Source organism: Rutilus rutilus (genome assembly GCF_951802725.1).
Source record: "Rutilus rutilus genome assembly, chromosome: 20".
Classification (NCBI taxonomy): domain Eukaryota; kingdom Metazoa; phylum Chordata; class Actinopteri; order Cypriniformes; family Leuciscidae; genus Rutilus; species Rutilus rutilus.
The window spans coordinates 20719617-20781891 of NC_140225.1; the positions used below are offsets into that span (position 1 = coordinate 20719617).

Here is a 62275-nt window from a genome sequence, read left to right on the forward strand (position 1 = left end):
TTGCAGTTAAAAGTGATGAGATAAAAAAAAGTGTGTGTTGTAAACACTTTTTACTATCTGCTTTCTATTATTTCTGGTGCTGCTAGAAATTACACTCTTAAGCTTTAAAGGTGCTTTAGTCAAATATCAGCCGTTCCTCTAACCTTCCACTAGACTACTTTTAAGCATGTTACTTCTAATCGAATATACAGTAAATATGCTATATAGTACACACACACACACGCTGTTCAAAAGTTTGGGGTCAACAAGATTTTTTTCTTTAAGAAATTAATACTAAGGACAGGATTTTCTAATGCTAATAGATACATAACACACTGCAGTGAGCAAGTAAGACATGCTGCTGCTGTACAATATAGCGTACATGAATGACCCATAGCAGATCTATACAGGTGGAGCTGGGGAAGGTGGAGGGTTTCTGAAAGTGCGCTACAACTGCTGCAGCAAATGCTGACCAAGTATTTGAAGGTTGAGCAGCGAGCTCATTGGCTACTGATACAGCAGGAACCAATCAGCTGTGCGCTATAGAGAATGATGTGATTGCAAAAAGATTGGACCTATCAGCCTGCGCCATCTAGAGTTTCACGACAGAACTTTGTATTTATAATTTTCTATTCCATATAAATTCTGTTCTTTTGAACTTTGTTCATCAAAGAATCTTGAAATATTAAGCAGCACACCTGTTTTCAACATGAATAACAATAAGAAATGTTTCTTGAGCATCAAATCAGCACATTAGAATGATTTCTGAAGAATAATCTGATGCTGAAGACTGGAGTAATAATGCAAAAAAATCAGCTTTTAGGAATAAATTGCATTTACAAAAAATTTAAATGGCGATATATAGCAATACTTCTGTTTATTCATTTAATGGAGCCTTGGTGAGAACAAGATATTTATTTTCAAATAAATTTGTAAAATTCTTACCGACCCCAAACTTTTGAGAGGTAGACATAGTAATGTTAGTATTAATATAAAATGTATATACAAAATAAATAAATAGAGAAAGAGCACTAACCACATCTTCAAGTACCTTAGCAAATACTTGGTTACTGTGCAAAACACAAAACAAAGGTCACATTTTATTACTATATATCACAAATCAATTAAGTAATTAACTAATAAATAAATATAAAAAGATAAATTAAAGATGTTAAACAGTTTCAACCAGCATCAAATGAATGTCCTGTAAAGAATTCACCGCAATACATTCACTTCTTTGCTACAGCAACACTTGTCATGACAAATTAATTAGTCACTTTTTGTGCTCCTCACCTGACCAGCCAAAACATCTCAAAAGCTTATTGAAACATACTAGAGCCTTTCCCCGTCAACACTGTTTTGACTCGGACTGGACACATGAGTGGCTTTAATGCCCCCTGAGGATATCCGGACTCCTGAAGTCAGATTTGTTGACGTGTTCCCTTCGGCCCCTGAGGATTATTCCCACTTGAGCAATTAAAGTGACGGAGCACATGATATGACAGTGCTGGAATTTCCAGCAGGAGAGTGACGAGGGAAAGGAGGGAAAGTCAGCAGGGGCTTGTTAAAATGTGCCTCGGAACAAAGCTTCACATCACACAGATGAGTCAGTGCTGGCGTTAACATTAGCCTGAGAGCGGCAGCCTGTGCCCGGATCCTGTCGGAAATACACGTGCACTCCAGGACTGAATCAAGACCGTGTGCTACTTCACAGTTGGACGCAATGTATCCTCAAAGATTAAACCTTTTAAATTACACAACCATAGGTGTAGGCATTGATTAAAGCAGCAGGAGGTGATATTTTTTTCCGCTTTCGCAGGCTCTGTAGCATCTCACTGATGCGTTTATGCCATACAGATGACGAACAGGTGAATAACAACGCTGAGTAGCATACAAAGCACAACAGCCACAAAGAAAGATACAGTGAACCAACACGTTTGGGGGATAATCACCATAAATTATAACATAAATCGCAAACACGGCTCAACAATAAGGATGGCCAACAGGCCTTGGGCCAGTGTGAGAGATTTTTGGGCCAGTTGACCGAACAGAGGTCGACACGACAGTCGCTGGTCCTTTCAGTCTAGTTCTTTAATGCCACTGAAATCTTCCATTCATTCAAATTCTGCTTTTGTGCCACAAAGAGAATAACATTTAGCTGGCTAGCATAAATAGGTTTTGTCAAAATTGCAAAAAATGCCTTGATAGTCATAATTAAACTAAAGCATCAGTAAAAATGTGATAAACTGCATTTATATCCATCTTGTTGCAAATATTTTTGTAAAAATCATTAGGTAACACTATATAATAAAGTTTCACTTGTTAACTTTAGATAAGTTAACATGAACTAATGATGAAAAATACTTCTAAAGCATTTACTAATCTCAGTTAATGTTAAATTCAACATTTACAAATGCTTTACTAAAACTCAAAAGTGCTTGTCTTTGTTCCTTTGTTCCCACCATCACCTATTTTGTACCTAGTTTGTTGGCCTGTGTATTTAAGTCCTTCAGTTCTTTCTGTCTGGTGTTGTTTATGTTGATACATATTGTTACGTTGATCCTTCTGTTGTAAAATCATTATTTAATGGACCTCAGCTAACATGGACTAACAATGAACAATTTAATGTTTTTTTTAACTATCATTAGTGAGAAATGTATTGCTCATTTAAGTTAATGTGATTTGATATATTAAATCATGTTAACTAATGGGTTAAATATTGTCATTTTTGTAAAGAAAATGTTATAAATTAAATAGAAAATACAAAAGACGCAATTCTAAAAACATTTGAAGTTCACATTCACAAAAATATAAAAACGCATTGCTAAAAATTACTTACAAATTGCTTAATCTTTGGAGGTGGGATTATAATTTTTTGGGGGGAAATCCTTACTATTGAACCCTGTAAAATATCCAGAGAACATAAACATTAGCATACTGTTAAATGTGAAGGAATCATTTCTGAAACACTTGAAACTAAAACTGAACTGTAAAAATAAGCAAGTTCCCAACCCTGACTTCAAGAGGTAAATACTGAAATGATTTGATAATATACTATATTTGATCAGTTTTATGTCGAAAACCAAAAAATAAAATGTGCTGCACAATGCATGTTTTGCTTGCTTACTTACAATATGTCATGTTATCTACTTACATGTGTTACATGTTCAAATAAACTTTCGACAGAAAAAAAGTTTTATGAAATGATAAACCTAATTTTAACGAAAAGGATAAGTCAAAATGATAAATTATAGGTATTTTATCAGATCCATGAACAAGTTACCTTATTATCTGAAGTGTTTAGATGTTTAGAATGCACATTAGCTTAATTCAACCAGTCAAAATTTACAACAAAAATGTGGGGGAAATCTTCGCATTGGTCTGAACGAAAATGGCAGACGGACTGAATGAAAATGTAACTCCACTCTCTAGTCTAGTACGTTAGGTGACGTCACGCTCACGAAACAGCAGAAATAGAACAGTTTCCACGGTAACCTCTGTAAACAAAGCAGCGCTGAACTGAGCTTATAAACACTTTATTACACGGAGGGAACAAGAAAAGCCAATGTCAGTTCCCCCATTACACATTCACAGAATTCATTAATTTATGTATTATTTCATATAATTTCTCTCACAGCACTCTGCCTTCCATCATGTTTTCACACAAAACGAAACACACGATGCGCCTGCGCGAGAATGTTGCTACCTTTGGACAGTAACGTATTTACTTAAGTACGTACTGCAAGTTTTTCAAACCGCGATAATCAAATACTGTTTTAAAGTACAGAGGGTCATTCATGCCTACTGCCATTAGACTACACCATTCATCCAGAACTGATTCTGTTTGCACCATTGAAAGAACATGGGAATATATTATCACTCAAACGCACTAATGGGTCTTGAGTTATGTATTACTGTGAATGTGAACTGACAAGGTAACACACAAGGCATAAGAGTTAGTTACAGTCTGCCTGATATGATACCATAAATAAGACACTGTACAGAGAACATACTATTCACATATCCAGCCACAAGTGTATTAGAAAAGTATATTTCCAACAAAACGGAATCCAAATCGGTAGTCTCTGGTCTCGGTATACAATAACATAATAGTGCTGATATATTATGCAGTGCTGACAACCAAGGTATGGACTGCACTGGTTTTATAAGTGTCTTACATCTTTGGGCCAGTAGGAGGAGTTTTAACTTTCAGTTCTATGTGCCTTTATTGAGCCGTGATCGCTGCTGGTCCTGGGTCTCCCTGGAATCCTCCCAGGGACGAGGGCCACGAATGTTCTGCCATCCACCCAAGTCCATATCTTTCAATTTCTGCAGCAACAAAAGAGATTGGATTACATCAAAATGACTCTTTTTACCATAGCCAGTTTTAGCCACAAATCAAATGCACAATCAAAGCACAAATCATGCTAAATGGCAATCAGAAGTCAAGAATAAATGCATAGAAAATGCATTAAACTCCTAATCAAGTCTTGCAAAAGTATTAAATGGCCTGAATGCTACAGTTCAAGTAAAAATATATATTTTTAAATGTTTTTAAAAGCCTATTATGCTCACCAAGGCTGCATTTATTTGATGAAAAGTACAGTAAAAATAGTGATATTGTGAAATATTATTACATATTAAAACAACTGTAAAATGTAATTTATTGTGATGGCAAAGGTGAATTTTCAGCATCACTACTCAAGTCTTCAGCATCACATGATCCTTTAGAAATCAAGTCTAATATGCTCAAGAAACATTTCTTATTGATTGATTGATTTAACTGTATTGTCCTTAAAGGCGATTCTTTATGTCAATTATCAATGTTGACAATGTTGATTTTTCCCCCCCAGGATTCTTTGATTAATAGAAAGCTCAAAAGAACAACTTTTATTTGAGATCTTTTGTAACATTATAAATGTCTTTACTGTCACTTTTGATCAGTTTAACACCACTGCAGTGTAATGAAAGTGTGTTTTTGCAGTCCTGTGGACAGCCTCAAACACCCACAGCCTGAAATGGAGATAATAAATGAACCTAGTGCACTTAGTTGGGACTAAACAGCTAACTAGACACTTTCCGTCCCAAAAAAAACGTATAGCACACTAGGAGCAACCTAGTGTTACGTGTCCTGCTTGACAAGCTGCACAACAAAATTGTGATTACAATTCCTGAGTCACCCAGCGTTAGATCCAAACCTGCACCCATTGCATTTAACAAGCCAGATGTTTAACAATTATGCTACCACAAACTCACTACCGAATAAACATAACATCCATGCTGCAGGCAGCAAAACAGCAGATGGCTCTTCAAAACATTATAGCACTATAAAACAGTGTACTAACACAGATCTCAATACCTCATACTCTTCCTCAAGGATGACAGACTGTTTTTGAGTGTTCACCCGGGCTTCCAGTGTCGGGTCCAGCTGGAACAAACATGCAAAAAAATTATACTAATAAATAACATGAAAGAAGTATAATAATAAATCCGTTTGGCAAGATGGACAGATTGTATTTCAGATGCTATATTTTAGTCTGTTGAGTTTCACATACCTTCCTTTTGACCTTCTGCGCATCATACCTAATCTGAGTGAATTCTCTCAATCCAAACGACCCTCCCACGACCAGAAGCTTCAGAAAATAAACATTCAAATATCAGTCTACCTCATTATGTACAAAGGCAGAAACTAGATACAGTAAATAGAAACTAGAACTTGTAAATATTGCACAACTGAAAAACTGATATAGCATCAGTATCAACAATGGAAAAAAAAAAACACAATTTGAGAATATACTTTATATATTTTAGGCGTTAATGAATTGATTTACATACGTTTTCTTTTTACTACTAAATATACCTCACAGTGCACTCTTATAAAACCTTTAATTAAAAAAATTAATCAAATATGACTAATATTGGACAAAAAAATTACATCACACAAAATATGACCTTTGCTTTGACGGTCAATTAATCAACCTCTACATTACTACTACTCCCATTATTATTATATGTATTATTTAAACCACAATCTCAGTCTAATAATTACTAAAGTTTAAGTCACACACAAATATTTAAAACATAACTTTAAAGACTTGATAATAGCTCATCCAGCATACACGAAGCTACATTAAACCGCTCACCAGCATCGGGATCCCATATTTCAAGGTTTTGTTATTTTGCAGTTTACGAACTTGATTCCACATGTTTATGTGTTCATGTACGTCATTTCACAAATTCATATTATTCAGAATAAAGTCAGTAGGATATAAATCAACATGGCTTCACCGGGCGCAGCCATGTAAACCCACGATCCTTGCAGCGGTGTCGTACAGCCTCGTTTTCCGTCCGTGTAAAACTAAGAAAGGAGTAATGGGTTCCACTTCAAAAATGAGGGCATAGATTAAGACTCTTTGCTAATACTGTGAATAATTACAGTTGAAAGCACCTTATCAGATTTAGTAGGTTTAATTATAAATTAACGTGATACATATCTTTATTGGAGAAACTCTAGAGCATGTAAACTGATCACTTTAATTAGATCTTTAATTAAATTATTCTTTGTCATGAAAATGAACATTTCTGAATAAAATTAGCACAAATCTTAAAGCCAGAAGACATAATGAAACTCATGAAATCAGAAAAAGAGTTTGTGGGTTTTAGTCCATGTCTGTTAGCTTTGAGGCCATCTGTATGCTGATGTTCTCTCTAGATTGGATTCTGATTTCCGGCATATAATGCTGCCTGAATCATAATCATACTCTGTTCGTTCGTTGGCCAGAGGTTCCCTTTCGAGAGTACTCTCGTGTAAGCCTTAGCTTACGCTACGGGAAAGCCCCTTTTCTCGAGAAGATTGAAGCCAAAACTATAGGATAACTATAATTTTCTTAATTTAAATTAAAACGCACTGTCTGCAGCAAGCAGACCTAAGCGAGACGGCTTTGCGCGCTTATTGGCTGCTCTGCGGAAACTGCTGCAACCTATGGAGAGGCAGCTGTGCCCTTCTTGCGTCACGGCCCGCCAAAATGGGCGTGGCTATGGCTATATAACCCTTAGTTCCCTTGATTTCATCTCCTTTGATTCTCTTCGCTAACTCTAGTAGAAGCCCCTCGCACCATCGAAACAGCACTTCAGCGGGACGAGCCACTGCAGGACTGAGGAAGCCGGCTTCGGACACTCTCCCTACGCTGTCTCCCGCTGCGTTCAATCACGTTTTCTAAAAGACCAAATTAGCGGGCGTTGTTTCAAATGCCCCGCCTCACCTGCGGCTCGTGCCGAGCCCCCCTCACGGCTGAAGACCGCCACATCCTTTGCGTCTCCTGCATGGGGAAGGACCACGCCGACATCGCTCTCTCTAAAGGCGGCTGCCCGGAGTGCGACATGATGGATTTATCGATCCTGCGGGCTCGATTAACGTTAGCGGTCTTTGGCGAGGACACACTTCCGCCTCTCTCTCATGGGCCGCGCCGTTATCAGAGAACACCGGCAGCCTCTATAACACACGAGCTCACGCCGGGAGGATCCCCGCGTGCCTCGCCCACTGAATCGCCCTCACCGGTCGTCTTCGCCGATGGCCAGCGCCCGGCTGTTTCCACGATCGCTCCCATCACTTTCGGTGGACGAGACGGTAGTACCAGAGGAGTAAGAGCCAGTGTGGATGCGGAGCTTATCCGCCTACTGACGAAGGCCGTGGAATGCCTCGGCCTCGAGTGGTCTACACCCGACGAACCAGCGCGTAACAGGCTCCCTCAGCAAAGGCCCGCCCCGTTTCTTCCGGAACTCCATGACGAGCTAACTAAATCATGGAAGGCTCCGTTTTCCGCCAGGCTGAAAACCTCTGTTTCCTCGACGCTCTCCGCTGTTGACGGCGCCCAGGAAAAAGGCTACCAGCATCTTCCCCCCATCGAAGAGGCTGTGTCAATGCACCTTTGTCCGCCCTCCACTGGATGGCATTCTAAGGCTGTTCACCCCTCGAAAGCTTGCCGAACTACGTCAGCTCTCACCGGTCGCGCCTACGCCGCCGCCGGTCAAGCTGCATCAGCACTCCACACGATGGCGGTGCTTCAAGTGTTTCAGGCCAATCTTCTCCGCACTATGGACGAGGTTGGTCCGGACCCAGAGGCGATTAGAGATCTGCGAAGCGCAACTGACCTAGTCCTGCGAGTGACGAAAACCACCGCTCAAGCTATCGGCAGAAACATGGCGCTCCTCATCGTCTTGGAGCGCCATCTGTGGCTGACGCTAACAGACATGAAGGACGCGGACAGAGCTTTCTTCCTGGATTCGCCGATCTCGCCATCCGGTCTGTTTGGCCCGTCTGTCAAGAGCTTCGCGGAACGGAAGCACAGAAAGCGTCACAGGCCTTGCGACACTTTCTGCCCAGGCGCTCGAGTTCTGCGTCAGGCCGCTCAAAGAAGCAGCCGCCTGCCCAGACTTAAAGGCCGCCGCCAGCTGAAGCTCGCCATCGCTCGCGCTCGTCTAGCCGCCGCAGACCGCCTCCCCCACGGGGACCGAGGCCCAAGATTGTGCTAGACCCTGAGCCTCTACAAGGGGCAAACGACGACGGTTAAGTCTCGCTGCGGCCGGACCACCCTCGAAGAGCTCGCGCACACTTCTCGCAGTTCCCGCATCAGAGGCGACTGGAGATGTTTATATTGCAGTAACGTTACACGAGCCTGTTAACCAACATGCACGCCTGCACACAAACGCCGTTTTCACGGCGACCCAAATAAACCTCAAAGAGAGCAAAATGTCTGCCTTTTATCCGGCTCGCGCCGACTGTGTTTTAACTGTAGGAACTGTGCCCACTATTCAGTGCTCCCCTACTCATAAACACTGCCCGTTCAGTGTCACAGACACACTTAGGGCTTCCACTAATAAAAAACTTACCCGCTCTCGCGGCGAGTGTATCATGTGTAACGTTAAACCAGGCGCCCGTTACTCAATGCACGCACTGTACAGTGTCACAAGCACAAGTCGATCAGGTTACCGGATCCCAAAGACAAAGCGATCCGAGCCCAAACGTCATTCTGCCCCTAGCCTTATGTGCAAAAGCATGGGAAATCATCCCGAGTGTGTCAGAATCGGTGTTAAACATAACTAGAAAAATGCATTTCCGGAGGAACTGCGAAGTGTGCTTGCTCGGGTGCGGTTCACTAACGTTAGCAGGTAGTGGATAAGTGTGCGTTGAAGTTTGCTTGATCTGAGAATTTCAACAATAGTACTTTTTTCAAGATTGTGCAAAAAGGTGAAAAGTTATGTGCATTAAGAGACATGTCTGCAATGTGGAGTAGTGCCAATGGCATTGTTTATGTGGCTTGGTTGTTGGTTTTGCCTATTGAAAAGAAGTTGACAGTCTTCATTTACTGTATCCAAAACTCACCCAGCTGTTCTGTGGTTGAGTGTTCCCTTTGATTAGGAACAAATTTACTATCTCAAATTAAGGTCTACCGTAATTAGCGATGCTTTGATTGCTGCTGTCAAGACGGTTGTCATCACCTACAAAGAAACGCTGATTTTTATAGCCTACCGTCAGTCCTCATATTGTAATTAAATGAAAAACGCTCGGCAAACATGGATAACGCTGTTTGGCCTTGCCTAACTTTATATGACATATATGCGCCATATGCTAGGGTTACACATCCCGCTGCCATTTCAGGGCTTGAATTTTGGTGCGGGAATGTGGGGATTGCGCATAATTTAAACCATTCCCACAAGGTTAGCTTTTATAGTGCGAGAAATTCCCGCACAAATATATTCACTTCATTTCAGAACAAATTATTAAAAAATAAATTCACAGATGCAGAAAAAAGATGTCAAACTGTCTTTTATTTTCGAATTTAATTCCTCAATCAGCGCTGGACCGGCATTCTCTGTCTTCCGCTGAGCCCTGGCCGCAGACAGATCATGTTTCACGCTGTCAATGCAGTGGTCTGCATTGCGCTGATCTTATTCACACTATCGAGTGTAGGTGCAGCATTCTAACATTGAGTCATAATGAGCTGTTTGTGAAGAAATTATCCGCTTCCAAATTATGTCATTTTAATCACGAAATTGAAACATTAAAAAACAATTTGCTCTTTATGGTGTGCGAGTGATAGAGCGCGACAGCAACGAACCAACTGATCAGCTTGCAGCATAACAACATTGAATGCTCGGCCGAACAGCTGAGTACAGGGCGCCTTATTATTTTTCATCTCCATAAATACATCTAGTAGTAAAGCTAATGCAAGGGCTAGAAATCTATTAATCTTTTGCTGATACTTCGTTGTCTTCATGGAGAGCGCAGTTTATGGTTGCATAGCAACGACAGACGCCACGGGACAGCAAGAGCTTGTGGAAAGGAGACAGCGGCCCACTCGCGCTTTCCACTTGTTTTGGGGGTTTTATCTAGAGTGATGTTGTTGATTGTTTGAGCATGTGACTGCGCGATATTTCCCGCGCGCACAAACACAGCCACAGACAATGAATTGTTCGGTTAGCGAAGAAGAGCTTTTTTTAATTTATTTTTTATTAACGTTAACTGTTTTGAGAACTGGAAATGCACAATTCATGCATACAAATCTGTAGATATTAATAAATGAAGATGATTAAATTAGATCCTTCTAGTAACTTTTGTGAGGCTTGGTCCAAGGATCATGTACGTCCAGTTTCGTGAAGTTCGGAACAAATTTGTGACCTGTGGAAATTTAGTTTTGATTTCTGTTCAATCCAATATGGCGGAGGAACGACATGGCTTTGTAATGGCGCTACCTGTCTTGAGTTTGGGCCTCATGATTCTAAGGTCATCCTCAAACCAAGACACGGTTATGTTCCTAAGATACTTGCCACTCCGTTCAGAGCGCAAGTTATTTCCCTGTCTGCTCTCCCTATATCTGATGACGAGAGGGACGCAAATGTTCTCTGCCCTGTTAGGGCTCTTAGGATTTATGTGGAGCGTTCTGCTGGTTTCAGACAATCAGAACAGCTCTTTGTATCCTTTGGTGGCCGCACTAAAGGGTTGGCTGCCGCTAAACAGAGCCTTTCACGTTGGATAGTCGATGCTATTTCATTGGCTTACGCATCCAAAGGCCTCTGTTGCCCCGTGGGCGTCAGAGCTCACCCTACTAGAGGCATGGCCTCGTCCTGGGCTTGGTCCAGTGGGATTTCACTTCAGGATATCTGTATGGCGGCAGGCTGGGCCTCTCCGTCTACATTTATCAGGTTTTACAACCTAGAAGTTCCCGCTTTACAGGCTAGACTGTTATCAGTTTAACCATGCTGCTGCAGTTACTTGCCTGACTTAGATCTGGCATAACTGTAATGTATCAAGCATTATTCATTCACGTTAGCTTACTCGTCTTATGAGCCCCGGGGACTTGCCCTGGGACGCAGACTGAGGAAGTATTCTAGGGTTGGAAAATCCTAGGGTCACTAACCCTAGAGGAATGTTGTAGTCCTTAAAAAGTGATTTCTTTAAAAGCAAATATCTTCCTTTGCTTTGAACTTTGAGCGTTGTAACTTTGTAGATGTTGTTTATGCTCAAACATTACACACTAACTAAAGTTTAAAAAGTGAAATAATAATCAACCACCCTTTTAACTTGCACTTGACGAAATGCACTTTTATTATGAGGCCATTGTGGTTAAAAGCTGTCAGATTCGAAGCAGTTAAAATGAATAAATTATCTTTTCATAGTCCTATAATTTAATTTTAAAATAAAAACTAAAATATTTTCATGGCTTTTGTAAATGTCACAGGTCAAAAAACACACGGGTGGAAGGACACCAACATACACTACATCCCCAACTTAAATTAGTTCAGTCTTAGAGCGTTTTGCTAACATTCCTATTCAGTTATGAAAACATTATTTCTTAAACGTCCTCAGAATGTCTAGTTTTTTAATGTCTTAACGTTAAAGAAAGCAAAAAAGGGAACGTTTCCTCTATTTTCCAATTTTGCAAGTATTATGGGAAGATTTTTTTTTGTTCTCTGAACCATTTGAAAAAAAAAAGTTGTTAGTAACGTTTAAAAAAACATTAGATTTAAAGTCTAAATAAAATGTTTCAGAAAAAAAAATTCGATGAATAATGTAAATAACATTTATTCTGCTAATATTTCGAAAGACCAAATGACTGATGTTACGGGAAGAACATTTGTTCGTAACTTTGAGGTTCTCTTGCCAAAACCTATTTATATAGCGCTTGCCAAAACTTTGGCAAGGGCACATACATTATTTTTAAATGAATGTACTTTATCAAGAATTTAATCAAATTATGTTCATAATATGAAAGTATAGGAATTTTGGTCCTTATATACATGCATGTTCTGCCACTAATTCCTGTTTTATAGGAAATGTCACAAACTGTGTTCGTCAAGCAGTGTAATGGGTTCTCCACAGCTGATGAGTTGAGTAAGCATGCTAATAAATAAATACATTTGTCAAAATGAGTTTTGAAAATGACATGCCTAATTATCGTCTTTCACATTTCTCTTTGATACAAGCAGGTAAAAAACACAAACACACAATTGTGGTTGTTTCTTTATTTAAATTTTCATAAGTTTTTTTTAAAGTTTTTTTAATAAGGTGAAGAAAAATACCTTTTTTTGTTCTGTATAATAAAATATGTTAACTTTATTCCTTTATGAAGAGGGAAAAAAAAAAAAAATAAGAAGTAAAAATACAGAAAACATTCCTCTGGGGGGGAGGGAGTTTTTCAATGTTGCGCATGGAAGCAGAAAGGCGAAGATCTGTTCATGAAATCTGACTCACCGTCACAAGAGAATGATCGAAAAGCATTCTCATCAACAAGCATTTACTGCGTGTAAAAAAAGTATCACATGGGTCATAGGTCACAACGATAACATGATGCTGCCTACCATGTGTTATTGTGTATATATTTAACCGTTTGTTGCATATTGTACGTTTACATGGAGAGAAGAGTATTAGACATTCATGTCCTGTTTCCTTTTCTCTCCTTCAATGCGACATACTCAATTACGACTTCAGTGAGAAGACAGGCAAGACAGACTTCATGAACACGGCTGGAAAAAGAGCAGGAAGTCGTATATGACAAACAGAAAGGCCTGGGCTGATAGGAGGATACAAAAATGACCGAACATCATTGTGTGGTGCTGATGGAAGCTGCTCTGATTGGCTGATCTGGGACCAGTTCTTCTTGCTCTGCTTGTTGGTGCTAGATCAGCACTGAAGAGCCACTTTTACTCTCATGGAGTGCAAGCTATGTGTGTGTTTATGAATATGCGTATTTGTGTGTATTTGTATCAGAAGGCAGGTTGACCCCACATCCGGGGGTCACGGTTCAGAGGTCACTCTCCCCATAGAGGGCGGTGGAGAAGGACATGTAGTCGAGAGCTCCCGGGACGGTGTCGGGGCCGGAGTAAGGCGTCATGCGGGCGATGCAGTACTCAGCCTGGTCAGGGGGGAGCTCGCGCCTCAGCTCATCCGCCAGGATATAGTTCTGCACCAGATTAGAGTTATTCACTTGGTTATTAATTTAAACATTTTAAAACAGGAAAATGTCTTTTGGATGTTGTATATGTACCTTGTCTCCAGCAAGGACTTTAAACGATGCCATGACCTGATCAGCGGTGTCCGTGTCGGCCGTCTCGCGAGACATAAAGTCAATGAAGGCCTGGAATGTGACCAATCCCAGTCTGTTAGGATCCACAATGCTCATGATGCGGGAAAACTCCGCCTCTCCCTACAGAACAGAGAAATTCTTCTTAAAAATCACTATGAAAACAATATGAAGGGTTGTTCCTAACTGGGTTAGCATAGCTGATGCTTCTTTCTTTTTTTTTTGAGAACTGTTTCTCAATAACTCAACCAGATTAGAGATTATAACAGTCTGATGGGATTATAATTTACAGTAGTCAACATGTGAAGTGGATCAAAACCTTTCATCAAAGTTATACATGAATTTTGAACAATACCGTTCTTGTCTTAGCACAACTTTGATGAACTTTTTTGATCCACTTTTTGACTACTGTAGTTTAATTTACAATCCTTGGACTGTTCTCTACCAGTTCATGCTACTTTTTCCAGAAATACTTACAAAAAAAATAAAGAAAATTTTTTAAAAATCAAAAATGTAGCCTAGGCAACTAACTAAATAAATAATTGTATGTTGAAGTACTAAAATAGCTAAAACTACAATTGAAAAAAAACAATTTAATTAATTAAAACCATGTTTAAAAAAAAAATTATACAAATGACAAAAGCACATAAAAATTACAAAAACTTAAAACTACAAAGAAGATATACAAATAAAATATAATTTAAAATATTAATAAATACTATAATATTATATCCATACAAAAATAACATAGATGGAACCACATAGATGGAACTAACCAAGAGTTAGTATGTGGAACTAACCACATAACTCTGCCTTACCAGATAATGCATGCAGTTTATTACCATAGTATCCAACATAGTATCATACCATAGTAAGCTACTTCCTGTGAAAACTGTAAACTGTTAAACTATTAGTGTTACAAACCAGTAATAAATTAAAGGGGTCATGACATGGATTTTTTCTTATTATTTTAATATGTTCCTTGAGGTTCACTTATAATGTTAATAAAGTTTTTAGCAAAAAAAACTATTATTTCTACCTTCATTCTGACCCTCTGTCTGTAATGATCAGTTTTTAATAGGCGGCTCCTTTAAGGCTTGTCAGTAAACAGTGACTTATGATTGGCTACTCCATCTTTCAACATTACACTGTGCCTCGATTACAAAACAGAATGCACCAAACAAACATATAATCCTTCAAAGTGATCCAGGACACCATTAAAATAAACCATCCACTGGGATCCTTCTGAAGTCAGTACAGAGACGAAAATGAGCTGTTTAAACTGGACGCGTCAAATTGAACGTTCGTTCATTCTTCCATTTGTCCTGTTGTCGAAAGACTCAAGCGCGTGAGTTTGTCAGAACCTGAACACACTGCTCTAAGAATATTATTCTTATTCATTTTATTCTACTCTTCTCATGATAGCTGTATGAGACATGTTAAGACCACAGTATCTAAGGTCATGAAGGTCAATAAAGCATCGCATGTATGATGTATCCACTAACACGTATGCATACTTAGCATGTGTAATTCTTTTAGGATTTTTAGCACCATTGGTCACTACATGTTAAAGTATGACAATAAATGATGTAGAAGTTTGTATCAACGCTCTGTGTGGATGTTGTTTTCATGTTCTTCTCCAGTGAAGTCCTGACAAAACGGGAAAAGATATCGCCTATGTTTTATCTTATTGCCTGCAGGGATTCTTACTATGAGAGGCATGTGGCCATGCCAAAGGAATAGACCCCAGGAGAATTCAACAGCATCCCGATGAGAACTTATGACTGACCCTTACCAAAGTTTCTTACGAATACAGAACAAACCGTGTCAAATGTAATGTCTTTAAATGACCCCATTTGCGTAAAGAACAGAATACCCTACTCAGATGCTGCTAGAATTATCCGTACTGTTAACCTATCAGAACCCGTAGAAATGACGTCAACTGATTAAAAATATGACTATAAGTACAAAAAGTGTTTCTGTATCCCAAGTTAGTTCGAGGCTGGATCCTCTTTCTTATTTTCTACAGTCTATGGAAGTCTGGAGAACTTTGTCTTCAGTAAACTCAGTGAACTTCAGCTTTGACTCCTGGACTTTATTGTGCATATTGGCCTCTTCATGGGGTCTAACTCTAATTCCCCTACAAGCAACTGAACGCTAGAGGGCCTATGTGGCCTATGGTGTGATAAACTATTCATCGATATCTTGCTCTGGAGGCAGGCATATGCAAATGTATCTGCCCGTGTGACGTAACATGTCACCCAATATCAAAACAAGCTGTTTTTGGAGCTGCTTTGTTCATAATGAGGAGGACGTTTTAAGCTATGAAAATTGCAGGATGTTTTAAATGGTACAAAAACCTCTTATATGTCAAAAGATCAATGCAAATTTGATTTCTCATGTCATGACCCCTTTAAAATAATATGATAATCAATATCAGTTTGCAACAAGCAGGATAACGGACTGTTTTTGCACATTCAAGTTAAAAATGGCCGCACTTACTCGTATGTTAAAAATAAGATGGATACTCCATGTAGATAAATCTTTATTTTTCCAGGTTTATACCATGTAGTAGATTATAAATCTCTGTTTTACCACATATATCTTCAATTTACAAGGAGTTATATTCCATAGGGATTGAATTAGGCTCTTTTTTACTAGGTCATGCTACTTTTTCCAGTAATACTCAAGTAACTTTCTAAAATAATAACCCACATAGATGTAACTATCCAAGAGTTCAGGAAATTCGTCCTAAGCCAAATGATAACTCCGCATTAACTGAGAACACTTGGAGATTATAACTGCTTTACCATATTATACCCCATGCTGAACATAAATCTATAATTTTCCAGGTTATCCCATTTAGATTTCTAAATCTGTTTTACCGGTTTAATCCAGAGGGATTGTAATATGGATCAATTTATCCATATTACAAAACATTCAGATTATATGATTTACCAGTTCATTATCCACGGGGACCTAAACTCTCAATTTAACCTGATCACAACCCATGGAGATTTGAACTCTCTGCTTTACCATATTATAACCCATGGAGATGAGGCAGGCTCTGAAGTCTTCTGCATCCATCATGCCTGTTCTCTTCTACAGGAACCCACGAGGGACAAACAGAGCCAGGTGGTAGTGGAGAGAAAGATGAAGAGCGAAAGAGGATGGGAGGAGTATAAGTGAAGGAAGTCATTTTAGAGGAAGGGTTGAGAGAAAATTGGAAAAAATAAGACCGAGAGCGAAAAGAAAAAGAGAGTAGAAAGGGAAAAAAAACAAAAACAAAAAGAGTGTGGTTAATGGCAGAACTCCCTGGCTGGTGTCGGTGTGTGTGTACCTGTGCGTCGTTCCCGATATCGAAGCCCAGACTGATAAGGCAGGCTTTGAACTCCTCAGCGCCCAGTGCGCCCGAGTGGTCCTGGGTGTCAGAGCCGTGGGCAGGGTCAGAGGTCAGCAGCGTGGACATGCAGCACACACATGGGGGGGGTGGGGGAATGTCATGCAGACATGTGGAGGGGTGGAAGAGGGTCCATGCAGAAGAGAAAAACGAGAAGACAAAAGAAGAGAAAGTGCACAAACGTTAGGACAAACTGTGCAGTACTGTGCTGTGAGGGGGGGGGGGGGGGAGTGACTGTGAGGACAGATCTAATATGTGATGCTCAAAATCTGGGCCTGCTGTGCTCTGTTAACGGTCAATCATGTTGTGCTGTTTTATCGATGTTAAGGTGTCTTGGGTGGCACTGCGTGGGTTTTTAGTGCAGCGTTAGGTTTCAGCGTGGCAGCCTGTAATCTGGGACATGTGTGGGTGACATACTCTATGCAAATCAGGTCAATAATACAAATGCATTTCTATGAAAGTCAAAATTCTGATACTTATGCATTTTGGTCATTTTGCCTGCCTGAGATGACAGATAAGTCAAATATTTGAGCAATTGTTTGTGCTCCACTTAGAATTAAAATTGAAAGTCTTTTAAAACTAAAATTCAATTCTTGAGTTGAATATCAGTAAAGGTAGCAAACATGATGTGGAATTGAAGTAGAATTAAAATGAGTTGAAAATCAAAGAAATTCACATTTTCTAAGTCTGTAAGGTTTACAAATGCTTGAAAATGTCTGATAAGACTAACCAATTTTATCTTGCCCAATTTAACTTTTTATTGTTAAAACAAGTTATTGAGGTAATAATTTTAGCACGATAAACTTTGTTGGTCTTGTCTGGAAGAAAAAAGCCTTGAAGTAAAACATATGCCATTACCTGCTGAATTTCTTTAAATCACAATTCAGTAAATTCTACTTTCTGTCATTCCAATTTAACTTCCTGTGGCACAGGATTAATTCAATACAAAAGGAAGCAAATTTTTAAACTCTAAATTTTGCCCGAGTCTGCAAGGTAACACATAAAGTATCGCAGCAGCCAATCACAAAATGAAATGTAGTCATGCTATTCTCTGTCGGTAACAACTCAGATGAATTGACCAAGTTACGGTCTCAGGCGTCCTACTGCTCTTAATGATGTTAAACTGTGGTGTTGGACTGTGCAGTGTTATACTGACTCGGTCGAAGTGGTTGAACGAGGCTCTGAACTCATTCATTTGGTCCTGGCTGATGCCTTTGGCGTCACGGGTCAGAATCTGGTTCTCGATCTCGTTAATGGTGCGAGCGATGGTGGTGAGGAGCTGCTCCCAACCTACACGGATGTGCTAGAGGAAGAAAAGAGATGTCAGGAACATACAAATGCACTAGGGGGGGTTGGAAATAAGTATTTGAGAGTTTTTGTGCGTATATACCTCCATTGTGTAATTAGTGTGTTTGTTGTCAAATATAAGTGCTTCCTGTATTAGTTGATGGTCTCCCTCTAGCTGGTCAATCTTTGGTTTGTAGTTTACTATGCTCTTCTCATACTGCCGCAGGTGGGTCAGCTGATCCTCCAGGGTACCGTGCATCTCAATAGAGATTCGGCCAATTTCCTGAAGATTAAACATTAAAACAATTTTAAAATAAGAGGACAAAGACAGTTCTTCCTGAATCTCTGCCTCTGTGTCCAGGGTTTTTCCCTACACATTTTTTCTGAGGCCACCCAAATGATATTACAGAGCTAATTTAGCAGTATCGGATGCATTCTTTTCCATGATTGACTTCATCTCACTGTCTTCTCCCATACAAATTTTAACTAGACAGTCCTGTGTCTACTTTGCTACTTTGCTCCAAATAGTTATTTGACAAATAATAACTTATATATCCTATGTAAACATATAATGTAATTAAGTAATTAAAAAGTTTTAACTGTAAACTGTAACTGTTTTAATTTTTAATATATTTTAAAATGTAATTTATTCCAGTGATGGTAAAGCTGAATTTTCAGTGTCACATGATCCTTCAGAAATCATTCTAATGTGCTGCTCAATAAACATTTCTTATTATTATCAATGCTGAAAACAGCGGTGCTGCATACTATTTTTGTGGAAAACGTGATACATTTTTTCAGGATTCTTTGATTAATAGAAAGTTCAAAAGAACAGCATTTATTTGAAATATTTTGAAACATTATAACATTATATATGTCTTCACTGTCACTTTTGATCAATTTAATGCATCCTTGATGGATAAAAGTATTAATTTCCTTCTTTTTTTTAAGTCGTCCTAACCCTAAACATTTGAATGGTATTGTATGTAAATCAACTACACGTGTGACCGTGTATTTAAGCTACTCACCAAGAACATTTTTGACTTTTCTCAGTTCTCTGACAGTACCATAAGAGAATGTGATTAATTTTCTGTTAATTTAGCTCATGTCCCACCTCCATCTTGGTCTGGATCCAGGGCCCAATAACATTTGCCTGATTAGCAAACTGTCTGCGCAGTCTCTCATTATTCTGCTGGCGAGCGTGTTCTTCGACCAGGGCCTGATCTCTCTGGGGTACTAACTGCCTCACCTGAGAGGAGAGAGAGAGAGCAAAGGAGATTAGGAGAAAGCAGTGTGGAGGTGAATTAAGCATCTCTTCTTGTACCCATTTACTTACATATAAAACATATATTCATGCGTCATATATTTGTCTGAAAACTGATTCTCTTCTTTTCTTTTTCTGAAGAAGAATTGTGCTCAAACCTTATCCCATTTGGCATTGATCTCCTGAGGGTTGATGGTGGTGTAGGGGTTGGTGCCCGCCATGTTGACGTGGTATGTCTGCACAATTTTAGCAATTTCATTATGGATGCCCAGGATGGCCTGTCGTTCCTTATCTGCCTCAGGCAGTGTGGCTTTAAACTGCTCATGGGCTGTGCTGAGTCCCTGATACACACACACACACACACACACACACACACACACAAAAGAGAGGTGCTATAACTTTCTGAAACATTCCTCCTCTGCAACATTTCAATTTTCACTCTTACATCAACTTTTATATGAAATGCACCAGAACACTTTACAGTCACACTTGTAATCCACCAGATGGATGGATGGACAGACAGATGAGATACATTTCTGCTCATTCACACAAAACCACGCATGCTGATTTCATATTTAAAGACTGTCTTTTTGTGATTTTATAGTCATAGAATATAGTCCATCTCGTGATTTGATAAAAGGTGACCTATTATGCCCATTTTCACATGATGTAATATAAATCTCTGATGTCCTCAGAATGTGTCTGTGAAGTTTCAGCTCAAAATACAAAATACCACCCAGATTTTTTTATTATAGCTTGTCAAAGTTGCCCCTTTTTGGGTGTGAGGGAAAACGTGCCGTTTTTGTGTGTGTCTCTTTAAATGCAAATGAGCTGCTGCTCCCCACCTCCGTTCAGACGACAGCCAATCCTGTACATGTGCTTCGGATACTATGGGAACAACATAACAGCCGAATTTCTCTCAGGCAAAATGTCAATAATACCAGAGAATGTCTAATATGGCGAGAAGTTTCACTCTCACTACACTTCCGGCTTCTGAACTGGTTGCAGTTCCACTCTGATTCCATATGAGGGCGCTCACAGGACGAGTGCAGAATGAATGGAGGTCAATGGCGGTATACCCCTCAAAATCCACTTTTCTCAGGATATAATTTTTTGTCTAGTAATTTGAATGTTGTATTCGAAAGGAGATGCAAAGAAATTACACATTGCTGGGTGTTAGATTTTTTAGAGTCACTTATTTGCTTTAAAAAAGTCTTTCAAAATGTCAATGACGTCAGAATGCTGACGTCATTAGCAGAATGCTAGCGTGTTATGGGCAACAACAACTCAACCTGTAAGAAATCAAAACGACATAAGTACTCGTTCATTCAACTTTCGACCTAAAACCCATGTTGAACTTGCAAAATCTACAATCAGATCTGAGATTTCTCAACGGCAATCGGGTGAGGGAGACAAATTTAGCCGTCTAGCCCCATTGACTCCCATTCATTTTGCACTCATGGCGAGCGCCCCCAATAGAACTCTGGTGGTACTACAACCAAAATTCGGTACAATAGGGCTTAATAGGGAGTGGACAGGCTCTCCGTAGACGGGCTCTGATAATACCCAGTAGCGAGTGCAGCCTTACATGTTTGAACCGGAGACAGATAGAGAGACTCAGGAAGAGGCTGCAACTGTTAGACTGTACATGGACGTTTCTGAATGGTTAGTGGTATATTTATGTAAGTTGTTGTGGAGTTACGTTTATTCATCTCATCGACTAGCCTGTACCGTCGTGTTAATCTATAAACTGTTGTATAGGTGCTTGTGTGTGAACAGTATTAGGATGTATTAGAGGCAGAAAATATATGTTGCATGGAGATAGAGCAGGTATCGTTTTATTTACGGTTATAATGTCGGACTGCTGCTTCTCACTCAGGGCAGGATTGGGATTATAAAAAAAAATATTGGGTGGATTTTTACCATTATAGGTTGGTTGTTTACACACACTGTGGACACACATCTGTGTTCAAACACCTTATAAAGGTGAATTTTGCATAGTAGGTCCCCTTTAAGCCCCACTTTTGATTCATTCATCCATACTTTTTGGCATAAATTCTGTGACATTCCACATTATACAGTAAATTCAGTTTTTATGACTGAATTGCACCATTACGTCAACGTTTGGACAGGCAGGCAGGCAGATTAGACAGATGGATAAATGGATGGATGATTAATGTGCAATACCTGTATCTCCTCAATAGTGTGGACGATAAAAGTGTCCTGCAGGTCCTCCATGGCTCCCTCCATCCAGTTGTTAAAGGGTGCCGCCCTTTTGGCGAACTCCAGGTACAGCTGATCAATCGTTTCCAACAGTTTCTCTGTCCTCTGAGGGAAGAGATAGAGCCAAGACACACACATATGAGTGCAGTGCACTTACAGCACAAAAACACAAACAGTGGCAGACAGTATATCACCAAAGAAGTGATGCAGCCGTTTTCTGCAGGTCAGAATAGAAATGATAAATTCAAGGTGTTTTTCAAGTTTTTTTACCTGCAAGGCCTCGCTGCGTTTCTGAGTTAAAACTCCCAGTGAATCCCACTGATCGCAGATCCGCTGACAGCGGGCGTTTACACTGGGAGAGTCGTAGTACTCCAACTCACTAAAGAGAGGGAAAGGGTGTGAGAGTGAAGCTATTAAACTACTTCAACGAGCATTGTCTGAATCAGGTTTTTCTGTGTGTTTACTGACTTAAGCTCCTGTGCGATGGCAGCGATCTGTTCCACTCTGTCCTGATGAGCTGCGAGGTCACTCTCAAACGCCTCGTGCTTCTTCAGCAGAGCTTTGATCTCTGAGAGGGTTGCCGTCTCGAAGTCTTTATCCTGCAACATCTCCTCCTTACCTACAGGGAGCAGCAAAGATCAGCAAAGATCTCAAAGATCTTAGAGAGAATGAGGAACTCAATTCTTATAAACAAAGAAAAAGAATGTCCCTGCATCCCAAAGTGCATACTATCCATCCTAAATAGTATGTGAGATTAGAATTAGTTTGTCCCAACGCATAGTTTGTTGAAAAGAGTGTGACCTACTCTAACGGCTGATTTTGCCAAAAACTCATTGCTAGTGGAGGATTTGGTTCAGAACTACAAACAAGAGTAAAAAGAACCACAAATATGGCAGATGTTCGCAAGACCGACTGTTAGTAGAGACACACTGTAAGGGGTTTGAGTTATTAATAATCACTATCTAACCTGATGAAAAATATTTATTTAATATTATCTGTTTTATTTAATTTGCAACAACATGTACATAGCGAATTGATTTTATTCTCGATTCAAAAGTTTGCGATTTGATTCAAGAACGATTTTTACAGATTCAGAATGATTCGATTCAAGACGAATCATCTGCCATATTTGTAGTTCTTTTTTTACTCATGTTTGTAGTTCTGAGCCAAATCCTCCACTAGCAATGAGTTTTTGGCAAAATCAGCCGTTAGAGTAGGTCACACTCTTTTCAACAAACTAATTCTAATCTCACATTTAGTTAAATGTAATTTAACATTCAACGGAACTGTGCGTATAGTGAATAAATACACCCCTACACATGACTGGCAAATTAACGTACTATTTGTTTTCTTTCTGATATGGTAGGAAGAATTGTGTGAATTTAATTAAATAAAATTTGGTGTATATGAAGATGATAACTGTGACAGGATTATTGACAGGCCGGTTGAGACAAAATGCAATTTTGCCCCAAAGCTTGCCTACTCTTGCCTACACTCAAAAGTATCTAATTTTTCCTTCACAAAAAGAGTACATACTTTTAGGGCATAGTATAAGTAGGCAAATTGGGAGTGTTGTGTGTTTCTGCTTCGTTCTGCTTCATCTATCTGTTACCGTCAGTCCAGGCTTCGTGGATGGCGGCTTTTTGGCGAAATTTCTCTGCAAGATGGTCGAGTCTCTCCAGTCTGCGAATCTCATTCAGTAGCCACTCTTCATAACCCTTCTCTGCTCCCTCAAGACCTCCCCAAGCATTGGAGATATCCTACAGATGCAGACGATTCATTACTGACCAGCGTTACAAGTCAAATTATTAGAGTTGGATGCTCTAAAACTTTGGTTGATACTTAGTACTTGTGCTAAGTTCTCACCGAGACCATCTTCCCCTCTGAGGGCATGAACGCAGGCCGGTTACTGAGGCGGAGTTTGGTCTGCAGTGTGTTGAAGTTGATCTCCAGCTGACATTTCTCCTGAACTTTAGGCGGTTTGTGAAGTCGTCGGTAGTCCCGGAAATCCTCCAACTTCTGCTGCATGGCCTGCATGGTGTTCTCCGGAACGCGGTTCTCCAACCACGGGATGGTTCTGCGAATCCACTCCAATAGCTGAAGAGAGCAAGAGAGAGAGAGAAGAAAAAAAAAAAAAGGGAGGAAACAAAAAGAGGGGAAAAAAGAGGATCAAACACATTGGAAAAAGATGGGAACAGACAGAATGAGATAAAGGAGGTAGAGAGAAAAAGAGATAATGAGATTGGGTTTTAAATATGGGATTTATTGTTTTTTTTATTATGAATTAGATACAGGGCTCCCATATAATTTAAATAATTCATTTCCATGACTTTTCCAGTCATTCTGAAATACAGGATATGGGTTTTATTTATTTATTTTACTTTATCTTAATTTTTTAATTTATATACAGTATACAATTATTGTGGAATTATTACTTTATTTAGAGATTGCACTCACAAAAAGATTAACAAAGCTGATTACATATTTTATAGCTGAGCATAAAATAATTCACATTCAATATAGAAATTTCCAAGATCTTTTAAGATTGACTTAATTTTCATGGAACTGCCTGGCCTGGAAAGCGGTATTTTAAAATTCCCTGTTTTCCATGACCATAGGAACACTGTAGAGTAAATGTGCTAGATATTAGCGGAGTTTAAATGACTGAAACTTCTCACAGGCCCTAAATGAGCACAGGTTGAGACGACAGGATAGGAGAGATGAGGAGACGAGACGAGAGGAGGATGGGAGTGAAGAGGACAGAACATGAATGAGTGTGCTCACATCACTGGCTAGTTTCTCATAGTCTTCCATCAGTTGCTCGTTCTCCTGATTGACAGCCAGCACTTTGCAGATCCGATTGGCTGCTGTCTCGGCCTGAGGGGGTAAAGGACAGTGAATCTGCTTCTGTTTCTGTGGAAACCACATTAGCGCCATGGCAACGCTGTTAAGGTTTTCTGTGTTTAAGTGTGATGAGGTGCTCAAGTTAATTTACTACCGTTACCAAAAGCAATCAACCGCTACGTCAATATCATATAACCCTTCTGTGCATGTTTAATTATACATGTGTGTATTTTTGGAGGGGAGGGGGGTGGGGGTTAGGAAGTGAGTTGCAATTCTAAAAGCCAAAAAGGAAGAGGAGAAAACAATGATAAGCTCAGTTTATCGTTGTCAGTGACAGACAGAGTTCATGCAGTGGCTCTCAACTTTATGATCATCTTTTGAATGCTAATCTGAAATGTTACCCATGTTATGCTTTTTATTGGAAAATCAGCTGTGAAATACACAGCAGTTTCTGTTGAATAGTGCAAAAGTAAAGTTTTCACTTTTAAAAAAATCAATAAAAACATGAACATCATACGCTCTTTCAGTTTCTATTGTTCAGAAGAAAAATGAAATAGAAAAGTAACTTTTTTTTACTAGGCTTACATTGATTTGTTATTTGTACTTTGTGTTGAAAATAAAATATAATAAACATTATAGAAAGTGCTTTATAAATGTTTTTAAATTTATATTGATTACGATTAAAATCCCAAAATTAAGTGATATTGTTTTGTACAATTAATACTGAACTGGTCATCAAAATATACAAATTCTGTCATCATCTACTCATGGTCATTTCAAACCTGGATTTTTGATTTGTTTGATTTGATAGTCTGTGACGATCACCAAAACAATACAATTCTGTCTTTTCTAATTAAATTAGCTTGTTTTATCCTGATACACTTACTGGACAAAGTCATTTAGAACAATCCACACAATAACGGTACATGGGTGTGGATGTGGGTGTGTCAGAGGAAGTTTTGTTGAATACCGAACTGTTTGGTGGGTTTACAATCAGACTCGTGCCTTATAAGAGCAGACAGGATCTGAGTGTGCAGGGAACACACACCCAGCTTGTAAAAACTGTTTATCGAGGGATGTTAGTCATCAGTTCAGAAACGCTCACACAGAGTTGAGGAAACCCAGCTGGATGTGATGAATCAGCACAATGAAGTAGTAACTTTCACCCTGTCATTGAGAAATATGCTCCTCTGAATGAACTTTTGAGATTTTAGACTTAGTCTAAACTAATTCAGAATTGTAAGTATATATAAAGTGACTTAACATGTGAGAAGACCCACATGAAATCTGTGTGCACAAAACAGAAAGCTCTGAAGATGTCCACAAAATGGGAAAATACATATGGCCTGCCCCTTGTTAATTCAATATTTTAGTAAATTTAGTATGTATGTTACATAGATTAAAGGTAACATCTAAATTGATTGGTTTCATACAAGCCAAAACTATTATTTAATAGAACTGAATCTATCTGACAACCTTAAAGCAAGTGATGCATTGTTTCTGCCAATCGTGATATGTTTATGCCGCCTTTGTGCCACATTAAAAAGCACAAACATATTATTTTGTGGTGTACGCTGCTTATGTGGCTTCTGGGCTTTGGGCTCATGAGTTTGCCTAAGCTGATTCAGATTCATGAATCTATATGAACTGACTCGGATTCTTGAGTCTGCCTAAAAAGATTCACTGCGGTGAATTTTCTGGACCAACTCTTTACTGACAGAAGGAATTATGAACAATAAAGATTGATAAAGATGTTTGAATAGGAATGAACCGACTAACTGTCCCAGTGATTTTAGCAGGACATCTATTTCAACACCTATTCTAAAATGTAAAGAAGTTTGATGGTTTCTATATGAGACACAGTGTGTGTGTGTGTGTGTGTGTACAGATGTGTGGAGAAACAGAGCTAGGTGTGTTATGTAATACTAGAGCAGGGTTGCCCGGGAAACAGCCAGAACTGACACAAAACCAAAGAAGGAAATAGAGAAATTTCACAGCCAAACAAGAAATGAGAAAGAAGTCACAATGAAGTTTCAGAGCAGATGGGTTCTGACCCGTCAGTGACATCAGAGACTGACCTCACCATAATAGCCCTTGTGAAAAAGAAGTGCGCTTAATTTAATTTAATCACTTGTAGAGTACTTCAAATCTTAAAAAGATATTTTTAAATGTAATATGAATAAAAAAAGGCCACTTAAAATAAGCGAACTTAAACAGTTTTTCCTAACACACTTAAGTACACTTTTAAAAAGTGCACTTTGTTCATGTAAAATTAAGTGTTACTTTGAAGTATGTGTTAACTAACATATTAACTAAAGCCCTGCATTTCAGCCCGAGCCCGACGGGCCCCGACTTTTTTACACCCCTAGGGCCGGGCTTCGGGCCAATTTTCACGTCATAGTTCACATGCGGGCCGGGCCTCGGGCCTTTTTTTTACTTTTTTGGGTTATCCTTCTTTTTATAGTTTTAGACATTAATTTAAAAAAGTTTTGAGAAGTCGACGATAGAAAAACAAACATAGAAAGACATTTAATAACCTCATAACTTTCATAATCTTATAATTACACTGACATATGATTGACATGACAGTCTCACGCACGCACACAGAAGGTTTCCAACGCAACCAACGATTCACCTCATGTGCAAATAATGGAGAATATTAAGAGAAAAATCGCGAGTGATAGAAGAGAGGACTGGGTTAAAATCTTCCACTGTGGATGCTATTCTTTTTCTCCACGATGCTCTGTAAGACAACTAACTTTTCGTTTGATTGGACTTTATTTTCGTTTAACTGTTGGAAACTACTGATGTTTTTCGTTTGATTGGACTTTATTTTCGTTTAACTGTTGGAATCTACAGGAAAAAAGAATGGCCATGTTCTGTGGTGCATTTTTGAGGTAAGATAACCTGCAAGTTTGTTTTTGATTTATTTAATTTGTTTAGATTGGCTATTGCTCATTTCGTTTGCGAGCGCTGTTGCGAGAAGCCTGAGCCTGCCTCAGTATTTAAAAAAAAATTTACTCACTGTGGTTTAATAAATAAACATTAAACTAACTGTCTGTGTGATATGCTTGAAGTGTTTTATATCTATGGATTTTATTGTAGCTAAGTAAAGTATTAGCGTTGATTTGAGAGGCTAAATTGATCAAACATGTTTTACTCGCTGTTGGCTCGGCTTGCTTGGTCGTCATTTTTAAATTAAAAAAATAAAAATTAAATGCTCCAAACATTTGTCTAAATTAACTTAATAAAGAAATGAAAAGAAAAGAAACATAACTTACAAAACGGACATATTTTAATGACAGTCTGCCCCTGTGAAAAAAAAAAAAAAAAAAAAAACGGGCTCGGGTCGGACTCGGGCTGATAATTCTGATGAGCTGTCAGACACGGGTCGGGCTAGGGCCTGAGCGTCTCGGGCCAGGGCCGGGCTCGGGCCTAGATTTGAGGCCTGTGCAGGGCTCTAATATTAACACAAATGAAAAATACATTCATATAATTTTAACTGTAGTGTGTTATTAGATATTTAAAGTTAATACGTTTTAAATATAATAAATTACAACTTCATCATAACAAATTTGTAATTTCATTACATGACATACAATAGTAGGGCTGCAACTAACGATTATTTTGATAATCGATTAATCGGACGATTATTTTTTCGATTAATCGATTAATCGGATAGGTTTTTTTTTATTCAATTTGATTTTTGTTTATAACTAAATAAAACCCTAAATCAGGGTATTTATGTGTAAAAGTGTACTTTAAAAAGTGCAAAAGCCACACATTGAGTTTTACTAATATAATCTTAAATTTTTACATTTTAAACCCCAAACACAAAAGTTTGTCCAGTTTTTAAACAGTAAAACTTCTTTAAATATCCAAAATATAAATAAACAAAACAAAATATTGGGTTGCGCTGCTCATATAAACTTCACATTATGAAATTAGGACACAAACATGTTTGTAATAAGATATTAAGCAGCAGATTTTGAATTCCAATGTAGAATGCGATCTGTTATTTCTTGATAACAGACCGCTGCGAAGTATAACACACCAGAAAAACAGAGCGTTGCTATGGATACAGGATTCTAACCGTAGAGACGGAACGGACTATTTTCTTTAGCGGAAGCAATACAATCATTTTTAAATCAAGAAACTCCTTTTTAAATCAATATTTTGTGTAAAATTATTGATTTATTTGGTGGGTAGCCATGTAATAAGCGGGATTATCCCTTACATAGTAGACAAATGCTATAAAAAGAGAGCGGAATGGAGGTACGCAGCTGACAACAGGCTTGATTAAAAGTACAGGAAAAATTATGTATTACTGCACAAGCATTCGCTGAAAACCACTGACTACAGTAGGGCTGCAACAACTAATCGATAAAATCGATAATAATCGATTATGAAAATCGTTGTCAACGAATGTCATTGTCGATTAGTTGGTCTGCTCACGTCACGGGGAGCGTTACTGATGACGTCACTTTCATGACAACGCAGTCACGCGAAATGGCAGAGAGTAATCGGAGAGAAACATCAGCACGGCAAGCAAAAACTGTATTCTCATTATATGAAGATGTGAAAATGGTATAGTCTAGTTTAATTCAATGCTACTGTGTAAACAGCTTTGTTTACTAACTTCGGGACAGTCACACTAGATCTATTTTGTATCGAGCATCAGGTTGCGCAATCAGTTCGCTCGCAACATAAGTGATGGATTAAAATAGCGCTACCGCAGAAATAGGTTAAATTAAATGGTGTTTACAAAGTGAAGCACTAAATATAAAGGCAGTTAATAACAGCAGCAGTAAAATATTGTTTTTTAGTCACTGTAGTCAGTGGTTTTCAGCGAATGCTTGTGCAGTAATACATAATTTTTCCTGTACTTTTAATCAAGCCTGTTGTCAGCTGCGTACCTCCATTCCGCTCTCTTTTTATAGCATTTGTCTACTATGTAAGGGATAATCCCGCTTATTACATGGCTACCCACCAAATAAATCAATAATTTTACACAAAATATTGATTTAAAAAGGAGTTTCTTGATTTAAAAATGATTGTATTGCTTCCGCTAAAGAAAATAGTCCGTTCCGTCTCTACGGTTAGAATCCTGTATCCATAGCAACGCTCTGTTTTTCTGGTGTGTTATACTTCGCAGCGGTCTGTTATCAAGAAATAACAGATCGCATTCTACATTGGAATTCAAAATCTGCTGCTTAATATCTTATTACAAACATGTTTGTGTCCTAATTTCATAATGTGAAGTTTATATGAGCAGCGCAACCCAATATTTTGTTTTGTTTATTTATATTTTGGATATTTAAAGAAGTTTTACTGTTTAAAAACTGGACAAACTTTTGTGTTTGGGGTTTAAAATGTAAAAATTTAAGATTATATTAGTAAAACTCAATGTGTGGCTTTTGCACTTTTTAAAGTACACTTTTACACATAAATACCCTGATTTAGGGTTTTATTTAGTTATAAACAAAAATCAAATTGAATAAAAAAAAACCTATCCGATTAATCGATTAATCGAAAAAATAATCGTCCGATTAATCGATTATCAAAATAATCGTTAGTTGCAGCCCTACACTACAGTGACTAAAAAACAATATTTTACTGCTGCTGTTATTAACTGCCTTTATATTTAGTGCTTCACTTTGTAAACACCATTTAATTTAACCTATTTCTGCGGTAGCGCTATTTTAATCCATCACTTATGTTGCGAGCGAACTGATTGCGCAACCTGATGCTCGATACAAAATAGATCTAGTGTGACTGTCCCGAAGTTAGTAAACAAAGCTGTTTACACAGTAGCATTGAATTAAACTAGACTATACCATTTTCACATCTTCATATAATGAGAATACAGTTTTTGCTTGCCGTGCTGATGTTTCTCTCCGATTACTCTCTGCCATTTCGCGTGACTGCGTTGTCATGAAAGTGACGTCATCAGTAACGCTCCCCGTGACGTGAGCAGACCAACTAATCGACAATGACATTCGTTGACAACGATTTTCATAATCGATTATTATCGATTTTATCGATTAGTTGTTGCAGCCCTATACAATAGAATAGAAAGTTGTGTACAATCAGCAGCACACTTTAACCATATTTCAAAGACAATCAATAGAAGTCATTGTGAAATGATATATTAAGATGAATTTAAGTGGGTCTTAAATTGCATTTAATATGAATTTACACTATAATACATTTCCATTTAATTGCAAATCACATGCTATCAAGAGTCTAAAAATATTACATTTAGTTACAAAATATTCTTTTGAAAGTATATTATTTCCTTAAGAACTCTTTCTAAAGTATGTTTACTTCTTTTTCACAAGGAAGTTCGGTTCAGTGAAGAACAACATATCACATCTCTTTCAGTCTAGATTTGACTAGGATTTTGATGTGGAAGCTGATTGGCTGATGTCGGTCTGCGCTCACCTTCTGTTTGCCTGAGAAGGCATGGTAGTAACATGACACATACGTCATGATGGCCTTTTCATCGGGACGCAACGTACTAACGATATCTGCCCAGGGAAAGAGGGAGCGGGAACAGAGAGAGAAAAGGAGGTGGAGAGGAAGGGAGAGAAAAAAAAAAGCACAGAGTAAAAGACTGCATAGACACAAAGACAAACGGGGCATAGTTCTACAGAAATGATACAAGGCATGAAGAGGTCTCCAGGAAGTCTCATTGATGCCGTGAATGCTTGGGTATTTTTTTAGGAGACTGAAGTGGAGACACACTCATGCCTTCATCATAAGAATTAATTTCCTTCATGCAACAGGTGGAAAGACCCATGCAACTGTAGAAGGAGCATGAGCCCCGATGGGCGGAGCTTAGCACTGCAAAGAGGCAGAAAGAGGCAGACGGTTAGGAGTGTAGTCATGTTCACAAGAAACCACGACATCCAGTAATCACTGCTACTGGCGATCACGAAAACCAGTGAGCGGAAACAGAGTGAAGGGAGGGCCTTATTGGGTGAGTGTAGAAGTTCATGACATTGGGAGGGGGGGGTGCCCTGCGATACCTTCTGCGCCCCAGAGAAGGCATGGTAGAAGCTAGAAACGTAGGTCATGATGGCCTTCTCATCGGGACGAGCCGTACCAACAATATCTGCAGAGAAAGAAGGGGGTGATATTAAAGTAATAAGAGAAAAAAATTAATGATCAGAGCACATCACACACAGTCACATACTTCAGAGGCCCATACGAGGGGACTTCCTGTGTAAAGAAAGAGTTATTAATGTGAATGGAGATCATCATAATCAGAGCCGGAACCAGGGCACATGAATCAGGAGGGCATTTATATGTGTGTGTGGAGGGGTATTCAGTGGCTGCCGAAATCATGTTCAGCCTTGGTGAAGGGTTGAATGCGTGCATTTGTAATCGCTTTCAAATGCGTGCTCGCTTTTCTCTTTCACGGCACAGTAACTCGTTTGGGGGGGGGGTTGGATGGCAAATACCGGCCCTGATTATAATCAACCTAAAAAGAAACCAACTTCAAAATGCCTAACAAGTTTAAACAAGATTTGCATTTTCCTTGTGCTTTCAAGCAACAAAAGAATAATGGTAAAGTTGTAATTCAAATGTTGTTGCAAATCCTGCTGGTTTCATTAAGGCACCAAAGCAACATTATATTACTTGTGGAAACACATAACAGCTGTAAAATTTCCAGATTTTATTACAAATGAAAAATAACCTTTATTTATTACAATTAATATGATATATTCGAATAAATAAACAAATATTAAAGGGATAGTTCACTTTGAAATTAATTTTTGATATGTTTTAGCTTACCTCAAGGGCATCCAAGATGTAGGTGTCTTTGTTCCCGCAGTAGTTTCAATTTTTATATTTTTAGGTCAAACCGTTCTTGTCTGTCAGTCATATAATGCAGGTCTATGGTCACTGTCTCAAAACACAAGCACAGAGTCCAAATTAAACAATTCCCCACGTCCAAATGAAACAATTCCCCATCATAAGTACACATTGATGGCCTAAGACACGAAACGAACGGTTTGTGTGAGAAAACGAACAGTATTTATATCGTTGTTATCTCTTGAAAACAGCACACGTCCAAATGATCTGACGGCGCGGGCGGGTATAGATATATACATAGATGTCGCCTTGGCTACGGTTTCGTTCCAATGAACTGCAGTAGCCAAGGTGACATCTATGTATATATCTATATACCCGCCCGCGCCGTCAGATCATTTGGACGTGTGCTGTTTTCAAGAGATAACAACGATATAAATACTGTTCGTTTTCTCACACAAACCGCTCGTTTCGTGTCTTAGGCCATCAATGTGTACTTATGATGGGGAATTGTTTCATTTGGACTCTGTGCTTGTGTTTTGAGACAGTGACCATAGACCTGCATTATATGACTGACAGACAAGAACGGTTTGACCTAAAAATATCAAAATTGAAACTACTGCGGAAACAAAGACACCTACATCTTGGATGCCCTTGAGGTAAGCTAAAACATATCAAAAATTAATTTCAAAGTGAACTATCCCTTTAAGAGGGTACTATATTAAATATATATCAATAAATATACTATAAATATTCAAAAAATATTTATCAGTATAAATAATTTTCTGGGACATAAACAAAACATTGTTAAAAAATAGTTTTATTTTTGGAGTGTATAGGGGCTTTATATTTAATTAGAAATAGTTGTGAGACAGAAAAGACCATTCAGTATGCATATAGATGCAAGAAAGACCCATTTCAACTCAGTATGCACATATTATGACATCACCGGTGTCTTGCATGCTAAACATTCTATGAATTTTATTTAAAAAAATTTTTGCTAAAGTATAACGCTCAAAAACAGCTAGAAACAGATAGCACACCTAAGCCTGAAATGATCAGCAAAACAAAGTTTAATTGCAGACTGCATGTTAAGTGGTTCGGGTTGAGAGATTAAAACAAACCTTAACCAGAATGTATGATGAATATCAAGCACTGCAACAATCTCATCACGAAACATCACAGCCCATTATCCTAAAAATCCCTCTGAACAGGCTAAATGTCCACAATCGCACCTGCAGTAATGGGGTGTCATTCAACCTACACACATACCTGTGTGCCTCCTACAGCTCTATATTTAGACAGAGGTCTAACCTAGTTTCACAGTGAAATGGAACAGAAAGAAACTGTCCTCTAAATGTCTTACCTTCTGCATCCAGCATCTTAGGGATGTCCAGGTACTTCTCAGCGACATCAAAGGCGGTGTTCAGATTAGTCATTGGGTCATCCTGAGTGAAAGCAAACATCAAAACATTGGTCATTGTCTTTTATATTGCTGGTCTCTAAATATGGTCGGAGGTTCTCGTAATGCCTCACCTTGCGCAGTTTACCGTAATCAATGAGCTCTGGACGATGTCTGTGAATGAGTGCACAGAAGCCCAATCCATCCTTCCAACTGACAGAGACAGAGAAAGGTAATATATGATGCTGTGGCGCAGCGTTCAGTTGCAGTATCTCTTGTCTTTTCCCATCATTCAATCTGTTTCTCACTAATGTTCCTCTCTGCTCACCTGATGTGGAAATTCTGAATGTTGACATTTTTGTAGGGAGCTGTTTTCCTTTGGCACCACAGCAGCAAGCCTTCTTTAGCTGAGGTCTCTGCGCACACACACACACACACACACATCAAATGTAATCTCAGTAATGGAAAGACAATGTTGTCATTTAAATGACTCACACATTCCTGACATTGCGTGTGTTTTTAACAGTGAATATTCAAGAAATCCAAAAGAGCAGAACCGTATTTAATTATGCTAATTAATACATTAGTCATTCTGTTAACTCTCATGATATTTAATACACACAACTGAACTACCTACTGTCTTTTTCTTCAAGATATAAAGCACCACTTATAAACTTAAGTGTGTGTGTGTGTGTGTGTGTGTGTGTGTGTGTGTGTGTGTGTGTGTGTGTGTGTGTGTGTGTGTGTGTGTGTGTGTGTGTGATATATATTTATAATTACCCTCCACTGAGATGTCCTGGATGGCGAAGCGGAGGATAATGGTCCAGATCATCCCTAGAGTCATCTTAGCATTTCCATCAACAATCTCTGAGCAGAACAAACACACGCACACCAGCATCACATTTACTGTAACAGCTCAACATTTAGATCACTTTATAAACTAAAGCCATTTCAAAATCATAGACAGGTTATATAATACAGATAATTCTGCATTATTTATATATACTGTGTTTATATAAATGTCAAGAATATGTATATATATATATATTTTTTTTCATTACGGTAATGATACAGTAAATTCCTTAGGTCCAAAAAATTGCTTCATCTACTTTAAATAATTATTGTTTATTTTTTCCTTTTGATTTTCTGGGTGACCAAGACATATTCTTGACAGATTTTGTACAAATCACCCATAAATTGCTGCCTGCTTTCACTCCTGTGAAAATTCCTCTGGCATCCCTCTACCATCACAACTCCACCAAATAATTCTATTATATCTTAAATATTACACAACCTTTAATAATTAAGACTGTAAAGTGAGAAGGCTGTGGACATTAGTGAGTGTCTAGAAGGGTTTTAGAGTCTAAAGTGCAGGAGAACAGCTTTGCCAGATTGTTTACTTTGATATGATTAAATTGAGTTAAACTATGTTATACTTTTAAATACAAACCTGCTGAAAATGTCCCGAAAAGCTGCATTTTGGAGACATTCTCAAAAGGAAAAATGGTTTATAAAGGCTAAATAATATTAAGTCTGTATTCACTTTTAAATATACAAAAAGTTGTATTAATTATTTGTTTTTATTATTGTTTTTACACACAGTTGTATATGGGAAGTCCCATTTAAATATCTAGGTAAACATGCATGTGTTTCCCCTCCATCTTCTTAGGCTAATCTCATAATACACTCTACACACATCCCAGTATGTGCTTGTGTGTATGTGTATCCCAGCTTTGCCAGACAAACACACACACACACACAAACCGGTAACAGTATGTAACCAAGACAAAGGCTTTGGTAAATGGCTAATCTGTCTGGAATGCCGCTCTGGATTAAAAACAGAGAGAGAGAGAGAGAGCAGGTAACAGGAAAAATACACACACATTTTCAGATAGATCTAATATATGTCAGGTATGTACTGTATGTCTAACCTATTTAACTGTATTGGAAGGGAAGGGGGAGGGACTTCATGTGACATGAGATATAAGCACATATCACATACAGGCAGATCGTCTGATAGCCATTGATCCCACATGCTGAACCCATGACCCTGGAAGCCTGCAGTATATAGGTCACTGCTGGAGGGGGGGGGGGACCTACCCTCTGCTCCAATAGAAACCAGTTTGACTCCTTTGCTGGCGATGAAGTCCAGAGCTTTATTCACATTGGAGATCTTATGGACTCTCATTTTTCCTCTTTCTGGTTTGGCCAAACGTTCCCCTACAGAGAAAGACGGTTTAAATATCCTGAATCATAATATTACATCACGCACAACATCACAATGCCCTCAGATCAATTAAATTTATTTCACACTTATTCCAGACAGTAATCAACAAGCTTGTAGTATGCAAATTGTACTACAATTGAACACTACAATTGTGCTTGAACATTGTCAATTAAAAAGCTAGAATGCGCACAACAGTATGACAGTAAAACACAACATAAACACATAATTATGACCGCCGCTAGCATAGCTAGCGAAAGCGGTCATATAGGGATTGTCAAAGTTTTTTTTTTTTTTTTTTTTGTCAATCTACTGAATTTTCCGTCAACGATACCAGGGACACCGAAACACCGGGGAACATGACATTTGGTGAGCATGTAGCCCCACTAGACTTTTACGGAAAAATTTCGTTTGGTCCCCGGGGGCCACTCCCCCCCCCGCGCTGGGCCCCCCCAAACCCAAAAAATGCAGTTTTTCCTAAATAACTACCTGAACCGTGGCACCGAGGATGAAGAAATTTGCAAAGTATGTTGGTCTTAAGGGCCCACATCAACCTAGCCCATAATCGATTGTCAAAGTTTTTTTGGTTTTTTTTCCCGTCAATCTACTGAATTTTCCGTCAACGATACCAGGGACACCGAAACACCGGGGAACATGAAATTTGTTGGGCATGTAGCCCCACTAGACTTTCACGGAAAAATTTCGTTTGGTCCCCGGGGGCCACTCCCCCCCCGCGCTGGGCCCCCCCCCAAACCCCAAAAATGCAGTTTTTCCTAAATAACTACCTGAACCGTGGAACCGAGGATGAAGAAATTTTTATGGTATGTTGGTCTTAAGGGCCCACATCAACCTAGCCCATAATCACTCATTTGTGATTTGCGCCCCTCCCATAAAAAATGAAAATGCAATATTATTCTGCTTTAATCGCCCCTATCTTCAGTGGAGATGTTCAGAACTGCACCATATTTCATGTGTATGATTAACTTGACATCCTCTGGGGGTATGCTAAGTTTCGTAGAATTTCATCCATGGGGGGGGTATAAAATAAATTCATTTATGTGCACATTTAGTGACTGTACACTCATCGGCCTGTAGATGGTGCTGTTGAGCGAAGGGTTGCTGGTTTAGGATGATACTGTCACACACACACATGCAGGAATACAAACAAACGCAAGCATGCACACACACTGACATCCACACGCACAGACACACACCCATACACACACATACAAATCCACATGCACAGACACACACACACAAACACACATGCGCACACATGCACATACTACTACTTTTTTTAGGTATATACATAAACACGCAATACAGCCAAATTGCTCCACGTCATTTATTTTTGTGGAAAGCCAGTGCAGGCCTGAGCGGCGGTCATATTTTGTACCGCCATGCGGTACATCTAGTTGAAGCTTAAACTAGCCCCATCTGACTCTAAGATTATAAGCCTTCTCAAAGACATAGGTTTTTAGTTTTGCTTTAAAAAGTGATTCTATCAAGATTATTCTGATAGAAAGCGGTAGGCTGTTTTAGGGCTGGCTATGGCATAAGCCCAGTCACTACTTTTCTTCAGCCTGGATCTAGGGGCCCTTTGGCCCTGTTTACACCTGGTATTAAGATGTGTTTCGGTCGATGGGATCACAAGTGGATGCCGCTAAATACAGGTGTAAACGGGGTCTAAAACGTTTTGAGCTTATCCACTTCCGACCACTTTTAGAGGTTGTCGGAAACACATATGACTCGATTGCTTTCGTAGTGTCGACGCTCATGTGTTTGAATATGTTTGAACAGCCACAAAAGACCGTCTACTCTCCGCCTACTGACCTCACGCGTAAACATTATGGGCTTTGTCTTATTAACTTATTATTAGCTTTGTTGGCTGAAGATCCAAGTTTGGTTTGAAGACAAAAAAAACACACCAAGGACAATTCCTGACGCTCTCCATATATTTTTCCGTCATCTCCAGTCGTGTTCATATGTAAATTGCGCAAGCTTATTTCGTTCATTTCGAAAGATCTGAAAAAAAACCATACATTTCCTAACCCATAGACCCTCCCCTCAAAGAAATCAGGACAGAAGTGTTTTGAAAGTGGACAAAAGAGGTGTAAACTGGAATGTGTCTGCCTCGTCTACTTGTGATCCGATCGACTAAAACGCATCATAATTAATACCAGGTGTAAACAGTGCCTTTGATAATATCAAAGAAGATACAAGCTTTCAAAGGTGGGGGGAAGGTTCAAGGTGGAACTGCGTTGAGAGGTCACTGACCTGAGATGACCTCTAGGAGCAGCATGAGTTTGAGTCCGTCTCTAAAATCCTCCTCAATGTTGTCGATCTGCGTCCCCGCCTTCCGTAAATGAGAATTGCACCATGCAGTAAACGTCTGAAAAAGAGTGGTTTAAAAGTTGAGAAGAAAACAAAAAACAAAACACAATGCAAAATTAAATGCAACAAATGCCTTTAATGTGCAAATAAGACTAGGCAGAAATACTGGAAACCAAAGAAAAAAACAGCATTAAATATGAAAATACAAAATAGTCACTTAAAATATTATTCACACTTTACTAAATCTATTAAACATCAAAAGGCAAATGATATTGAAAACTGTCATTCATTTTATTTTAGTTATTTGTTGGTTTATGGGTCAAATAATTTTCTAATTCTCATATAAAAAATTATGACGTCCACAATAAAACAATAATATTTATTTTAATTGTCAATGTTTAAATTGAAAATGTAAGTTTTTCATAATTTTTTTTCCACTCCCACCATCTAAATACACCATGTTTTGCTGCTGTCGCTTTAAAACTATCACTGTATGAAAACATCCACTTCACACATGAAATAAGAAAAAGGTTCAAGAGGTTCACAAGATTGTTAAGATCAGACTGATAGGATTAGTGACATCGTTGAAAATAAAAATGGTCTAATGTTGGAACCCTACAGAAGAATTTGCAGAGTGGCAGGTGCTACACAAAGCCTGAAAAAGCACAAGAAAGTCATTAATCCAGTTTATTTATTTCATACACCTGTGTTATACATGCACTTGAATACTTTGGTAATTCTGTAATCATTTACAACCATGCCCGATTGTGACAGCAAGAGAGAGAGTTAAGGAGGGTGAGCGCTCTACAGGGGTTGTCATGGCAGCGCTGAGTATCTGTGGCTTCAGGATTCTTCGGTATGTTAGCGAGCTGATGAGAAACAGCTGTGGAGCAGAACAGAAGCTAAACACACTCATACACACACTAATACGACTGATGTGCCACTTAACAGAATCAGAGACCCTTCAGTTTATGCACGTAAAAGCAGGAGATTGTTCCAACTTTAAGAGGTGAGGAGAAAATGCTATATCTGGACTGCTAGACAGGACTGCTACATGATGGGATGCAGCCGATCCCCAAGGGTGAGCACACACACACACACAAGAGCCACGACTACAATATTCCAGCAACTGTAATGCAAATCAAAATGTGGAAGACAAAAAACTATGAATAACTAACAAACTTATTAATAATACAACTTATAAAAAACAATGAAGATAGGATGAGCTACCATAGGTTTCTGTAAGTGATGCGACAAAAGTGAAAGTGCACACTGTAGCAAAACGACACGTTTTCAAAATCAACTAGCCGGCGGGCTGTGTAAGCGACTAGTCGACTAATCGTTTTTTAAGGAAGTCCAGTGTAATTAGGCTGACTGGTTTTCTTATGGGGGTGTTTATATAAGACATGCTCTTCTGTTCAAGAGCAAAGTGTGTCGCAAGGCACACGTCCTGAAAAAGTGCAGCCAAAGAGTTTTGATCGCCCCCTGGTGGCTGACTGCAGCATAGGTCTTTAACCCCGCCCTCTCCTGTAATCGAATGGGACGTGAATCAAACAAAAAAATCCAATTACACTTAAAAAAAAAAAATTCTGTCATTTTACGTAGTTCATCACGCAAATGTTTGTTTTCCCAATACAGTTGGTTTTAGATAGTTATCTGATGCTACAAAAACGGGGTGTAACGTCATTATTGACATCTGTCCTCCAAGCTGTCCTTGGAATGGGAGAGGGGGCAGGACCTTGATACAGTGTGTGTGTGTGTGTGTGTGTGTGTGTGTGTGTGTGTGTGTGTGTGTGTGTGTGTGTGTGTGTGTGTGTGTGTGTGTGTGTAAACAAAAATATACAGAACAAAAGCGAAACACAAGAGAATGAAAAAAAAAAGCTAATAAAGCAGGCCGCGCCAAATATGTACAGAATGTATATATATTGCAGAGACACAAAGATAATGATGTGCTACAGCGCTTTGTGTTTTCTGTTTTTAAACCCATCTCAAGATATGAAGTCTTGTTTTCAGTGAAATTGATCAAAATTAATTGAGTTTATGATTAAAACAAATGTCTGCCAATGGTCTCAGAAAAAAAATTATTTAAAGGGAAGTTATCAAAACTCATTGACATTTTTTTGTTTACGCCATGTCATAATTACCGTAATTTCGAGATGACAACACGTGGCATTCTACGTCATGGCAACACCTAAATAAATCTGCAGCGGTCACATGGTACAAGTCGGAACTCACAGAGAATTAGAGTTTATAAATTGTAATTAAAAGTTAAAAAGTCGGTATCTCGTAATTACAGTAATTACTTCATGCGTGCTTATAGGATTATCATGGATTCACTGCATTTACGGCCAGCAAACCAACATGTAGCAAAATTGGGGGGAGTATTTTTATTTTTTTCATAATTATTACAGATCGAATATTTGACTACTACTGTTTTCTATTTGTAATACATTTTAAAAATGTATTTATTCCTGTAATGTCAATGCAAAATTTTCAGCATCATTACTTATCTTCAGTGTGACATGATCTGTCAGAAATCATTCTAATATGCTGAATTGCTGCTCAACCTAAGAGACATTTATTATTATTACTATTATTATTATTACTTGTAAACATCACCAGTTTTCAAGATTATTTGATGAATAGAAGGTTCAAAGAACAGCATTTATTTGAAAATCTTTTGCAACATTATAATTGCCTTTACTGTCACTTTTAATCGGTTTAATGCATCCTTGCTGAACAAAACAAAAAGACACATTCAAACACGCACATGTATAAAGATATGCATGCATGGCCATGCAAATGTCTGCATGTAAATACAGTCAGACAGACAGCAGGTCTCTGCTCACTCAGCAGGAATACTGCTAGATTTCCTCACACCTAGACCACAAATATTTCTTTTTTAACCCCATATTTACTCCTCTATTCACTCCTTCTCTTTCTTTCCTTTCCTGCTCTCTCTCTTCCTCACTCTGGTGTGAAATACAGCACAGCTCGGTTCATCGTCATGGGGTTGCCATAGCAACTACAAATGCCAGAAAACCAACAAACAATTAGTCGCCCTGAGACACACACACGTACACACAAACAAACTCCCCCATAAGCCAAGCAAATCACCTGTTTATTTACTGCTATAGAGAGTAAACTCTGTTTTTTATAGATCCACCTTCAAAATTTCTCACATGCATGGCATATGGTGGCTCCTGTGGGCACTCAAAAATCTCTACATATCGGAGCAGAAACCAAGAGGCATCTGCAAACAAATGATACTAGATCTTTTCGAAGACATCTTTTTCATTTCTTACAAACCCCCAAATTAAAATGAGGTGTCCTAGAAGAGAAACCACAGTTGTAGTTCATCACATTACAGAGATAGTTTACCCAAAACTGGAAAAATTACATCTACATTACCTTTGCACCCACTTAAAAAGTTTATTTTTAAAAACACTAATCATTTATTAACACTGACTGTTAAATATAATCTTCAACAGATCTTAACCTGAACATCCACTTTTCATACCGTGCATTATATTGCTATGTCTAAATTAACTTGTAGCAAAAAAAAATTTGGTTTTTATTTATTCAAACAAAATAGAATAGAAATTTTGTTTATTATTATTTAATAATATTGTATGATATATATATATATATATATATATATATAACTTAATATTTAAATGATATATATCTAATATGTCTAATATAATATTTAATAATAATTATTTCCATGTTATGTCAGATATAACCTATAAAAATGACCTTCTCAGTGTGAGAAGCAGAGAAAAACAACAGGAATGAAGCTTCTCACACTCGCATCAGCTCTACCTGCTCAGGTGTGCACGTGTGACAGGTCTAACAGCTGTTACATGTTTAAACAAAATGCTGACCGCACACACACTGACAATGACATCATCCCCATTCAACAGATGAAATGCCTGTGTGTTTCTCTGTTTATCTTTATCATTAGTGGTGTTTGATAGGGCATTCATTTGAATAAACCCTAACCCTGAAAATTAGCCTAATCTTTAACTCATCTCACACGTTGTCACACCTGTCATAAATAGGGTTGTCAACTGTGCCGGTACTACTGGTACCGGTCGGTCCTAAAAAAAAAGAAAAGAAAAGCATTTTACTAAAGTTCAAGTAAATTTAAATGTTAAATAATAAAATTAAAATGTATGACTGCAAATCCATTAAAATATTTACAACTGCAAACAACTAATGAATTGTGAATCTTACCACAACATGTTTATTATGATGCATAAATCTCAATTTTAACAATGAAAAGTAGTATACAGACAGTGACGACAATAATGTGCATAGTTCTGATCTACTGTCTTAACATAATTTAACTTATTTTTTATCATAATATGGTTAGTTTCAATTAATATCGAAGGCTATATGCTTAATACGTAGTACTGTTTGACACATTTTGTATCGGGGGTCCCTGGCGCTACATGTCTCTATTGCCTAAGGGGTCCTTGCCCTGAAAAACATTGAAGACCCCTGCTCTAGCTCTACACCGCAAAGTTTCTGTGGCAACCATATTTAAATGCTCGATTGAATAGGAAACTGCGATTATTGACAGTCAGTGTGTTTAATACACACGCCCTAATAATGCGATTATAATGGGATTTTGGCAATATTGCGATTAAACTTTACCTCATTTAAATGCAATACTTCTTTCAAACTAATGCGATGAAGCTCATAACTGTAGTAACCAACTGTAGTACCGCTCTGACCAAAGTGTGCATGTGCTCAGTTCTACATGGATGCCGTGTGTTGTTCCCTTCTCCAAATCGCTAAACTCAACTCGCTGCGCAGTCTCTGCTCCGTATCTTCACCTAGACGGTGCGCATGCAGCGAAGGCAAACCCGGTGTTGTGCCAAATTCTCACCCCCGCCAAATTATTCCCCCCCTAGTGTTGGTAGGTTTAGGATTAGTTGTGTGGGAGGGGTTAGGATTAGAGGTGGGGTAAGGATTAGGCAATCAGGTAGCGACTTCAATGAGGGGGGGGTAATAATTTGGCAGGTAGTCGAATTTCGGCACAACACCGGTAACATGCATGCAGCATACTGTGCAGTGTGGTATAACATTCCCATTGTCCGGGAAACAGACACACTCTGTCAGTTCAAATCTAGACTAAAAACACATCTCTTTGGCCTAGCATACACATAACACATTATAGACTTCTATAATTCAACGTTAGGCTGCATAGTTTAGGTCAGCCGGAACCGGGAACACTCCCCATAAATCCTGATGTACTTGTTACATCATAAGAAGAATGGCGTCTACGCTAATATTAGTCTCTCTGTTTATCCGAGGTTTACCGCAGTCCGCCGGATCCAGGGCGTATACAGATCTGATGAAGGACCTGTGCCTGGACACGATGACAACGCAGTCCTGAAGTGTCAACCAGTCCATCCCCTGTGAAGGCCTCCTTCTCTTCCCTTTACCTCACTACAGATAAAATGTTGTCGGGATAATTCCAGATCGCGTGGCTACGCAGACGCGACAATAAATGTCTGTATTATAAATGTTTAAGGCCAGGCAAGTAGTTTATTGAGGGTTGATTTGTAAATAAGGACTACACGCCTGCGCACATATATATTCAAACCTTTGGACTGAACACGTAATGCGCATGTGCGTGACGTCTGCATTTTCGCGGGTTTGCGTTTTTGAGGTTTGCGCAGAGATAACGGATAATCGTTTGCACCTTTGAACCTATTTCAGGGAGTGTGTTCTCGAGACACCAGGCACTGTTTTGTGCGGATGGGCGTCCGGAGCGTGTTAAGGGTTTTCCTGTTAGAACGGTGTTGTGTTAGCGGGCCCCTAAGTTTATAACTAATGATCTTCGCAACGGAGGTGAATCAATCAATCAAAACTAACTTTAGCTGGACAATAACTTTATCCTAGAGCTGTTGTAAAGCCTAAACAATCTGTTACGGTAATTTCCTATTATCTCTGTAAATCTGCTTTGAATCCATATTGTTAAAAGCGCTATATAAATGAACATGTAAACGTGTAAACGTAGTCACTGATAACCAACAGACGAGAGAAATATTGGACACTGTATTTAATTCAACAGTTTTTGCTCTTGTACCGAAAGTGGTACAGAGAAAAACCGCAAACTTTTACTGGTGTTGGTACCGACTACTGAAATGCTGGTACCGTCACAACCCCATGCGCAAATGTAAAAATCTACTTTAGTTTCCATCTGTTTCTCCCTCACCCTATCTGTCTATTAGTGGGCTGTTTGTTGGTGTCTGCTGGCTTTCTCCTCCAGACAGGAAGTGCTGATCAGCCCCAGAGACGCGCGGCCCACTGTCTCGCTTCCACACGCATTCCACATTAGCCCCCCCCCACACACACACACACACACTACACCCTCCTAAGGTGAGCCTGTCTCTTATTTTCATGTTTCCAGACACACAGTTTAATGGCTCATTAATAATCCTATCAACACAGCCAGAGGCTTCACTTAGAGCTAAACGCTGACTCGCTCGGATCACTGCTTTTACGTTAATTAAAGTTCCAAAGTTTATGTGCACATCTCCTCATAGCAATGTTTCATTATCTACACAGGTCATATATGAGGAACAATAAGGCCTGGTTCTTGGTAACTGTCAGATAGTCCCCCAGGAACAAAGTCCTTGTTTTGAGCGCATCATGAGGTTAGGAGCGGAATGAGATAATTTGCATTAAGAGCTTGACTTTCCCAAGATAAAAAGTCTGAATTGACATATTTGACTTTGCAAACTGCAGAGCCGCTGGAGGACCAAACACAGTCAATAAAAGAAACTTTTTAAGAATACGCACACACACACACATTAATAAACTGTATCCCCACAGCATCTTGGTCTGGCTCGAGCAGACACACACACACACAGTCCCAGTAAATGAGGTGGCAGTATTCTACACTATTCTAGCTCTATTCAAGCTGTTTTTTCATTGGCTGAAAGAGCACAGCGAGGGATTAAGTACCTCATCACGTCCTCACATCAAACTCCAGGACAGGAAATGGCAGAAACGGTGTCATGGACGTCATTGTGCATGTCATTTTGGTGGGGATAGCTGTGTGTGTGTGTGTGTGTGTGTGTGTGTGTGTGTGTGTTCACAGACATGCTGGTTATGATGTCAAGAAATAGTGATGGATTATCTAATGTAATATAATTAGGTTCTGCATGAAAAATGTACATAATCGTACTGTTCTGAATCAAGTTATACACTTTCTGGGACTTTTTTTCAATCTGCCCCACAATTTTTTTAATAAAACGCAACTGAACACTAGCCTGGCTAACGTCTGGGAACCACATTCATTTTCTCGCATTTGAGCCGTGGTTTACGAATGCCCAGAGCCGTTTATTGGGCGCTACGAATGTCTATCAAATGCGCCTGTACATAGCTCATAGCCAATCGTTTCAATTATACCAGGTGACGTATGTAGAGCGACAGAAATTCGACGAGGAAGAAGACGATGGGTCAGAGATTTATGTGTACACGATGGCGACTAAACTACTTAGAACACTATCTAAGGCTGCATTGAAAGGTAACTTTGCGTCTGCTGCCATGTTGGATCCATAGATATAAACAAACTGCTTTGGTGTGTCGCATAGACGTCGTCATCGTTTTGCTGCTCCCCCCCGTTCTGTGATTGATCCCCTTGCTGAGGCGAAAATCTGGTCCATGGAATCCAGGCTGCCTAGTAGCGTGAATAAAATCGCGCTGTGTGCAAGGCAGCATGGGGAAACCCAGGCTAACTGAACACATTTGTTCGCATTGTTTTACTAGAACAGATAGTAAGTCCAATAAATTGGAGTGTGCATCGGAGAGATATTGGGTAACCACCATAAACACTGACAAGGACAAGTCCACACCAATAATCAGATATTGCCACATTACCCACCATCCCCCCAAAATTGGTTAGGTCCCCCACAATCTTCAAGACATGGTTATAGCCTGTGATTGCCGCCATTGCTTTCTACCACTGATAACAACCACATTGAAATGTAGAGCATTAAAAAAATAATTCCTAACGCAGTATCGTCACTCGGTACAGCAACAGACTGGCTAAATGAAAGCTTCTGCTCAAGAATTGAAAATGCCAGCTTTCATTAAGTGGTAGGGACAAAATCAGGCATGCAATGTCGCCTAAGGACATCACGTGTTATATGCAGGCCTACATGGCATCTGTGCCCGCAGAACTCCACGTAATTGAAGCAGCTGCCATTCACAAAGTTTTACACATACCCTGCTGCTCACGTGTTGGTTTATTAGATATACTGGCTAATTTTATTATGCTTTCAGCTACCAATAAGAGTGCAGTACTCGCATTTTACCATGTTTCATGGAATGCTGTAGATTTTCTGTGCATGAACAACGTTTAAAACGTAGTTATTCATGTATGTCAGTATGTCAGTATCTCCACAGAGAAATAAAATCTCTTCTTAGATCTGCAACAGATTTCAGGGAACTCACCTCAAACCAGCAAAAAAAAAAAAAAAGCCTCTGTATCCCCTTGGGATCCTCAACTTACCCCCTCTAATAGAGGTGGAGAGAAAGAGAACGAGTGAGACACGGAGAAAAACAGGATTGATTGCGACAAGCAGACCTACTTTAATTCTTTAAACTGAAAAAGCCTACATTAGGAGGAGGCTTGCCTACGTTAACCCTTTACCACCCTAAAGACACACACCAAGAAAATACACAATGCAGATTGTCAGATATAGATCTCAGAACCCAATGATATGTGACTGATTCAGATTCACTAGAGCTGAACCTTTTCCTGTTTCTGAAGATCTACATCTTTCTTATCAGAGAAGTCAAGACTTGCAAACAGAACCATATAAAACCTGCCCAAGGCAGACTGAACTACTGCAGTAAGGAAACACTTAAAAATAACCCACTACTTCAATCCACACACTGCACGGCACTGAAAGACAAATTTAGCCCTTTCAGTTCAAAATTCTGATTTTCACATTTTCTAAAGGAAACTCACTAACATAATGCTAGGATGTAGTGGCTTGTTGCTAGGGAGCTGCTGAGTGGTTGCTAGGGTGTTCTGGGTGGTTGTAAGTCTCTGACATTTTGATCCCCTATATACTTAACAAGCAATTTATTTGAATGTATGAAAAATAATGATGATACAAAAAAGCTGACACCTGGTTATGTGAGTCTCAACCTTTACCAAAATACGTTGTTTTGGCAAATGCCTGTGGTAAAACTTCTGTTGAACATGGCCACAAATTAGGGATGCACCGAAATTAAACTTCTGGTCCGAAACAGAAATTCTGGAGTACACTTGGATGAAAACCCAAACTGAAAATGCTTTTTAAAGCATGAGTGGAGCGTTCGCGTGGGCCGTGAGCAACTGACCCCAAACTTTTGAACAGTAGTGTAAATGTAAACAGAACATTCACTAAACCCTAACAAAACTCTCTTGTGGCAATACAAAATTAACTGTGGCAACTGAAGACTTCTCTGATTGGCTTAAAAAGCGACAGAATGGGACACGTGAACAAAACAATGAAAGTCTGAACTCACAGATGGGGCCAAGCAAAAAGGAGAGAGTTCATAAGGTCTCGCTGCCGTTTTAAACTGAATCACCTCACACCTGCCCGGCCCGAGGGTCTTTCTTCCCCTCAAGTTGCAGATAAACTCTTACAAACCTGCACAGATGTTATTGGACAGGAAAATGTGTTTCTGATTCTATCGGTTAAGTCTGAACTTGCTGAAATACTTTAACCCATAAACATAAACAGCAGCCAATCAGATGTTTTCTCACATGCATTCACTTTCTCAACGCAAATTTACTCCAGATTTGACTTATTCCGTATGTCTTTTACGGCTACGAGAGCTGCCCTCTATACCTGCAGTGTGTGTGTGTGTGTGTGTGTGTGTGTGTGTGTGTGTGTGTGTGTGTGTGTGTGTGTGTGAGAGAGAGTGTGTGCAGAACAGACTTTACTTCACTTCTCTACTGACCTTTCAGCCCTGTCAGAAAGCAGAACAATAACCAATTTATCTGACACACACACAAACACACATCATTAAAGTCACAGAGGGTGTTTAATGGGCAGTATGGAGCAGACGTGTGTGTGCGTGTGTGTTATTAATGAGTGTATCAATGTAGTGCTTAGCCTATATCACGAGACGGAAAAAACTCTTCAGGGCTTTTTCTAGTTGTGTCTCTCTCAATTCCATCTGACCCACCACACAAACACACACATACACACCACTATGACATATATAACGGTTAATGTAGCAAAAACAATTCTAAATATGATGATCCTGCACTAGGCTACTGATGAAAAACTTATTTTTCATTTCTCTCTTAACAGTTAAGTAGAAACAGCATGTCAGGGCTGGTGTAAACGGTTGACACATGGTTTTGTCATGGGTTTATGGTTGCAGGAGCTAAAGTGAAAGACTCTGCCCGCATACCTGAGCATGAGTCTTTCCCGCCGGTAGCTGATGACATCATTCAGGAGTCTACAAGCTTTCGAGGAAGGAAAAAAAAGTAACCCGGGAAAGTTTTCCAGCAGCCGTGTACGGGGTCTGTTATTACCATTTTTGGGCAGACTCGCTCCCTGACAAGCCCAGCCCAAACCGCAGCAGATTCCAGCACTCGTTCTTTTTTCCTCCCCGTTTTCCAAACGGGAAGAAAGGAGTGTGGGAGCGACAAATGTTACTCATATTTCAAATAGTTTTTAGACTTCTGTGCAGAAAATCACATCCGAGAGATTTTTTATAAACACTCCCCTCCCCCAACTAATGGTCTACCGGAATCCGTTAACGGAGCTGGGCCCAGAATTGGCAACCAAGAGCCGGTTCTTAATCAGGACCGTTAAACATACCGGAACTAAGCGATTTTCATAACTTTCGGCTTTGTTAACGGTGCATTCTTCTGCCGATGAGCACTGAACACTGTACTGCTATTAAAATACTCTGACAGTGTCTGCTAGCAACTACTGTTCATCACCGCTAATGATTCTACAAAGTAATCCGTATAACGTTAAACCCCGAACGAACGACTCTTATGAACCGGTTCCTTAAGTGAATCTAAAACACACGGCGAAGTTCGATTCTCGCACAAGCAACTCCAATAAACAAATCATGTAAGTGAATCAAAAAGACTTGTGAATCATTATGAAAGGTTCCAAAATTAATCTGACGAATTTGAACCGCAAATTATTACTTTCGTCGTGGTCAACGCGAAAGTGAATCAAAACCTGCATTATGCTGTACTTGTTCCGTTACTGACTAGTCCATATGGCAGCGTGTAGTTAAAAGCCATATTATACAATCTGTTTTATATAGAAAAATACATTTAAAAACGGGGTAAACATACAGTAACGTTACCTTATGCTAAATTTAAGTTATTTGTTATATCTGTTCTGTTGTAATCTGAAATTACCTCATTATTTGTCAACAGACTGCCGAAGAAAGTAAATGCTATAAGAATTGCATGTTTTTTATAAGATAACGTTACTTCCTCAAAAACACTAGAATCGTTAGAGAACTGAAATCGTTAATGGGAATCGGAACCAGAATGACTCTCATCTCTATATTGGTCACACGTTAAAACCCCGTAAATAAAGTGAGCTCGTGCTCTCTGCGCGCGCAGCAGATCATATGAGCCGCATCCACGAGCAAAGGCTGCTGTCTGTCGCGGGCGGCGGACATCTGTTGCGCGCGGTGAAGAGGATCGGTGGGCGCACGGTGTCCGGTGATCAGGGTCCGGCCGGGGGTGGGCCGTCAAATCGCTCAAATGAATGGACAGACAGAATGGTGAATAGGAATATGCGCAATCCCGCAACAGATGTTCCTCAAGTTTCTTATAATGAAGACTATACAGAGTACCGAACAAGTTTTTGATGCTCTATACTCGCTTGGTTTGAGACAAACAAATATGAGAGACACAAAATAAACAAATTCATGCATGCGTCGCCATGCAAAGCCTGTTTCACCAGCAGCCCACAACTCAATGACTCGGATTCCGGACGGGGCCTTTAAATCTCTGCATTTCGGCATGGTATTTTTTTCTGCTGGTTTGCAGAAAGTCCCATTGCATCTTAAACCGGTGGTATGGAGAGATTATAGCGCGTAACGTTACCTTTCTCTGCTGTTTCTCCCAGGCGGGGTCAAGCAGCATATCCCGATCCCAGTCATCTTCCTGGGGCATATAGTCGTTCTCTCCTCCATCATATTGATGATGTTGTTGTTGATGGTGGTGGTGATCCATTCTGAACTGCTGTTCCCGTCTCTCTCTCCGGTCCTCCGGTCTCTCTCTCCCTCTCTGTCTCTCTCTCTCTTTCTCTCCCTCTCTCCCACAGAGCGCTGCAGTAAACACTCCTGTGCGCACTTTAAACGATAGGGCACGAAACTAACGTCGCTGCCTCGTTTTCCCTGCACCGTTCACTCTCCCCAAAGTCCGTGCCTCCTTGTCTGTCTCGTTCTGTCCGTTTTTTCACGGCCGCTATCCAGAGTGGCGAGTAGGCAGAACCTCCAGCACGAGCATCGGCAGCAAAAACTTCACAGTAACGGGAAAAAATAAAAAGAGACGCAGGGCGTCTGATTGGCTACTAAGCAAACCTTTAAAGCCCGCCCACTTGAAAGGCTTGGTGGTGATTAGTTAATATGGTTGTCCGTTAATAGATTTGGTGTAGGTTGTCTGCATCGGTGTAGGTATTAGAAAAGCTTTTTGGTAGGTTTGTGCCACTGGAATTAATTGCAGGATGAATTTATGTTTGTGTTTATTTATTTAAAGTTTAATAAATCATTGTATTCAATTTCTTAAAACTCCTTTAATGTTTTCTCTATGCCCTCCAGGTGACCACACCCTGTTTTATCTCACCGTGTCTCAGGTAACAGTGCTCATGGAAAGTGGTGGGGGATACTACATCTTAAGACAACTCACATTAGTATCGTCTAATAATTAGTATCCATGCTAGAAAATCAATCTTGAGCTGGTCAGTGTTTTGAAACATGGTATCTGGTTTCTAGCTTGTTCAAAATGGTCATTATCTAATATGATAGGCCATCTTGGACTATCAACAGACCATCTACCAATTTGACTATCAGCTTATAGTGGTCAAGCTGTTTTTTTGGAACATAGTATCTTAGTTAACCAGATAATAACCAATGATGACCATGTTCTAAAACACATGTAGCTACCATCTTAATTTTCCCAAAAGGGTAAATGAGCCTGAAACTTTCACAACATTATAATTAAAGGGAATAGATTAGATAAAAGACTGAAAATTGATGCTACCACTGCTTCAGATCAAGGCAGTACACTGTAAAAATCATATGATCAAAAAGTTATGAAATGTTTACATTGCTTTAACTCCTTAAAATAAGTTAAGCAATTTTCAACTTTTTGAAATATAAATTATACAAGATTCATCTAATTTATTAAGTCCGTTTAATGTAATTTAAGTTGAAATTACTTAAACATCCAAGTTGATATACTTAAAAATTAAGTATTAAGGCAGCAATATATTTTTTTACAGTGTATGTTGTTAGACCTATGGGTTAGACACAAAGAAGTATGCCTAGACTGGCAAATGATATCCCTCATATTCATCACATCTTACTGTGGGGAAGAAAAGCTGTGAAGTTTAAGATGATGAGATTTCCTCCCTTGAACCCTTGCGGTTATTTCTGGAACAGGATCGAAATGATTTGTTCTGTTCATTCAGGGCATGTTTGAACAGCCATTGCGTGCTCTGACGCAAACAGATGTTCGCCTTATGAGTATTTGATGCCCTGCATTGGATGAACAAGGGTCAGCAGTTCATTTCTGTGATGCACAGCCTGGAACATCTTACTGTACTGCCCATTCTTTCCTTCTGTAAATCTATGATGCACTTTTATACTCACTCTACGGCATATACAAACAAATATTTGATTAGCTTTTGATAAATACATTAGCTATAGACCCATCACATGCTCACTCTTAAATAGAAATGAATTACAGTTACCTCTTTACTGTTTTGTCTCTTATCCTGCTGCTATGTTGGCTTTATATTTTGCATTTATATCTCCTAAAATGTTGTATATATAAATATTGCTGTTGTTATTATTGCTATTATGTTTGTTATATATTATCAGCCATCTGTCTGTTTAAGTGTCACTATGACAATGAAGCTTGAGCTGTGATTTGACTTTTATTTTTGTCTCATACTGTACAACTGTATTGTGCTGTTATACACATGTATGTATTGTATTGCAATAAATACTGTTCACATTTCATATTGGTCAGAGCTACAAAACTTTACACCGCTACTTAACACCCCCAGTGCATGGCATCAGATCAAAGTCTACCTCCTGCCTCCATCCTCCCAACATTCCGAAGAAGGCCGTAGTTTGGGAAGGAATGCCTCTGCCATGTAGGGTAAAGCCCCCACCTGGTGAACAGAAGTCCCTCTCTGCAGAGGATGAACCAGGACAGAAGCCTGACTCACACATTCATATAGCCTATAGTGTTTTACCTTATTTCTGTTATTTTCAAATATCTATATGTCTGTCTGTTTGATTCTCTATTTGAGGACTTAAAAGAAAGTTTTATCTGATGTTGCAAAATTCTAGGAACATTCTTCAGCAATTTTATCCCTAAAAGTATGACTAGGTCAGAAACACACCCGCGCACTATGCACTCACAGTAGTCTGGATCGCTCTTCCATATATGGACAAACTTCCAAGCGGCGAATGTTTGGGAAAGTGACGTCACATGCTGAGCGCACAGACAGTGAGATCTTATTTAATCAAAGCAGTAAAACACTTTCTCGCCAAAATAAATCAAACTTTTCTTCAACTTATGACACACTTATTTATGTGTTCGCCATCATTATATTTCGCTCACACGTTAAGTATTTATTTTTGCTCGGCATATGAAAACACATATTCGCTCAGGAAAACGATGACCGGAAAGTTATTCTGTATATCTGTAGAACCATTTCAGAAGATTTTAAACAGCAGCACCAGTTCAGCTTCGGATTCAGTTTGCACAATCTAGATCACTAAGCTCTGGGGACAACTTTTGACCTATGACAATGTAAACAGGAAACACTTTCTCTTGAAGCTGTTTCAAGGAGTAGATCAATAAATAGATATGATTCTGGGATGGATACTGGTTGATTCTCCAGGATGTGCTGCTGCTCTTGGCTTCAGTAAATCTTGAATAATATCATCATAAATGTCTCCCTATGGACAATGCACTTGACTATCACTTCCATGCAAAAATAAAGGTTTAAAAGCAACCATAGCACAAACATATGAAAACCAAAGTGTCAAAAGGATCTGGATGCCTCATTTACCATTAAATGCCACTTTGAAAATATAGTCTTGTGTTAACTTTTTCACTTCGGCGCTCTCCGTCTCTGCAGCCGTATGTGTGTGCGTAAAAGTTTACCAGTTCCTCAAGTCCGTGCAAATGATGAGTTATACAAAGTGTTCTGAGTATGCTGCTTTATTGGTCTCTCCGACATGCATCCACATGACCCACAATGTTGCAGTGAACACAAATACTCAGCGCATCTCTAACGGAAACAACAGAAAAACAAGGAAACATGCATCTCCGCTCTATTCCATGCTGTACACACGACCATGCGTGTTCCGGACTACTCTACCCATAATTCCCTCCCACTCGTACTACAATTTACGTCCTTACGACATTAAAGGAACAGCTCCCTATTTCCCCTTTGTTCCGCAACACTACCCCCACTCTGGATGGTAATTAACTATAATACCAATCCAGCAGCCCTTGCATAACAACATAAAATGTATCAACATTTCACAGTGCAAAAAACAGAAAGAAATACATCCAACATACTGCCTCCTGTTTCTCTCTTTTTTTTTTTTTTTTCTCTGAGGCAACTCCACTTGATGGAGCACAGTCCATGTTAGCATACTCCACTCAATAGAGATACTAGCCTTTGTAATCCAGCCCCATGTGACAGGGTAAACAGTCCATAAGGCAGAGGGTAGCACGGTGCTTGGATGGGAAAAAGGATGGCATAAAAGTTAATTACACACAGTCCCTTTTTGGAAGCAGTCCAGTTAGTGGATGGAATCTCTTTTCCACATTGCCCTTTTTGAAGGAGGGAATAGCAGCTGAGCGTTTACACACACACAAAAAAAAATGTTAATAATAATAATACTTTGTTGTTGATGAACTCACCCATAGGCACAACAAATAACATCCACAGGGGTCAACATAGAAAATAAAAAAAACATTAATGCAACATTAATTCTCTTTTAACAATAGAACAGTTGGTATGTTTGTCAAAGTCTCTTTTCCTCGAGCATCAGTTTGTCCAGTCACCAAACCACTTTGGTGGTCTCTTAACTCGTTGCGGCCTACCCCCGATTTGGCCGTTAACAGTCCATGGTTGACTTGGTTGCACCGTGCTACCTTCTCCGCACTGCACATTTCTATCCTCCTGTTTAGTCATTGGCACATCAAGTACAGGCACCTGCTCCATGCCGCTGTCATTTACGGTTTCCTCTGCAAAGAGGTGAGTGAGGCCAAGGTCAAGGTCACTAAAGTTAGCTCCAAGACTGGGAGTAGGAACCTCTTGGGGTTGCCAGGCTTCCAAACTTTTAAACACCCAGCTATTTTCCAGGGGTTGTCGGGAATGATACAGCTTGAGCTTATCGTGATGAACGACCTTCACTTTTGTCTTTGGACCTTTCTGGATTCGATACACCATATCATCCAAGTGTCCTAGAACGAAGTAAGGACCCTCATACGCAGGTAGGAACTTCCTGATCTTATTTTGCACCCTTTTAGTCCCTTTTATGAGGTACCATACAGCATCACCGACCCTATAATGTGTCCTCGCCACATTCTTGTCATATTGCTTTTTGGCACGTTCAACGGAACGACCCAGTTGCTCTCTGGCAATTTGATGTGCCAACTCCAACCTTTCTCTCATTTCAGCAACATATTGTGGAGGAGTGGGAGCTGAGGTTTCACTAAAAGGTAGCCCTACAACTAGATCAGCAGGCTCCGTCAACTCCCGGCCGAAGAGCATCATGTTTGGGGTGAAACCAGTGGAGCTATGCTTGGTAGCTCGGTAAGCCATCACAGCCATGGGAACCATGAGATCCCAGTCCCAGTGACACCGCTCTGAAGTGGTAGCCAGTATTTTCTGGAGGGTGGCATTAAATCGCTCCACTTGTCCATCCGACTGGGGGCGGAAAGGTGTCGTTCGAGTCTTCTCAATTCCTAATAATTCACACATCGCTTGGAAAACACAAGATTCGAAGTTAGAGCCTTGGTCACTATGCAGTGTCGACGGTGCTCCGTAGCGACAGACCCATTCAGTAACTATAACCTCCGCAACAGTGACCGCCTGGTCGTTGGGCAGGGGGTAGGCTTCCACCCACTTAGTGAAATAGTCCTGCACCACAAGAATGTAACTGTTGAATCGTTCTGTTTCATTCATGGGGCCCATCAAGTCGACAGCAATCCTTTCCATGGGAGCCCCCACCCGAACAGTGCCCATTGGCGCTTGCGGGGTCTTTGTGGGTCGAGCCTTCGCAGCACAGCTGGCACACGTGCGACACCAGAGCATAACATCCTCCCGCATCTGGTACCAGTAATACCGTGACTGTAATCGGGACAGCGTCCGCTCCACCCCGAAGTGTCCACCCACTGGTCCATCGTGCATCTGATGCATGACATCCTTCCGAAAGACTTTTGGCAAGATAATTTGAGGATAAAACTCTGGGCCCTCCATCAGGTAGAAACGCCTTACCAAGATGCCATCTTTTAGATACAATCTCTTCCACTGGCTCCAGTAAGCTTTAGTCGCCGGTCCATAAGGCAACACATCACCCCAGGGGGCCCGTTCCCCACCTTCCTCCATCCACCTTTTGATTGGGGCAATATCGCTGTCAGTTGCCTGAGCGGAGCGAAGTTCCTCAGCAGTCCACCCTAGGAATGGAGCAGTACTTGCAGTCATGACAGGCTGCACTACCCCCACTGGACAGAACTCGGGATTAGCATTTCCAGGTCCAATGTCAAGATCACACTGAACTGCCTGATGACAGACCTGAGGGTTACTGGAAGAAGGTTCTTTAAGGCTGCAGGCACAATTTGAACGACATGGTCTCCTGGATAGCACATCTGCATTTTCATGTTGGCGCCCAGGCCGATGCACAACCTTGAAATCATACTCTCCAAGCTTTTCCAACCACCGAGCCAACTGTCCTTCTGGTTCTTTCATGTTTATCAGCCACTGCAGACTACTATGATCTGTCCGCACGACAAAAGGTCTGCCCAAAAGATATTGACGGAAATGTGCTGAGAAATCCACTACAGCCAACAACTCTCTCCGTGTGGTGCAGTAATTCCGCTCCGTTAGTGTCAATCCTCGACTGCCATAGGCTAGTACGCGTTCCTCGCCATGTTGGAGTTGGGATAACACAGCTCCGATTCCAAAATTACTGGCATCCGTATCGAGAATGAGGTCGCCATGATCCATAGGATACCCCAGAACAGGAGCGGTGGTGAGTAGCTCTTTCAGTTTTTCAAATGCTTGATTACTTTCAGGGGTCCATTGAAATCTGGCATTCTTTCGCAACAGATCATGAAGGGGCTTGGCCACTGTGGCAAAATCTCTGACAAAGCGCCGGTAGTAAGATGCTAAACCAACGAATTGTCGGATTTCATTAACACTTGTAGGCTGCGGCCATTCTCGAATCTTTTCCACCTTCTGAGGATCAGTGGCGATGCCTTCCTCTGAAACTACATGACCCAGATAGATCACCTGGCGGCGGAAGAGGCAGCACTTAGCAGGTTTCAACTTGAGGTTGGCCTGGCGCAACCTTTCGAATACCTGTGCTAGGCGCTGAATCATTTCTTTGGCATCCCTCCCCAGAACAATTATGTCGTCCAAATAGACTAAGCAAATTTCCCATTGTAGTCCAGCCAGGACCCGATCCATTAAGCGCTGGAACGTCGCTGGGGCGTTGCACAGCCCAAATGGCATCACGTTCCATTCGAATAGCCCCTTCCTGCTGCAGAACGCAGCAGCCTGCCGTGCCCTTGGAGTCAACTCCACCTGCCAATAGCCTGAAGCTAGATCCAGGGTGCTAAACCATTTTGCCATAGACAGAGTGTCCAAGGTATCCTGGATTCGCGGAAGGGGGTAAGCATCCTTAATAGTGCGTTCATTCAGGATTCTATAGTCCACACACAGTCTGTAGGACTGATCTTTCTTCCGGACCATAACAATTGGCGAAGCCCAGCTGCTATGGCTAGGGGCAGCTAAACCAGTGTCAAGGTTTTGCTGGATCTGTTCGTCTGCACTGCGCTGTTTCTCAAAGGCCATTCTTCGGGGCTGCTGTTTTACCGGTGGACATGGTCGTGTTTGGATGTCATGTTGCACCAGGTTGGTGCGACCAAGGTCCATCTGTCCAGCCGAGAAAACGTCACCATAAGTGCTCAGGAGTTCTGCTAGTTCTTCTTGATCTGACTTCCCCAGATGCACTATGCTCTCAGCATATAAAGACTGCAAATGACTTGGAACAGTTGCGGTGGTTGTGCTTGCAGTTGGCAGCTCAGAATTGGCAACCTTTACGACATTTGCAGGCTGTAGAAACCCGGCAATGGCCCCCTTCCTTACTTGCACGGCATCGGTGCCTGGGTTATACAGTCTTATTGGAATCTGTTTATTGGGATGAGCATCAACTACAATCCGTGCCACCAACACTCTGTGTTTCTCCATAAACCCTTTTGTTGGACTCAGTAACACAATGCCCTGCACATGTTCTCGGAAATGTGGATTTCCTGGCACGATATATTCACGTCCTGCTTCCAGAACAGCGGTGCGTGCTATTCTGACAACGTGTACCCTGGGTTTATTTTTGGGATTAAAGTAAGGTATCTGCTCCCCGAACAGTACAATTTTCTGACTGCCAAAGTCGAGACGTGCTCGTGCTTGTTCCAGGAACGGGTGTCCAAGAATTGCTTCTGTGTCCTCTGTTACATCGGCTACAATGAAGTTAACGCTGACCGTGTGTGTTCCGACCTGTATCGGCACGTGGACCTCCCCAAGGACATTCACATTTATAGGGCCTATTCCTTGCAGAGCCTGTACTGTCGATAGTTCAAGTGGGGGTCGAACTCCTTCATTAATAGCCTCATAGCAGTGACGGGGTAGCACATTCCTTCTCGCTCCGCTGTCCAAGAGAGCACATAGCTCCATGCTGTATAACAGTGTGTGTATACACATCTCAGGACCAGTGCCCTTTACCTGGAGAACGGTGGAAGTAGGTTGGATGTCAGCAGAATGGTGTAGTACTGGAGTTACACGGGGCAGATCGAGCCTGGGTGAAGGGCAGTTCCGTCTCATGTGTCCAATGCCTTGGCAGTTGTGGCATACAATCTCTCCCCAATTAATTTTCCCTCGTTTGTTGAATCTTAATTGGTGCGGTTTGGATTCCATTCTGAATGCTTTCTGTCTCTGATCAGAGTGTGGCGACACTGAACCCTCTCCTTCACTTTCACTCGGTTCGGGGCATTCGCGGACTGCTGCAGCTCTGGCTCTCCGTTCAATTGGCCTTGTGGCTGACTGCATGAGTTGTGTTACACTGGCGGCAGTTCGTCGTGTGGTCTCGTATCTATGAGCAATATCGTAAGCACGACCCAGCGTACGTGGGCGCTCTTCCAGCAGTCTTTGCACAATGTCAGCGTCCCCCATGGCGTTAGTGAACACTTCAACGCTGATGGAGTCCTGCTCTCTTTCAGAGCGATCTGCATAGACAATGGAGACTTTCTCATAGATATCATCTCTTAGCACATGTAGCGGCTCACCTGCCTTGCGGACCCTCTGCCTCAGCTCTATCCCAATGGCAGCTGCATGCTCGGATGACGGCCCGTACGCGGCATCCATTTCCTCCACAATGCGAACGTAATCCCATCTACCCGACCTGGGGTTTTTATGTATCACAGCACCTGCTGCTCCGACCAAACAAAACCTCATCTGCACAGTCATTGTCCTTTTAGACCAGTGATTAGCTCTGGCACAATCCTCAAAACGATTTAGGAACTCTCTCCACGACATTGAACCATCAAACTGACCTGGTCGGAGAGTAGGGATTCTTTCTCTTGGGCTACTGCATTCCTCTCCACTGTCAGATGATAGATCGTAACATGCCTGACATGGTTTTCTTCCCTGCAGGCTGGGTCTAATAAACTCAGGAAAACAACTCTCATCAGCATGCATATAAGCAGTTTTATTTTTAGCCTCATGAACGCTATGCTGGACTGTACCACTCTCATGTGGAAAGCGATTCATTGGTGACATATATTGTGACATTGGTTTAGCAGTTAGGTCTTTGTACACAGCTTGTGGGTAGTAGTTCAGATTTGCTGGCGTGCTCTGTATGTAACATGGTGTGTCAATCCCACTGTCATATGTAAACTCACTTTCCACAACACTTTTGAAGGGGTTGGTTTCACTCATGGTCTGTGGTGGTATTTTTGATCCGTTAACTGTAGCTGATTGAGGGGAAGGGACAAAACTTTGCTTGAACGGATTATTTTTACTTTCACTATTGGACACTTGAACATCCAATTCATTTAACCAATCCGCGAATGAGATGTGCGTCCGTTTTTCCTCATTCCCCGTCATTACAGACATAGCGTTCAATTGACTGCTCTTATTTGTATGAGAGTATTTTCCCGTCATCCCTGCTCTCTCACGATCTGTCATGTTGCTCTCTCTCTCTCTGATAACATCTGCTTCCGTTTACAGATTGTCCATATAACTCACCAAATGCGACGAACAAGATCCCGGACGATGCCCCCAATGTTAACTTTTTCACTTCGGCGCTCTCCGTCTCTGCAGCCGTATGTGTGTGCGTAAAAGTTTACCAGTTCCTCAAGTCCGTGCAAATGATGAGTTATACAAAGTGTTCTGAGTATGCTGCTTTATTGGTCTCTCCGACATGCATCCACATGACCCACAATGTTGCAGTGAACACAAATACTCAGCGCATCTCTAACGGAAACAACAGAAAAACAAGGAAACATGCATCTCCGCTCTATTCCATGCTGTACACACGACCATGCGTGTTCCGGACTACTCTACCCATAATTCCCTCCCACTCGTACTACAATTTACGTCCTTACGACATTAAAGGAACAGCTCCCTATTTCCCCTTTGTTCCGCAACACTTGTTGCAGTCATTTGCACTTTCTATAAAGATCATGAAGATCGGCTTTGGGTTTAGTCAGAGAAATGTTTACTCTGGACCACATTCAGATATTTATTTACTCAGAAATTATTCAAATGATTAATATGCCATCTAAATATCTACATAACCACTGATATTATCAAAACCAACATCAACAAAACTGGAGCCACAGGTCATTTAATCATTTGACTAAAACTATGTCACACTTTTCATAACCAGAGAGAGGCAAGACAGCTGTTAAATTACTAAAACAAACTCCACTACACTGGATCGCTGTTTAAATTCAAAGGGCCTGGGACAAAATTGTAATGGATGGCCATCAGTGTTCTTGGTCCACCAGACAAATATTTGAAGATATTTCACAACAGAAGGTCTAATTTACATGCACAGGGTAAACATGGATCACACATACACTCTCTCACACACACTTAAACACATCAGATAGTCTATCTAGCCAAACTTTCTATTTTCTACATAACTATTTTCACACAAGCACATAACTTTTTCCTCATTGTTTCCCCATGTGAAACATATATGAAGCATTGCAGTAGAGCATGTTATGGAGGGCGATTCTGTTCATATGGATGATCTTTGGGACAGTTTGAAAGCATTCCGGCTATAATCCGGCACAAGCTGGCACTTCCACCCCCCTGCCCCCTTTGAGTGTGAAACTCAACAGTATCTAGAGCTGTTGTCACAATGTTCCTGATAAGATGCTGGCTGCCTGGATCAAGGCAAGCCTGTGAAATTTTATCTTAGTTTTCTGAGTGGCCTATTTGATTTAAAAGTATAAGAATAACCAACCTCATCATGTGCACAAGGGCATTAAGAAGGCGTGCGGGTACACATCATTCATTTCCTGCTGATAGTTACAGCCGATTCAGACAAAACGAGATGAACAAGGTTACAGGATAGAGAAACTAAAACAAAACACGATCAGATGCTGACAGCTGAGCAGAAACATCATCATCGCATCAGCCCTCTCACACAGAAAAGGATTTTCACGTCAGTATTTCTTTTAATGAATTAAATCAATAATAATAGTGTGGGTTTAGTTTACATTTTTTTTCAGTATTCTGACCATATAAAATCATAGTGATATTCTTCAAATGAGAAAAATGAAATATATTCTTCTTCTGAACAATTATAGCTGTTACTAAAATAAGTAGCTATTAGTTTTTCTCAGTCGCTTTTGTGCATTTCTCAGATCACAACTTTCCTACATTATCAATTGCTTATTTCATGTTGATCAAGTCTTACCCATCAAAACATCTACGCATTAGTTAATTAAATGCAGAATGGTTGAACTAGCTGTCATAAGCTGTCAATCATATTTTCTATACATTTCTATTAGACTTTGTTTCACTAATGAAGGGAAATGTAAAGGGCTTAATCAACCAATGATCAACCAGTTCTCTAAAATAGCTCAGAGGTGCATCTCATGAAGCTTCATTTGGGAAGAATATATAGACAGAGCACAACACAGTGTTACAAATTCTGACAATGAAGAACAACCAGGAAACAAACAAGGGTCAGCCGCTGGGAAGAAGAAGATGAGTAAGGATGTATGGTGGAAGAGTATGGAGGCAAAAACTGTGGAAGAGGTAGAAGAGGCCATTGTGGACCATGTTCTCAATCATGACCTCATGGGAGAACATCCGGGACCTCAATCAGACATTGTTCAATACTGTAATGCTATATTACAGTAGTC

General features: G+C 40.0%; 2 protein-coding genes across 5 annotated transcripts; both read right to left on the reverse strand.

The window, feature by feature from the left end:
- Window positions 1-3499: 3499 nt before the first annotated feature.
- cox16 (cytochrome c oxidase assembly factor COX16) lies at window positions 3500-6337 on the reverse strand. The gene is made up of 4 exons (XM_084391390.1): window positions 6123-6337; window positions 5535-5612; window positions 5339-5407; window positions 3500-4308 (listed from the first exon to the last, which is right to left on the reverse strand). Exons 1-4 carry the CDS (start codon window positions 6183-6185, stop codon window positions 4195-4197), a joined length of 324 nt encoding a protein of 107 aa, XP_084247516.1. The 5' UTR covers window positions 6186-6337; the 3' UTR covers window positions 3500-4194.
- A 6149-nt stretch (window positions 6338-12486) lies between these two features.
- actn1 (actinin, alpha 1) lies at window positions 12487-50896 on the reverse strand. Of its 4 annotated transcripts, XM_084391555.1 has the most exons (22): window positions 50468-50896; window positions 38299-38413; window positions 35898-36017; window positions 34578-34664; window positions 34126-34213; window positions 33932-34010; window positions 33762-33843; window positions 31609-31694; window positions 24518-24610; window positions 23600-23830; window positions 23346-23493; window positions 22202-22352; window positions 22004-22112; window positions 21698-21838; window positions 19669-19851; window positions 19361-19495; window positions 18350-18529; window positions 18116-18262; window positions 16900-16980; window positions 16596-16661; window positions 13524-13682; window positions 12507-13439 (listed from the first exon to the last, which is right to left on the reverse strand). In XM_084391555.1, exons 1-22 carry the CDS (start codon window positions 50594-50596, stop codon window positions 13281-13283), a joined length of 2769 nt encoding a protein of 922 aa, XP_084247681.1. In that variant the 5' UTR covers window positions 50597-50896; the 3' UTR covers window positions 12507-13280. The 4 variants fall into 4 exon arrangements, with proteins under 4 accessions (XP_084247680.1, XP_084247679.1, XP_084247681.1 ...); XM_084391554.1 differs by lacking the exon at window positions 16900-16980 and having other exon boundaries at window positions 12487-13439; XM_084391553.1 differs by lacking the exon at window positions 16596-16661 and having other exon boundaries at window positions 12487-13439.
- Window positions 50897-62275: the final 11379 nt, after the last annotated feature.

Bases quoted from the DNA above. Each gene is read 5' to 3' on its own strand.
- cox16 (XM_084391390.1), bottom strand. From the start codon at position 6,185: ATGTGGAATCAAGTTCGTAAACTGCAAAATAACAAAACCTTGAAATAT. The intron at 5,613-6,122 runs GTGAGCGGTTTA...TATTTTCTGAAG, and splicing joins AATATGGGATCCCGATGCTG to CTTCTGGTCGTGGGAGGGTC. The intron at 5,408-5,534 runs GTATGTGAAACT...TGTTTGTTCCAG, and splicing joins CGCAGAAGGTCAAAAGGAAG to CTGGACCCGACACTGGAAGC.
- actn1 (XM_084391555.1), bottom strand. From the start codon at position 50,596: ATGGATCACCACCACCATCAACAACAACATCATCAATATGATGGAGGA. The intron at 34,214-34,577 runs GTAATTATAAAT...GTGTGTGCGCAG, and splicing joins CCAGGACATCTCAGTGGAGG to AGACCTCAGCTAAAGAAGGC. The intron at 18,530-19,360 runs GTGGGACATGAG...TTTAATCTTCAG, and splicing joins GGATCCAGACCAAGATGGAG to GAAATTGGCCGAATCTCTAT.